The sequence below is a fragment of the Styela clava genome, chromosome 11 (genome assembly GCF_964204865.1).
Source record: "Styela clava chromosome 11, kaStyClav1.hap1.2, whole genome shotgun sequence".
Taxonomy (NCBI): domain Eukaryota; kingdom Metazoa; phylum Chordata; class Ascidiacea; order Stolidobranchia; family Styelidae; genus Styela; species Styela clava.
The window spans coordinates 5,292,222-5,354,516 of record NC_135260.1 but is presented as its reverse complement, the minus strand read 5'-3'; the positions used below and the strand labels follow the sequence as shown (position 1 = coordinate 5,354,516).

General features: G+C 35.2%; 4 protein-coding genes across 4 annotated transcripts; 2 read left to right on the top strand and 2 right to left on the bottom strand.

The window, feature by feature from the left end:
• Nucleotides 1-1,718: 1,718 nt before the first annotated feature.
• On the bottom strand, nucleotides 1,719-10,182 carry LOC120348094 (uncharacterized). The gene is made up of 8 exons (XM_039418210.2): nucleotides 9,374-10,182; nucleotides 8,732-8,901; nucleotides 7,714-7,810; nucleotides 6,364-6,463; nucleotides 5,620-5,761; nucleotides 4,720-5,008; nucleotides 4,126-4,281; nucleotides 1,719-3,797 (listed from the first exon to the last, which is right to left on the bottom strand). Exons 1-8 carry the CDS (start codon nucleotides 10,150-10,152, stop codon nucleotides 3,572-3,574), a joined length of 1,959 nt encoding a protein of 652 aa, XP_039274144.2. The 5' UTR covers nucleotides 10,153-10,182; the 3' UTR covers nucleotides 1,719-3,571.
• Nucleotides 10,183-24,557: 14,375 nt separating this feature from the next.
• LOC120348089 (glutathione peroxidase-like) lies at nucleotides 24,558-31,707 on the top strand. Its single transcript, XM_039418205.2, has 6 exons — nucleotides 24,558-24,760; nucleotides 26,756-26,854; nucleotides 28,466-28,602; nucleotides 28,854-28,991; nucleotides 29,832-29,956; nucleotides 30,941-31,707. Exons 1-6 carry the CDS (start codon nucleotides 24,640-24,642, stop codon nucleotides 31,011-31,013), a joined length of 693 nt encoding a protein of 230 aa, XP_039274139.2. The 5' UTR covers nucleotides 24,558-24,639; the 3' UTR covers nucleotides 31,014-31,707.
• Nucleotides 31,708-36,631: 4,924 nt separating this feature from the next.
• Nucleotides 36,632-38,801, bottom strand: LOC120347494 (uncharacterized). The gene is made up of 2 exons (XM_039417503.2): nucleotides 37,832-38,801; nucleotides 36,632-37,264 (listed from the first exon to the last, which is right to left on the bottom strand). Exons 1-2 carry the CDS (start codon nucleotides 38,344-38,346, stop codon nucleotides 36,985-36,987), a joined length of 795 nt encoding a protein of 264 aa, XP_039273437.2. The 5' UTR covers nucleotides 38,347-38,801; the 3' UTR covers nucleotides 36,632-36,984.
• A 9,644-nt stretch (nucleotides 38,802-48,445) lies between these two features.
• LOC120347519 (uncharacterized) lies at nucleotides 48,446-50,335 on the top strand. Its single transcript, XM_039417535.2, has 2 exons — nucleotides 48,446-49,014; nucleotides 49,607-50,335. The coding sequence occupies exons 1-2, from the start codon at nucleotides 48,500-48,502 to the stop codon at nucleotides 49,884-49,886; spliced, it is 795 nt and encodes a 264-aa protein (XP_039273469.2). The 5' UTR covers nucleotides 48,446-48,499; the 3' UTR covers nucleotides 49,887-50,335.
• Nucleotides 50,336-62,295: the final 11,960 nt, after the last annotated feature.

The window sequence follows — 62,295 nt, the reverse complement described above, 5'->3', positions numbered from 1 at the left end:
TTGAGTTTATTTTAACCCTTTGAGCTATTTCAACTGGGGTTGGATCCCGAGATTCAAACCTTTTCCGTAATCCCGATATCCGGGATAATGTTTTTCAAATCATTGAATTTCAATGTTGTATCTATAAACGTCAGGATGGTGGCAATATGGGAATGGCGTCTTATGATCCTAGGTACAGTATTAATAAACTGTCTTAGGCAGACGGACCCAGCCGATCAAATGAGTCGCGCTCTTTATCTCAACTTCGCATCCCGAGCTCGCACCAAGCAACTCCTTATTTGGAGAGACGTTTTGTGATTTCTTAGTAAACGCACTTCTTTAGTTTTAAGAGTGGGCCGTGTGACAGCAGTTGCGAAACGCAATCTGACTTAGCGCCTAGCGAGCTATCCATTTTTTTTAACTAGGTTCCGAAATCCCTACTTAGGGAAACTCGGTTGTTCTTTGACGATAGCATCAGCATCGGGATTAGGAAGAGGTTTAAACCTTGGGATCCCAACCCCAGTTGGAATTGCTTGAAAAAAATACTAAACTCAGGAATGAGAATATTTATTCAATAATTTGTTTCATATATGCATGAAAAGTTCAGAGAGCGAGTGGTGATTACATATTTGTCCCCATGAAAGGAAAAGAAAGGTTCGCTCATAATTTTCTTAAAACGATTAAGATTGCAAAATGCAAAACACACAATCACCGTCTAATTGTCATGAAATAGGCATAACAATCTTTCTATCTTGGCTCAGGAAACAGTACTCCCATAGTATGTGAATCAATATGGCGGACACCGGGACGTAGTGTGTGTACCGGGTTAGATTAGGCCATAATTTCAGGTACAAATACTACGGGAGTCGCTTGGCTAGTCCCCAAACTTATAAAAGAATTAAAATAAGAAAAATTGGAATAAAATTGTTGCCTAACCTAACCCGGTACACATTCTACGTTCCGGTGTCCGCCATCTTGGTGCACATACTACGGGAGCGCTCAGGAAACTATGAATTTATTACTCCGTGGGGTTCTGGACAAAGCAAAACTTTTTCGCAATCTCATATTTTTCCGTCTTGAAATACTGTTTCACTTCGAATTTTTTGTGTGTAAACCCTTCAATCAACTTGATCATGCGTGTAGCCGTTCTTCCCGCGCTCCACAAGCGCAGCTAGCAAAGGTAATCATCCTTTGATTTATTTCTTTTAGGAGTTGGTTGTTGTTCACGTTTCGTATAATTTGTTGCAAAGCACGAACAATTGTAACAGTACCGAAAAAAACTTATGGGCTGTGCCGGGGATGGGGATCGACCCAAGATGTAACAATCGTCCTTACTGGCGTTAACTGGAGTATCGGAAGCGAGTTTCCACGTAGATATCTTGTTTATTTTCCTTTCTTTATTTAACGTGATTTCTAAAAGTAAAATATGATAAGGATAGAATGATACTGGTACTGGTAAGTGTGTGCATGACATTTATTCTTCACAAGTGTTCACTATTAGGTTAGGTTAGGTCTTATGTAGCCTTTATATTTTATCCGCATTTCTGTTATAAACTTGAAAATGCAAGGAGCGCAAAAATCGCTCACAAATTCTTCACTGCCTTATAGCAATTAGACGTATTGTACTATCCTCGACCTGCAAATTGGTGCGTAGCTGTTGTCGTTGTGTGTTTGTGAGTAATTTTTTTTTTATTAAAATAAAATAGCATTTTCATCGTAGTTTTTTTTATATCAATTGTTGTTGTTGTCGAACTCAAAAATTTTATTTGATGAAATAAACGACATAAGGAAAAAAGGATAAAGATATAAAAAATAAGTTAGCAGAACTGCAGATTGGCAAATAAAATACAAATTAGAATTTAATGTAGATCATACTTCATAAGATATTACGGGTGCCATAGCTGCCGATGAGCCATTGAAAGTTTTCTGAATCAAATATTTTTTCTTCTGGGGAATGTACTTAAATGTAACAACATAGAATAATAGAGAACGTTCAAAAAAGTTTATCAGTGTAAAACAAAAAGCAATCATTGTCAGCCCACATATGAAGCATTACAAGCTGGTAAAAGTACAAATGCAAGATATGAAATTCGTTTATTTTGAATATATGTAGTAAATGTATGCAGTAAATATCTAGTATAGAACTAGGTGGGTGATGGTTCAATTCGATTCAAGATTACCATGTAGTGAAAATTTACATCATTGTTTCGAATCCTACTCATGAATAAAAAAATTGGCGCTCCAGAAGTATGTGTAACCAATATGGAGGTAACTAATTTTGTTCGCCTACTTTACATCAAGTTGCGAAGAGGGACTGAAGTCTATGTGCAGGGGGATATTCACTTGGCTAACACGAGTCCCTGAACTTGTAATAGAACTAAAAATTGAGAGAAGCGGAATAAAATTAGGGCCTAGCCTGGTACACGAGTACAAAAAAGAATGCTCATTCACAAATAACAAATTTTCCCAAGTTATTGTGTGGGTTGCAAACTATGTCGAATCAGGGTTTAAAATTTACGAATCCTCGCTTTAAAAACATAACGCCCACTCCTGGCTCCAATATTAACAGAAAAGCCTGAATCCGATTCCACATTCCTAATCGATTATTGGTAGCGGAGGAAAATCGATTAGTTTGGGATGATGTTACAATAGGTCTAATCCGACTCGCGTTCACCAGTGGAATTTTCATCATGATTTGTGGTCCGACTGTGCATACTAAATTTACTGAGTATGAAAATTGCGTCGGTGACAAATCGCGCTGAGCTGAAGTTTAAGATTTCCCACCCTCCGCGTTAAAAAACTTTCAATATTAACAGAAAAGCCTTAATTCCAAACTCCTGTTCGATTACATTAGCAGGTAAAATGCGATAGTATTTTTTCCGTGTGTTCATGATTCTTTGTTTTCCTGTTTTTGTAATTTGTTATTGCTGTTTTAAGTAATGATTTTCAATTGCTATGTTGCGTAATGATTAACCCCGAATGCGAGGATGCGAAGGCATCGTCTTCCACGTTCTGGCGGTAACCAGACAGTCGAGTTTTGTGTTTCGTGTGAGCAGTTTATGTTGAACTTATTTCACTTGAAGTTGATTTAATGCTGTTTTTAAAATAAGAATAAAGCCGAAGTCGAGCCTCGGATCTTTTGTTTTTATTGTGGCAGATGTTTTAGAAAGAATAGAAAGAAAAAACTGCGACAAAAATAGACCGTAGGTGTGCAACTTTTAATACAGGAGGGCCAGATACAAATAACTGCGTAAAACCGCGGGCTGCACTTTTATTCAACATAGACATTCTAGTAGTTGCAGGCACAAAAATGTTGGATTTATATCGTATGACATGCGTTGTTCGCGTCGTACAAGCTGGCCGTTAGGCCATTGTATTATCATAGGCATTAGACTCGTGTATAGTCTTTGCAAAGCAAAAAGTTTGGAATTAATCGCACGCATCAGATTAGACTAAATTAAGTACTTTCACGGACCGCACGCCATTCCAACTTGGCACTTGTCCGCGGGCCAAACAATTTTCCTTGTGAACCGCATTTGGCCCGCGGGCCGTAAGTTGCCCACTCCTCAAATAGACGAGTGCATAAAAGTTGTTACGATAAGTCTAATTTCAACAACTCTGCGACTTTCTTTTTGGTCGCTTCATCAGTGTATTGTGACGCAAATTTATCAATGTCTTTTTCTCGTTTTTCTCTTTGCTGCAGTTTTTCTTTTTTTTCTTTCTCTTCTCTCCTTTTCTCCGCTCTCGATTTCTTGATTTCGTTCAGCGCACTCACCGATGAAGATTTTCGCTGTCGAGGATCGATGTTGGATAGATAACTGTAAAAAAGAAATACATGTATTATCTCATTACTTATTGTTAATAATGGAAAACGATATATGAAAGTCATACTTAATAAGAATGTGTATTAATAAGACATTTCTTCTGGAAAATATAACTTTGAGGTAACCCATATTGTATAAATTTCATTTCAAACTGTCAATTCTGTTAAGTCGAAGACGACGAAAATTACATGCAACTGGTATTTCTAAATTATTTTTTCTGATTATCATGTATACTCTTGTTAAAGTTAGAAGCGCTAAGATTTCAGACCTTCCTTTGGTACTAATTTTACCCTGATTATGGTTAAATATGACGATAAATTACCTCAGTGGTCTCGACATTGGTGGAAGTTCGTCCCGGGCTTCCTCCTCTAATATGTCTCGTTTCAACCTTTCTTTTTTCCCCCTTTTCTTGACGATTTCGTGCAGCGCGCTAACAGATGACGACTTCCTCTCGCGTGGGTCAATGTTGGCCATGCTCCTAAAATATTTATAAACATATCAGGCTATTCAATTTCATGTAGATGTAACTAATACTCTGTATTTGTAAAAGGGAAATGGCCTGATATACGAGAGTATATTTTATGATGAGTGAAACTTGTACGAAAGTTCAAAACTAATTTCATCAGCAGAATTAGCAAAAATAATGTTGTCGTAATATCATAGAACCGAAATAGCTGCGTGCATACTTGCTGTGGATCCGTTTTACAAAATAAATACAGATGTTTTATCAAATATTAATCACATCAACTGCAACAATTTACGATGGTTGTGGGAATTGAATCCTGGGGATTTTTAAACTGTGGCGGTAACTCCAAGACGTCGTTTTATTTGCGTGTGAAATTATAAAATTTGATGTGAGTGGATAACTTTAACAGTGGTTCAAATTTTTAATTTGTTTGAAAGTTTTTTTCTTCACCTCAATGATCTTCCTGGTGGTGGGTAGTCATCAACAAGACTAGGTAACGATCCACGGAGTGTTTTAGGTAATTTCAACAACTTGCTTTTTAATGTATTAGACTGCTGCTGTGATTGCTCCTTGTTGCCATCTTGCGAATATGAAACAGTCGGTGAGTTAGATTTTGACAAAAATGGATTCGTTTCGACCTGGGCGTCTATTTCGTTTTCTTGTTTTACCCTGGAACTTTCAGTGTTTGCCGGTCTATAGTAATCATCGTCTTCTAGAAGCTCCTCTGCCTCTGGAATTGCTAAAAAGTGTATTTGTTGATTGATCAACTCTTGCTTTGATTTTGATTTCAAAAATGTATTTCGCAAACTTTTTACTTCTCAGTTGGCAAAGAGCGATTACTTACATCAGCTTGAAATTAAATTTATAAAGGACCACACGACTTGACTTATTTTAAATGCTTGCGAATGAAATAGCTTTTTCAGTTTTGAATGAATGCGTTCAAGTATAAAGATGAACCCATGGGCTAGTGATTTTATTCGTTCAACCCAAGGCCTTGTCTACAGACAAGGGTGTCCATAATGAAAACCCATATTTATTTTCACAAGTTCGATCCGGATGTCAATGTCCTAGTTTTCTAAAATTTGTATTTACTTAAAGACATTTATGTATTATTTTATTATCGTTCTATCTATCGGAAAAACAAACCGCAATGTGTGTTATTCGAATTTATCCAAATGTCATTTTCATATGGTTAATCTTGAGTAGATTAATTTAGATTAAAAATAGCGTCTTCAAATATTATAGGCTAAAATTTGAATGTTGAATTAACGTGACTCGGTGGCCAAGCGAAAACTAATAACAAGAACGTTACTCGATTTATGATTTATAAACACAGTAATATTAAATTACCTTTTCCATTTTTCTGTTGTTTGCGTTTCCGCCTTTTTATTTTCCCTTGACAAGCGCAAATGTACCAGCAAACTTTCCATTTACTTCCTATTCCACAGCATGTTACGCGGGCTTGCTGTTTTAATCTTGCTTCTTGGGCACACTGAAGGAAATTATTTTGTACATTTAATAGGACAGAAAGCGCTCACACCTACAAGGCCAAGCATGAGTTCGGCAGAGCTGTTTAAAACCCCAGTTTACACACTGGTTTGTTTGTTCATAATTCTAGAATTGCGCTGCTGATTGTGTCAAACGTAAGGACATTGATACTCGAAGTAATCTTAGCTGTTATCCCATGTGAAAGGTTTTTGGTTTTTATATGACGCTTATTTACACCTTTTGCTACGAAAAGGCTCTCTACAATCAGCCATACGCGAGGGGATACTATTTCAGGAAGGACAGGGAATTTTCCGGTTATACATTGCGTACCCAATTTGTTATCCTCTTGGTGATACCCGTGATGTGTAATTTGAAAGGCCTGGACTCGCTTCCATCGCCTTGGTTGCCCTCATATCGGTGCCCTGAGCCGTTTTTATTTTATCGATATCTAGTTTATTATGTCACCTCGACGTACTTTATCGTAACATTTTGTAGTTATGGTGGTCACATATTGTGACTGTCGGTCGCACTGGGAGCATGTTCGTGCCAATCAACATAGTGCTAGGAACAGTCCGAATGAATAAAAAAAATCCCGCTAAGTCTTACCGTAGCAAAACCATGAGCAAATTCTTCAAGCTGTGCCGTGTTCGCAGTAAGTCTGTCTAACGCTGAATTTCGTTGTTCCACCATATTTATGATGCTCGTCCTGGAAAATATTTAATTTTAATAGCTAGGATCTTATGGAGTGGTTCCCAATCAATTTCTTTAACGTCTCTTTTCGTTTATTTTAGGACTATGTTATCCTCCCACCATGTGCATAAAACTACTTTATTTGTTCAATCTTTAAAATATCATTAGCTAGTGGTATGTGCAAGTCGTACTCATGCTTTTGTGCAGATCAATAATAAGTATTATAGTAATAATAAAGAATATTGTTAATACGGAGCCAATTACAAAACACCCCCTCAAAAACGTGAATTTCCTCACTATGGAGGAATTCCTTCTCGCCTGGGAAACAAGTTATTAATGTAATCAATTATTGAGCGATGTAACGGGGCACTTTCATTGTCAGCGTTTTATGCTTTTTGTATAAATCTTTACGATAATGACAAGTCAAATATGTACTTTGCCCCGACAAAGCGCTCGATTTATTGTCGTCATCGATCTCCTTTCACAGTCATTCCGCATGGGCGTTTTTGGTTCTTGTTAAATAACGGGCGTTTTTGGTTCTTATTAAATAACGGGTGTTTTTGGTTCTTAATAAATAACGGGCGTTTTTGGTTCTTATTAAATGACGGGTGTTTTTGGTTCTTAATAAATAACGGGCGTTTTTGGTTCTTATTAAATAACGCTTGAGACGAAAATGCCCATACCTCACTCTATATCGGAATACAGTTCGACTCGAAAGACCAATTGCAATGGTGTTCTATAGTTTATGAAGGAAAGCCTTGTGTCAATCTGTATTTATTAACGCGCAATTCCACACTATAATGATAGCGATGGTCGGTAAACTTCATGTACTACTAGGCCAAATATGCACATTCCGCCAATAAACAATCGTCACATTAAATTTCAAATTATGACGCACGGCAATTACGGCAACTCCTAAAATGTATAGTCCCGTCACGAACTAAGGCTATACTCACAATAGGCGTAGCCATGGCCGGACATTTTAACAATTTTAAGCAATTTTGCAGGATATGTTCGTACCCAACATTTTTGCTTGCAAGCGATCTTTTTTCCAAATTGACCAACCGAAATGGATAAAATTGTAAGTTTGTATAACTTTGACAGCGGAGTAAGTCTGTAGAGAGTTTTTCATATCATTGGATATTAATCGCTGCGTGTACCTGGACTTGATTGCAGCAGTGGTAATTAAAAAACGCTCTTGATTCACACATGCATTTTCATATGTTTCATAAGAGCTAAAACCGGCGTTTCTCTAGCTTTAGTTACCTTGCTATCTCTTTCACTTCCTCCGCTTCTCTTCTAAGAGTCTCAATGTCATGAACTTTTGGCCTTCTCATCACAACTTGTTCTGTGGCACCTTGTTCTAATAAATAAAAGTTGGGTTAAGAGTTGTTAAGAATTTTCCGCGATAAATTTCACAGGAAAAAATGAAGGTAAACACAAACATGTACACAGCCATTTAATATTTGTCACTTATCAATATGTGAGGTCGGTCAGAACCCGAAACGACCAAAATGTTTTCTTATATCATCTGATCCAACCAAAGGTTGTATATGTGTGAGCTTAAATATTCATTCAGACGATATTATATTGAGTAACCCTCTTTTGAACACACGTAAAAAAAATTCCGAATCGTTGTCGCGCAAAGCGCGTTTAAGCTACGCAATATTTTCAAAAATTATATTTTCTACCGCCTTGAGAATTCGTGAAAAATATTGGTGAAAGTGTTTAAACTTATTTTGGGAAACGGACTATAATAGACTTGGACTACGGACAAGGACTACTGGACTACGGACTATAATATTTCTCTTTGTGGCCTGGTAGTTGCCTATATTTAGCGGAAGGCTATGATGTACGTGGATCTCCTATTACCAACCACGGAGCCATCTATGTCAGAGCTACTCAACTATTTTCACCAAAGGTCCGTTTAAAAAACTTCAAAATTACTGGGGTCCGGACATTACAGAAAATTTATTTTATTGAATAAACGAAATTTCAAATGCAATATTAAATTAAATACAAGAGCAATGAATGGCTCACAAATATGGACACAAATGTTGCACATCGGTAGCTGTGTATTTAAATCGTATCAAAGTCATCTAAAACTTTAAAACGATTCCTCTATTGCGAAAATATATATACAAGCAGACGCGGTCCAAATTGAATGGTCCAGATTTAGACCGCGGTCCGCCAGTTAAGTAGCCCAGATCTCTGGGCTGATTTCATTGAGTGCTAAGACAAATTTTAACACGTTAACAAACGTTCAACGTAAACATCATCTGACCTTCTATCACATCGTTTGATTTCCCGCCCTTTTTCTTTTTTTTCTTTAAAAGTTTTTTCAATCTTTTTTTCTTCTTTTTATCTTTCCCTTTCTTACTTATTGAGGCTGTTCGATACATTTTTACGTCACTATCTTCGGTGTGTGGACGAGGAATAAGAGGTGATGGTGACCTAGAATTGAATACACTTTAATAAGATATCATTAAATTTAGTATAATTTTGGCGCTCCAGAAACATGTGCACCAAGTAGGTGGACAAAGGAACGTAGTATGTGTATCAGGTTGGGGTTAGGCCATAACTTCAGGTAAAAATACTACGGGAGTCACTTGGCTACTCCCCGAACTAAAACAAGAAAAATTGGAATAAAATTATGGCCTAATCCTAATCTGGTACACATACTGCGTTCCAGTGTCCGCCATCTTGGTGCCCATACTCCTGGAGTACCTAATTTTGTAGTGTTTCTGAGAAGGCCTTGATTGTTAAGGATCCATATTCAAAAGAAATTACCCGTGGCGCAGTTCGAGTAGAAATGAGATTGATAAACAAAAAAGAGCGTTCAGTTTGTTGTCAATAAGCGCGCTCGGGGCGCCATGAAAAAGCGTAAAAATATTTTAAAAAAATGTCGATATCCCAGTTGTGTTACCTGTTTTCTATCACGGGACTCCATTTGTTGGGATTGAGCGATGATTGAACTTCCAGAGACACTGGACGCTGTTTTGGAGGTGGAAGAGGCGTCGTATCTCGCGTTCCCGTTGTGCCAATTTCTTTCATATTTTGATTACTATTTGACTTGGTAGGTCGATACTGATAATGGGGTTTGTGTGTTAAATCCGGCAATGATGCATTTTGACTTGTTCCACGTTCTCGACTTGTTTTTAATTCCAGTATTCGTTTATTTGGTAGGATGGGGGACGGCTGTTCGTGTCTAGTAGGGCTACGGCCATCTAAAGTTCTAGACACTTGAGCGTCTCTGGAAAACAGTGGTTCCTTTTTTGAGTCACGCATTGGAGGATCGTATGAACCAATAGTGCCAATCTGTCGCGGTGTTATGACATTGTTAGTGTCTTTAGTACTTATTCCACAAGTAGGATTACTTTCTGGAACGTTGTCTGTCTCTGTACCCAAGTCTATTTTTGGAATTTCAGTGTTCTTTGATTCTGCCTTTTTTCCTTTTGCGTTCTTTTTGACTTCCTTTTTCTCTCGTTTCTGCTCTTTTTTAAGTTCTTTCTTTTCTGCCTTTTCTCTCTTTTTTGTGCTTTTTGTTGGTTTCATTAAAAAAGGATTTGTCTCTTTATCCTTTTTCTTGTTTCTATTTTTACTTAATTTTTCTCCCGATCCGAAAGGATTTATTTTATCAGGATAATCTGATTCTTGAGTTTCCAACTTTTTCTTCTTTTTATCTTTCGTTTTCGTCATTTTCATCAATATTTAACTTCAAATTATAGTATATATCCTGAAATAAATTGAATACAAGATAAAGCATTAACTTGCGCATCGCTTTCTCATAGCTAGGACTTAATTTTTAATATAGTATGTGCGGTGGCTCAGTGGTGAAAGCAATAGAATTAGCTATGATGGCAGCTTAAATATTCCTGGACCTAATCCCATGTCCACCACCTCACCCAGTGTGTGGTAAAGTGGCAATGCCGAACCGGGCAGATTTACAAAGACCTTTACCTAGCAGTAACTCTTTTCCCAGAGCCTCGTTCAAAGCATATGAGATATAACTACGTATTATACAAAGATAATGAATGTATATTTATCAAAGTATTTATCATATATATATATATATATAATAGCGTTTACCTCCAAAAAATTAACTGTTATTCTAAGTATGTTTAATTAATTTATTTTGGCTCAAAATACGCGAAGGGAGAGAGTATTAATATCAAGAAATGGAGCACTCAAGTGAATAGCCGCATTCATATCGTAAAATCTGTTAGCATTACTTGAAAATTCCATATTGTTTTTATTTTATTTTATAGTAGCATAATTCAGTAATGCCCTGATTTGATATTATCTTTTTTAATGACCCGGAACGCCCGGCTTTTGAAGCAATTTTGCCCAATTTCCTTTAACATATCTTATTGTCACGTCGGGGTATCAATAATGAAAATAAGCCGATTGGAAATTACGTTAAAGCTGGCGAGAATTAATTGAAGATATAACGATAAACTAACTTTCTTTTAATGGAACACTTTCTTTGTAAAATTTTAACCATACAATATCGCTTAGACTTGAGGATTTCTAGACCAGTGGTTCCATCAAGCAACCAAAGGATATGCTCAAATACTATAAATTGCATGTGTACTTTTAAGGTTGCAAAATTGAATGACTAATATAAAACATGATTAACATAATCTCTTTTCACGAAATAGTAAGTTTGTTTATGAGTTTTCGTTAGATCATAGTCTAACTTCTTCAAATAAAACAAGATATGGCTTGATAACAGCAAGAGATTATTCATATTTATCTTTATAATACTATCTTGTTCAAGCATCCTTGTAACAACTGACACATACGGATCCGTAGAATAGAAAGTAAACAAGGAAAAAGAACTTGCAGTTCAGTACACAATACCCTAGTACATCTAGTATAAAACAATGTGAGAAAGCTGTTTTTACTCAAGCGAAACAAAATATATGCTGCAAAGTTGTTTTCACGCTGCGATACATCCCACGTATACAGTTACTGTTGTGCAACACTTCAATACCAAATATAAAATAAACAACAAAATTAACTAAAAAATAAAACGAGTAGCTTGTAAGTTTTGTTGAAAGAACGAGTGACAACAAGAAGAATGTTTCCACTGGGTCGCTACCAATTGGTTGGACAATACTGTTCATGACGAAGAAGAGTCGTAAATGAATCTGTTTCTAGTTTGATAACGCCATTTTATAGTCATGCTTCACCAGGTAAGATTATCGCCATTTAATAATTGTCCTTCAAGATGTGCGTCCGATTCGAAGCCCGACAGTAATTTTTGAGTCCTAGGCTGGTTTAAAACATGAGAAAAAAGAAATCACAAATTTCATAACAATAAGAAGTAAGCAAGTGGTTACACTCATTACTTTTCCCACTATGGATACATTTTTTAGCTTGACAATGTTACGAAGCCGTATCAGACCCAAATCGGACCTCCTGAAGTATGCGCACCAAGATGGCGCACAACCTGTGTACAAGGTTAGGGTTCAGGTTGTGCGACATCTTGGTGCGCACACTCCAGGAGTACCCCCAAGTCCACTGTGATCTTTTGTATAAAGTCCCCGTCAACGCTCAAAATAAAAATGATTAGTAATTATCGAGTTAGGGTTAGGAATGCAGATTGCACTGGGAATTTAAATCATTTCTAACCTTAACTGAATAACTAGAATTCGGTTGGAAACCGAAGACTTATCGATCGAAGGTTAGGGGATCCCCCAAAACAGTGGTCTTACTCCATAGTGTAAGTCCATCACTAATTAATTAATAACTCGCTAATTATACGACATAATCCATCCAAAATCAATAGGCTTCTCATCCGAGCTATGATGAATGCACATGCAAAATCTGCAGCAGATCCAATCTCACGTTCGTGAGATATCGCATGCATCTAACACACAGACAAACAGACAGACAAATACCTATCAACATACTTACCGATCAAGATCGATAGGTAATTACTAATTTTGTTATTTAAGAACGTGGCGACTGGCGGGGTGTTTTTTTGTGTCTCACATTTTTGCATTAGTGGTGGGTGCTTTCTACAAAAGATCCGACTACTGCACTCAAAGTGTCAAGCTAAAAGAGCTACCAATTATCCGTACAAAAATAATTTTACGTCGTCTTTGGAAACGTGAATTCTATCCTCTCGTTGACACGGGTCTGTCAAGCAGTAATATAATGTGGCGTCATCATAAACTATGACGTCATATTGTGAATTTAAAACTGTAAAGCGACTTTAATCAAAGAAGGGTTTAGAATCACTACAAATAATTTCCCTGTCTTTGCTATTATTTGAACGTGCAATCTGTATTTAATTAACCCAGAAACCCAGAAATAAAACGACAATCACTGGAAATATATAAAAAACGATCAAACAGTAACAGATGGCACGACGACGCCATAGTCACGTATATTTCTCGAGAATGTATTAAAATTAAACACATTACATTTAGATCCTTCATATGTCTGTACACATAAGCTCATTGTCAACAATACGATTTTTTCGACCGTCGATCGAAATGTGGGATGAAAATCTAAAAGCCCGTGCTTGTCCGCGTAGTGTGATCTACAAAGGCTGCTAAGCCTAGCCAAGATTTCGTTGAACTGTGTATTATAAAACATGGCGTCATAAAAGAAAAGTGACGTCACTATAAAATGACGTAATATTATAATTTTACAGCTCTGAAATGGTTTATGCCAAATGTTCTCTTCTGAATAGTAAATATTGCATGCGATCGCTACGTAATATCGTCCCTGTTACGATTCGAAGTATTATTGAATTAGGAAACCAATCAAGGAACGGCTACAATCCTTTGACCTTACAAGAATTGTAACAACTAATAATGCTTTTCTGATAAAGACATCGCTGTGTCACATAGAATAAAATCCATTTGTACACACAGTAACAGCCCAACGCTGATCTCAAAGTCAAGTAATCATTGTTCATAAAAATTTAAAATTGCATTGGCATGGCAGCCTCGAAAACCGATATTTTAGAATTTCAATACAGATATTATAACTTGCTAAATGATCTCGTAGTTTCAGTCTCACAAGAATAATCCTTTGGATAATCTCGCAATTTTCATGCTTGTTTGTAACGAGCTGCGTTGCCCGAAGTGAACGCTGTGGCACAAATTGAACAGAAAGGTTTTGCTTTCAATTATTGAAAGTTCGATTTTATAATTGAAATGTAATGCTGGATTACATCGGTGTTTGAAAAACTCGAATGCCTCAACTCGAGTAAAACCTAGGGTAGCATTTGTCAGAGCTTCGGAGTGACTTGAGTAATCTATAGGTGAATAACTCGTAACTCATTAGCTAACCACAGGTGAAATTTAACTCAGTTTTATTGTTCGACCCTAGATTGCCAGTGGCGCGACCTTACTCGCGACTAAGAGTGTATGAAACACTACCTAACACTACACAACGCTATCCTCGCACTCTAATATCGTTCAATTCTCATCTTCAAAATAGGAATTTGGTCAGAATAATTTGTATTTTAGCAAAAGGTATCAGTGCTGTCACGTCACGCCTCATCGATTTCTCGTCTAAAACGAGATCAAGTCTGTACTGAAGGAGACGCGACGAGAATTCTGTTAGTATTTTTTTAGTAAGTTGTTCAAATCCAGAATATAACGTTTTATAATTCTAATTCGCATTACAACTCAAGTATTTCTGAAAACTCTTTCGATTCGGGAATTCCTACCGACAACCTACCCTTACACTGAACAGAAATAATAAAGCTCAACAAGCAGAACGGATCAGACTAAATACACAAGAAATAAAAAGATTTATGGCACTTGAATCAAACATATAGGCGAACAACGTGCTTGAGTACAATGCAATGAATTGAATGGCAAACGGGGAAAATTTGGAAAACGATAATGATAAGATTTTATGTCTTTTATTATTTGTGCTATAAATTGGGTTTCAGAGGGACTAACTACATATCTTTTTCTATGGTTTTGCGGCAGTGGATTCGTATGATTATAATGCAAGGAGTGGTTGAAGAAATTCTCTAAGTACTTGTTCCCAAATTCAATATTCAGTTAGTCTCGCTGCACAATAACACAAATGCACTTCTGCAACGGGTCGGCCAGACTTCTTGACACAAGTATATAAACTATGATAAGCAAAGCAACAAGCCTATTTAACAACCAACCTACATATATAGCATAAGTATACAACACATAAAAGTATATAAAATTGACTATAAGTCGGAGTACGTGACACTAACAACCTTTCCTCGCTCTGTCCCTTTGTACAAGTGGATTCGTATGATTATAACGCAAGGAGAGAGTGAAAATACCTATTCTGAGAGATTCAAGTCCATGCTTCCGAAAACAAATAACTAACTACTCAACTAATTTAAAACCCGACATGAAATCGTAAACCGGACGAGAGGCCGTATGGGTAAGCCGTCTTATTGACTCCCCCATCCCCCCCGCCCCTTATTTCAGCAGCAACAAAATTTATTTCCAGTTATTTACCATCTATTAAGTTACGTTCACGATATTCTTTCGTTCTTTAGTCACGTATTTGAGTCTGTATTTTGTCATTTACGGTTGTTGAATTTTGAACCATATATACTTTTAAAACGTTAACAAAATCAACATGCTTTTATCAATGAATTGAACCACTACGTGAAAGGACATGCCTCGCGATATCAGCCTTCAGACGCATGGACACGTGGTTGGTGGAGAAAATCGATATCGATCATACCAACATGAAGGTAACTAATTTTATTCTCTTACTTCACGTCAAGTTGTGTACAGGGACTGATTGGCTAACACAGACAGTCGCCGAACTCTTAATGTAACTAAAATAAGAAAAATTGGAATAAAATTGGTCTTACCCTAACATGCATGGTACCTACACTACGGGAGTGCCGAAAATTCGCAGAGTAGATGGGAAATAAATCTACATATTACTTACTATTCAAATACTATTCAGTTAAACTTCGTGGAGATCTGAATATGTAAAGTGTATTGTTTGCTTATGTATTACTGAAGTTTTATAATAAATCAAGCGGAAATTTCCCGACTGTCGGCAGTTGAGTGATTTGGATTACCCCGGGATAAAAATATTTCATTACTATACAAAGCCGAGCATGGTTCGAATATCGAATTTGCCTTCAAGGCAGAATTGATATACATCTCATGTGAAATCACCATGATAGAAACCGTGATTCGTATTGTAAATCCCCATTATGGTAGGGAGAAATTAATGGTAACGAAAATAACGTAATAGGGTATCGGGAAAACAACAACTTTCTGAATTCGGCGCACCAGAAGTGTGTGTACTAATATGGAGATAACTAATTTCGTTTGCCTACCTTACATTAAGTTTTGTAAAGGGACTGAAACCTATGAACAAAGGGTATATTTACTTGGCTAACACAGACAGTCCCCGAACTCGTAATAGAACTATAATGAGGAAAATCGGAATAAAATTATGGCTCAACTCTAACCAGGTACACATACTTCTGAAGTACCCATATTTTTCTGTCCCATCTCATGCCAATTTATGCCTGTTCCACACCGCCCCATCTTACAAGACGCTCCCCATGGGAATCCTATGGCCAGACCTGCAAATTTCCTTCAGAAATCGTCCTTGATGGCCTTGACCCTTGGAAACGAAACATGCCTAGAAATGCGAAGTACTGGAGTATGGTAGAGCTTATCAATATATCACACACTAGATTTGCCGTGTTGCGTCAGGGCTACTACCTGTTGATCTAATCGGGCCTCTTTACCTACACACACACCAAACTAACCAAATCCTTGAGCTAACCATAATGACACTTAAGGACAGACAATGTTTAGACAAGTTCACAAAGGTGACCAATTTGGTTTATAATAGTAAACACTTATATAAAATAGTTTTAATGTTTTGTTCAATAGCACACTGGTTTTAAAAAATAATGGTTATCAGAGCAGTTGGAGTTGACAAGAACTTTAAACGCAACAATTCTATCCATTAACATCCAATTTTCCAATATCGAGTTTTAGACAATAGGATGAACTGCTTTCGCAAGTTCAGCAACGCCAAATTTGCTGCGTTGAACTCGAAGATTTTATGAGCTATAATTCATTTTTCAATAGATTTTTATCATCAACCAATTATGGCAAAGAATAAATAAATACATTAGAAAACCGGTAGCGTACTCCGGTGAATATTATTAAATAAATTTTGATTGAAAATTCAATATTTTTAAAATTGTTACAACGAACCGCCAAATATCAAACAGGGATGAAAGCGTCGTATGCAGTGACACGTCACAATATAAAATTACACAAAAGCAGACTCGGTACAAATATCCGAACGTCAATATATGCGAAACGAAAATGAGAGTCTTCAATCAGGTTCATCTCAAGACAAAAAGCATTCGGCTAACTTAATTCCATTAAACTTTATCAAGTATTGTCTAGCATTGACTTCAAAATATTTTCAAGTTATCGTATAGGTGATTATACACCTGCGACACATGTTAACTATGCGATAAGTTACCTATATGCTCTCAACTAAATCTAACGTTACCAAATTACCTCATTTTCTGTGATACCTATCAGTAGCTGACACTGCTAAGTAATTGAGCGGTATGCTAAATTGTCATATCACGCTACAGGTAGACGACAGCGAAAAATAATAAAATACTATTTGTTAGAGATCTCAGCCCTTTGCGCCTCGGGGCGTAACGAAGCGAGGAGACAAATTTAACTTGAAACAACTCGAAGTAAAAACATATGCAGTCAGTAGAATTTCGGTGTGCTTTAATACGAGGCCACGACATGGTTCAATATGTACGGAAAAATGAAATACGCAAACGAAAATTTGACCTCGAACAAGTTTTATTACTCTTTATGAACGTGAGAAATTAGCACGCTCTTGAAAAAGAGTGAAATGATCACTGCGTACACGTGCATTTGGTTCAATCTTTATTAACAATTTTTGATCATAGAATTGTAAAAAAGTTCTGTATTATATTCAAATATAAAAAATACCGGTTTTGGGCCCACTCATGAAAATGAAAAATTTTGATTTCAACGATTTTCTTAACAAATCAATTTGAAATTGTATACAGTATCGCCGGATGAGAAGAGAAGGGGTCTAAGTCACATTTTTGGAAAATTCACTTTTTTCAATATTTTGGGCTTATAAGCCATGCTCCACAAGGTGGTGGTCTTGAAATCCTGAATTTCTCAAGAATAAAAATGTTAGGACTTAGGACTATAATATTTTGTAGAAGTTAAGAACAGAATGGGCCTAAGTCCAGCTAAAACTTTTATTATTGAAAAATTCAGGATTTCAAGACCATCACCTTGTAGAAAATGGCTCAAAACCCCAAAATATTGAAAAAAGATAGTCCTGAGTTCCAATATGATGGGCATGAACATCAGAAATGAAATGTCCAAAACTTTAATTCCTGAATTTGTTCAGCCTTGTTTTACCAAAATCCTTTATGGAGGTAAAAAATCAGGAAGGAATTGAAGCTGAAGTGCCAAAAAATATTGACTACAAAGATATTCACATCCACATTAAAATAACCAGAGCTCAGGTCTTTACTAAGTGTGAATATCTAGAAATTCAAAAATAAAAAAATTCCAAATTATTTTTTGCGTTTTTCTTAAAACTTAAAATTGTGACTTAGGCCTGTTTTGTTCTCATCCGGCGATATAACGTTCATTGCGATTACATAAAATATATATACATATTATGAATTAACAGATTTTATGCAGTTCCCAACCTGGGGCCCGTTACTTCTCTGGGGGGTTAAAATGTATGTGCGCAAAATATTGGGTAATTGGGAAATTAATCGGTTATTAATATTTCACGAGAAAATCATGAAAAAGAAACTTAGAACGTGGCTGCAATTGGCGAGTAGTAGCATCAAAAGTATGCTGACTTTGCACATGACTTCGAACGACTCCTTGTTACGTATCACATGTACCGATTGTCTTTTGTGTTCTCCGCGGTGAAAGTGTGATAAGGTCTTATGTAAGAATGTGGCGTACTATATAGGCATAACAGATTTCGATCTATATAAATATTTTCACAATGTTCTAATTTCCTTCATCCCGGTTTACATCGAAAACGGTTGAATGGACTCAACTTGTGAACCATATTGCTTTGATCAATTTCATTTACGATTATTAATAATATCAATTAGTAAATGCTTTTTTATCTAATAATAGCTTTGTGTTAAACATGACGCGTTGGAGATTAGTGCTAATAGTAACAATGTAGATTAGAGATTTTTATTGTTTTGTTATCTGACTTCTCAGACAGGCTGTCTATGTTTATTAAAGTCTGATGTAATTATTTTCCTGCGGTTACAATGGGGTTAGCACTGATATGTATTACCATATGTGCTGATGATACTTCTAAATTCAGGTAAATTTTAGTTACAGTCTATTGAAATCAGTGAGAACGAAACAGTTGACTCTCCCCAATATCATCTACAACAAAAAAAAATATATTCTATTTTTCGGATTTTTTTATGTGTGTTCTGCCCCGACCCTCACTTGTCCTGCATGGGGTTTATTCGTTTATTTTTTTGGCATAGGGGTCAATCGACCTTGCAGTCTTTTCCGCACCCTTTCGATTATGTTTTTGATTATTGTTTGTTCGTTCATTTTCAGTGCAGTGTGTACTTTAATGAAATATTGGGAAATAAATCATTATTTATCTATGTTGAATCCGGTTTTGGTCGTGAATGCGGTTCGTGTATGTCGCGGATGGCCCCGTTACAGAAGGTTAAAAGTACTCACTCGTTGATGGAATGTCAAGGAGAACTATTGAATATAAAAATAAATATCATTTTACCGAAGAGAAAAATGGCGTATATTTTACATCAATCCGATATATGGCACCATCAATCATGATGCTCGTGTGCGTGAAGACCAAGTTGATACTTCGAGTTATATAATATAAATCAATGCATTGAATTATGCACTGTATAAACGAATAATAGCAAAATTTGCCAATCACATTTGACATTGCGACTTTAATATTACCGCATATTCGCCGCACGGTGTCGCTGTTGAGCCTTCTTTTTGCCCGTACTGGTTGTTGCTTATTTAACACCGTGTGTTACAGTGTCACTTGTTCACAGGGATTCCATCGATCTGGAACCCAAAATACAACGACTGGAAAAATTTCTGCATTGTGAGCAGAAATAGCTGGCTTTCCTGGCCTCAGGTTAATGTCACAATTACAGACGTCACAGTGTACAATGCACTCACCCTTTGAGCTTCGTTTAACTTTGAATTCTTTCCCGTACTCACGAAAAAGGTTCTTACGTTTGCTCATTTTCAAATTTAGGCTAAAATAACCACCACCACGATAAAACCTACGGGTCGCCACACTAACAATGCCTCATGTCTATCTGTGCCTTGCTTCTTTGTTCCAAATAAGATTGTGTTGCTTTTATGATGCCACAATAAAGCTTTGGCGATAAGACAAACAACACAAAGTTTTCTTTATGAAGTCCAAATAAGGACACGCAAGCCAAAAAAAAGGACGCAAGCTAAAAATAAGCCAAAAATAAGGACAAACCTTAGAAATAAGGACGGTATGGAATCCCTGCTTATATATATATAAGATGCCCAAGCATCCTTTGTTTATTCGCTCACAAATAAGTAATGTCTAAGCGACAATTTAGATTAAATCAAAGTCGCTCTGTTTTTTGCGGGACATAGACTTTTTGTCACCTTTAATCATCTTTTGAGCCTAAAATACTATATTCACGAAAAAACAACATAACACAATGCGTTATAAATTTACATGCGTCGGGGATGAATAGCCGATAGTATCGCAAAATTTTCTTCGACCCTTGTCAACCGCTTTCTACATGTCTGTAACAGGGTGGGAATAAGCCTATATCAACCTAGGTTAGGCGTCTTTGGTCGATTGTAACCTGTCGCACAATTTAGGAATCAAACCATCAATCTGATTAGAGGCATTCACAAATCCCCGAATATCACTTTCGATTTTTGCCGTTTATAGTATACCAACCTAATTGTGTTGCATAGTTTTTTCAATTGGTAGTTCGCATCGTAGAATCTCGAAATGTTGTTCAAAGAAGTGTATCCAGTGAGCTGTAAATAAATATTTAGTAGTTTTAAATGTCACAGTACAAACTTAATTAGATTAGCCGAAGGGGGTCAATCAAAGACTCTGAATATGGGTCGTAAACGGCTCCCAATGTTGCGCAACAAATTATATCAGGGCCAAGAAAATGGCACAGATGAATGAACAGTGTTGAATTGGAATAATGTAAATATGAATCAATTAATTGGCTCCTAAAGGAATTCACAAATCTATCACTTCGAATATCCTTTTTCATTTTTGCTTTTTTTTCTCATTAAAGTTTGCCTGGCCTAACCTAACTGGTAGTGGGCAGTCTTCATAATTGGTTTTTAATAACACATAAGCTTGCTCAGTGCCTTGTCAGGAGTAAACTGTTAATAGACTTAGAAGCAATGCTGTGTCGTGTCTTACAAGTCATAGTTCAAACTTAAAAGAGATTAGTTGAAACAAGTCAATGTAATTCTTTAAAGGCTCCAAACATGGCTTGTAAACAAAATTAAAAATTTTGCCTTGGCTCAATCTGGGAATCTATCTGATCCCAGAAGCACTTAAAAACGGTCACCCGAATATCAATTTTCGATTTTTTCTTTTTCAAAGTTTCCCTGGCCTAACATAACAAGTAGTAACTATAAACAAACACGAAACAATGTTGTGCTATGTTCTAAAAATCATAGTCCTATCTTAAAGGAGATTAGTTGCAACGAGTCAATGTAATTCCGCAAAGACTCTAAACGTGTCTCGAAAACAACTTTCAAAGTTGCGCAACATTTTTGGGGTCAAACATGTTACCACAAAGGAGCCAAACTTTCCCCGGGTCAAAGAAATAGTGTCGATGGAAAATTTTTGTCTTGGCACAATCTGGGAATCAATCTGATCTGGGAATCAATCTGGTCTGAGAAGCACTTAAAAAACGGTAACCCGAATTTTCGACTTTTGCCTTTTTCTTTTTCAAAGTTATCCTGATCCAACGTAACTGGTAGTAGACAGTCTTCATAATTGGTTGTTAATGGAACGGAATCTCGAGGGGTCGTTCCGTACCTTGTTAGAAGTGAACTGTGAATAGTCTCAAAAGCAATGCTGTGTTGTGTCTTACAAGTCATAGTTCAAAACTTCGAGGAGATTAGTTGAAACAAGTCAATGTAATTCTGCAAAGACCCGGAACTTGGCTTGTAAACAACTTTTGAATTTTCGCAACATTTTAAGGGCAAACATGTTACTATAAAGGAGCCAAACATACTACACCAATCAATCAATTTAATCTGAGATCTGTCACTTCAAATATCAATGAACGATTTTGGCTTTTTTTTTCTTATTCGAAGTTTTCCCGGACCGACCTAATTGGTAGCCTACTCCATAATTTTCCTAATTGGTAATTTGTATCGTTTGCACCAAATTTATCGAGATTGTTCAGTGCCTTTTTAAAGTGGATTATAAATAAACACGAAACAATGTCGTGCTCTCAAATATCATAGTCCTAACTTAAAAGAGATTAGTTGAAACAAGTCAATGTAATTTCGAAAGGACTTCAAACATGGGCTGAAAACAACTCTTGAAGTTACGCAACACTTTTTGGGTCAAATATGTGGTTACAAGAAATCGAATTAACTCTGGGCCAAAGAAATGGCGTAGCTGATATGACCTTAGAGATATGCAATAGGTCATTGCACTCTTTCGGTTTCCGTCTCAATCTGCAATGCAATTAACCGCAGACGGTAAACATATTCTTACATATAGTTGATCAAGTTTTTGTCGGAGATAAAAAGATAAAAGATTCCTATTCCAGATTGTTATCAAACATGATTCACGAAAGTGGGTTAATAAAGATCTCAACGCAATCTTTGACCCGGAAAACGTCGATTTTGTATCTATAACCTAATTTAGAAAACTTGTCTCGAGGAAACTACTCGAAGAAAAAAGTAATCAGATGTATAAATAGATACAATGTTGGATCAGGCGTGGGCCTAAGGGAATATGCTTTTCAATAATATGTTCGTTAAGACTTCTTCCATGGTGCAAAGACGATTGACCCATGCATTGATCACGCGTTCCTCACGTGATTTTACTTTCTGGAATTCGTTTTCAATTTGGTGGAAATAATGTTTAGTTTGTGACAGGTTCTGCCAGACGGAGCATCATATTAATTGTTTCCTGCTGAGCTTTCCAGAAAATGACTGTAAAGTATTGCTACAATACAGTTTTTCGGTACTTGTCAAGTATATTAAATGTTAGAAGAATTACTTGGTTTGCTATCTGACTTCGCTAGGAATAATGGGTGATTCTAATAAGTCGTTCAAAATGATTTTAAGCGGCAATGTGAGGAACAGAGAGTAATATTTATGAATAAATGAAAGTCTTTCGGTATTCGGGAATTATATTAACAGTTTGAATATTTGCCGTGTGACTTTGCCAGGGATAATAGGATGATCCGAATAAGTTTCTTTTTAAATATTTGAAGTGGCAATGTGCTCACTATGGGGCCAGGAACAGAGAGCATTATTTAACTAAAAATAATTACTGAGTCGGGCTTAATATGAAAAAAGACTGCTGCAACGTTTTTTTTTTTGCATTGGGAGGTTTTTCTGTATTTGAAAAGCGAAATTGAAAGTTTAAGAAAAACTTGGTGTTCTAAACGACTTTTCTAGAGATAATAGAATGATTCGAATAGGGTGTTCGGAATAGGGCGTAGGCCGCGTAGCCAGGGGGTCGGAACCCCCTCCACTTTTGAAATATGACGAAAAAAAAGCATTTTCTGTATCATAAAGCTGCAATTATCTGCAATTTTTCGTAGCTTGAAACGATTTTTAGATCCGCATGACTTTAGAAAATCTGCTTTTCTGCTAACTGTAACCGTCTAAAAAAATCGACAGTTACCAATTTTCAGAACCCCCCAACCCCCCTCCTTTTGAAAATTTCTGGCTACGCCTCTGATTCGGAATAAGTTGGCCGTGGATTTAGAAACCGAAAACATTATTGCTTTATTTATCATTCTTTCAAACTTACACAAAAAGTACTTAACCAACAATAAATACTGGAAATTGCCAATAATAAGATCTAACTGATAAAAACTATGGCATAAGCACCGAGCATTCGGCACTAAAAAACAGAAAATTGTTTTTATAACTATGTATTAAATAGTAATTTCTAATTAATACTGGGAGAAAAGTAGCGCTGGGAAGGTGAAAGTATAAATAGTGGGATCGTTATTCAAATGCGAACCCGATTTTAAAATACGATAGTTGTCTTGTATTCCAAAATCGAAATTTTTGTTTGTGCCAAAATTAGCTTTTTCATTGAATATTAATAATTGATGGTGTTTGAGTGTAAGAATGTTGGGTTTGTTAAAGGTGGATTATGGTTATGTTCAGTGCCTCATTGTTGTTGTGTTTATTCTTTTATTGTGTTGGCCTTTTCAAGTCTCACGCCAATCAACATTTGCTCCCTCGTAATGCAACAACGAAATCTATAGGATTTGATACTTTTTTGTAATTTTCGTTATAAATGAGTCTCCTTTGCTTTTGGACGAATGTGCGTAACTATGATATGAGCTAATTTTTGAAGAAGCTCACAACCTTTCATTCGACCTTTCAACTTTGCAAAGGGATCAGTCATTTACTTTTTATTCTGAGTGGGTACGCGTGACCATGTTTTGGAAAAATCTTATAGGAAAAAATTTCTTACACTTATCTGTTCTCTAACAGCGCTGCGTTGAAAAATTTCAAGTCCCGTTTCAACTGCTATACTTTGATATATCGGTCGCAAGAATATATAAGCCTTAGCAGTTGTTTATGGTTCTTTCTTCGATCAGAACTATTCCCACTCATAGTTGAGAGCCCAAAAGCTTGTCTGGAAAATAATTTTTAAAATCAAATACATACTGATAAACTATTTGAAACTGAAACTATAGGCCCGAAGCCGAATTAGACACCAAATACCCTATCAACTATCTACCAAGCATTATTTTTCGTTTGTCTTGATACATTTTAAAATTTGGTCGGTTTATTTAATTGTTAATTTTGATAAATATTTTCAGAATAAACTAATTAAAAAAAAACATTCCCGACTTGGAGTCGGATAAATAAATAAATCGTGCTACTTTAGAGGCGGCCAACAATCATGGTGCGCCGCCTCTTCACTTTGCTAGCCACGTTGCTAGCCTTGAGCTATGGTTGCTATGGGCATGATTCCTATCATGCTCTTACAATGAACGAAAGAGAAGAATGCGAAGACCCCGTAGGTAAGGGTGCTTTGAGACTTACATAAATTTGACTCTTGAAATTAGTATTTCTTTTAGTATAAGTTGCGGGAAGGGAAGAGCCGTGTGGGCAGCTGCCTTGGGCAGCACGTTGTGGATCAGAGGTGGGCAACATACGGCCTGCGGGCCGTGTCCGGCCCGCTGACTGTACATCAGTACATTATGATATTACATTATTACACTTTTAGTACATTATGATGAATTCATAATGTGTTTTTGGTCTCTATTTTTTGTAAAGTTCAAACTTTACTTTAAACGCGATTTATAACTTTCTTTCTAGCATTAGCGAATAAATATGTGATTGGGATATTGAATACTATCCACGTAATAATCCGGCCCATTGAAGACTTCACTTTCCAACATTCGGCCCGCCGACTAGAGAAGTTGCCCACCCCTGTAGAGGGAAGCAGATCCAAGCTGTAGAGTTTTCGTTATTACACATGTTTTTCTTTTACATGCGAGTTGGTTGCTTAGTTTGATGATTTGATAAATATTACAAACATTTCACTTCTACTTGACCTTTAATTTACTCATTTCTTATGTATATCAACATCTATAGTTTCTTTATCTCCCGAATTTTTTTCGTAGTTAGGTTCAAAGGACAACATTATCAGAAACATGCCCTGGGCAACAAAAAAGTTTGGCACGCCACGGTGTGATTGGTTGTTTTGTTACACACAATGATTCTTTTAAGTCCATGCCTTTGAGTCAAATATCTGGCCAACTAGTCAGACGAGAGGCCGTGGTTTGTCATATCATATGACTAAGCCGTCTTAGCGGTTTTTCTCTCCATCGGGATAAATATGTAAATCCTTTTCAGTTACAGCTTCCAAACTTGACACCCGTCAGTATAACCAGTAGAGAGATGGCATGCTTGTTTAAAATGCTTGTATGTGCTTGTGTGATCTCAGTGATTTTAGTTCGGGTCAGAAATTGAATTATGAGAATGTCTTTCTGAGATTAAGCGCATATCTAACCACAATAATATCTAATCACATATACATGCGATTTAGATTACGTTGAGCAATGGCTAGGATTAGGTGAAACCGACACAGCACCTCCAACTAGCCTGAGCTTGATAAAACCTAATTGGGCGCTCTTGGAGTATTCATACCAAGATGACGCACAACATGAACAACCCTAATCTGGTACACATACTATGTTCAGGTTGTGCGCCATCTTGGTATGAATACTTCGGGAGCACCCCTAATTGTGCTATGATATATTCGGATTAGGTTTTTATATTTATCCCTAGTAAGAGAGAGAGAGAATCGACAACATGGCTCAATCCACTGGTTCTCAACTAGTGAGACATGGCCCACTTCTGGGCCAAAGGAACATTTTAGGGTGGACCACAGACCTATTGAAAATTGCTAGAGTTGTCGATAAAGTTGGTTGAATTTGATGATAGTAGCAATGGATGATACTGTTTTTTGTTTCATGGATTGTTACTGAACTTAAGGAGTCTATTTTCGCTGGAAGAATTCTGATTTTTTTCAAGTCCCGCTGCGCTTGAACGTAAATGGGCCACGAAAGAAAAAAGGTTGAAAACCACTACCTTAATTCCATGGCAAATCCCAGCATCTCGTGTGGTTATCAGTCCATGTCAGTATGAAAAAAGAATTTTTTTGTTTCAGATGCATGTATGCATATTATTACGAGCTTCATCTTGTCGGGCCTTCGTTGCAATTTTCGGTACTTCCGTAGTGTGTGTGCCAAGTTGGGTTTAGGCCATAATTTTACTCCGATTTCCTCATTTTAGTTCTGTTACGAGTTTGGGGACTGACTGTCTATGTTAGCCAAGTGAATATCCCCCTGCCCATAGGTAACAGTTCCTTCACACAACTTGATGTAAAATAAGCGAACAAAATTAGTTACCTCCATATTGGTACACACACTTCTGGAGCTCCCAATTTTCAAATTTAAGATATTTAAATTACTGTATATTTCAATTATTATCTTTCCTTTTTTCAACAGGTTCAAGAACGGCGAGAACCATTTACCAGAGCGTTGGATATGGAAGATTAAAGGCTTTGAACACCCAGTTCAATCCAATTTATTTCAGCTCATACAGGGGTAATCATTGCACTTATTTAAAAGAAATACTTTTTCAAAAATAAATCCGTTTATTGATATAAATAGTGTTTTATTGAGCACAAGCAATACTTAACATAAACAGTCAAGTTGTCAACACAAGGCACAAATAACAGAATATACAGTCAAACATAAGACACATGTTGTCTTCTTTTTCCTTTTTTTTACATTGACCCATCAGAGTACGATCTGTCTTTGATCAGGGCTACGTTAGCACGTCTTATCCCAGTTGTATCGATATTACGCTTTTTCAACATGTCGCTGAGCAGACATGCATATATGTAGGGCTTCCGTATATGGAATGTAAGAAACCACATGACTTTCACTCATGTTGTCTCTGCCATACCAAAGTACTGAATGACATCGGGAGACCAGCATGGCAGTATTTATACCCGGAATGGTTTTACCCACACCACAATGCCATACCATCATGCTGTGCTGTCATTGGTCAGTTAAATAGTGGGAAATATGATTAGAACGAAGTCATCCCCGAATGACAATCACCTGGACAAAATGTAAATGAGAACACATTTTAACTAAACTAACGTGAAATATAATTAAAACCCCGTTTTCATTCAAGCAGTGAACTATATTTTATAGACTATAATTAGTGAAATACCAAACAAAGATATTTAATGAAACAGGCGCTCCGGAAATATTCTTACCAAGATGGCGCACAACCTGAACAACCCTAACCTTGTACACATATTATGTTCAGGCTGTGCGCCATCTTGGTACCAATACTTCGGGAGCCCCCGATACATGTTCCGAGTGGGATATCCACAGAGAAAAATATCAAATTCAAATAATGTTATTCTTGTGTATTACTGATTGGAAATAATTTATGTCTCGCAATCGGAATGTTACAGTAACATTGGCGATTTGGAATTAAGTTGGTTTCTGAATGTTCAAATTCAAACATTCACGGATCTATTGAAAAACAATATATGCGATGTGCTATATGTCTATCATAAATTTTCCTTGATTCTGCGTTTCATTCCGGAACCAGTAAATCCTATGCATGTTTCCCCGAGCATCGACTTCCTTGTTTATTTCCGTAACAATTACAAATCAGCAATAAGTTAACAATGACGTTACAATTGCAATTTATACCGCTGCTCAGACATTTCTTTTTTCGCTCAGACAGATTTCAGGCGCGGCTGTAAACATAGCCTTTATGGTAGTTTTGCGTGTTATTTGTTAGTTTTAAGTTGTGTTTAAAAATAATAACTGTAAATCAAATAACTTAATTGTCATTATGTATGCCAGGACCTTTAGTTTAGTCAAATACAATAATCCAAAATTGATACCGCAAACCCTGCGATAGACTAGCCTAAAATCAGCTATCCAGTGCCTATAAGCGGCACGCGATTCATTGTTTTAAATAAAAATGATAGTTTTGAACATTTGAGCCAGTTTGTAAGCGCCAACTCCCCCAAACACTCCTCCAATCATCGTTGAAAATTTTGCAATGATAAAGTACAGGGGTTGCGGAAACGTCCATACACATTCGATCTTTGGGTCTAAATTCTGTCAATTGATCAACAGATATCAACCATTTCATCACCAATTGTTTCACTTTTTATCTTCAAGGTAAAGTCCTGATGATCATCAATGTTGCGACGTACTGAGGTTCAACATACCAGTACCGTCAGCTTAATGCACTGCAAACTAAATATGGAGAAAATTTCCAAATCCTCGCTTTTCCTTGCAACCAATTTGGGCTTCAGGTAAGCTTTTTTCCTTTAAGCCTTACAATTCCTGGGGAAATCGAATATTTTGAATATTTTAACGAATTGTCGAATATTGCGGAACGCTACGCATTCTAATGTTGGTAAGCTGCATTTCCGACCCGTCCTCTTTTTTTTTCGCACAGACCAATCTCGCTCTGTTTTCAGTCTGCTTTTTACTAATTCCAATTGAAGTCACCCCAACTTTGCCTGCAGTATTGTTTGCATTTCACAATTCTTTATTTATTTAGGAACCAGGAGGAAATCACGAAATCCTAGCTGGTATCAAGCATGTCCGTCCTGGGTATGGATATGTCCCAAACTTTCCTGTCTTCACGAAGATTGATGTAAACGGGAGAAATGAACATCCCATTTATAAATATTTAAAGGTGCGTATAAATTGTATCAGTGTTCATATAATTGTGGTGAGATTGAAATTGTTTTATTTTTTAGACACGTTAATGAACATAACGATCGTTTTGTCATTAAGTTGTTGTTGTTATTGTTGTTCTTGTTCTTTGTCACAGAAAAGAATCGCTTTTTTCTTTGATTACTGGACCAATCGCTTTGAAATTTTCAGTGCTTTATTTCAAATATTCCGGTGAGCTGTATGGGATTTGTTTTTTGCGTGCTATGACGTCATCAAAATTGGTACGTGTCCATATATTTGAGCATAGCTCTCTTGTTTTATGTTGTCTTGGTACAGGAGTTCGTGGAATTGGAGCCATGATCCAATCGATTAGATTTGATTATTCTTGGTTGACATCGACTACGTCTGTTCACATGACCTTGTTTTAACCTGTTGTTTACTCTTCTTTTCTGATTGCTGCTAAAGCCGTTTTCGTTGCTCTGTGTTATATTTGTTCAAATCCGTGCATTTTTCTGGGAAATAAACTTCGAAAATTCATTGACGTCACCACTTGATGTCATATTTAGCATTTTACATATTTGACATAACTAAAATTAATTGAAAATGTCATGGTATCAGATAATATGGCGTCATAATACATGTTTCTAGTTGTGAGTTGGGTTGGACATAGTCGAAAATTTCGATGTTTGACTTGACTGAAAATATTCAGTGTGAGAGTATTAAAATCATCTTAATCAAGTTTACTGAAATCATTTTATAGGAAAGAAAAATGCTACTCCATATTCACATGGCCATTCACTTAATAACTTCCTTCATTGAAAGTTATCGATTCAATTAATTTATTTTTGTTTCATTTCAGTCCAAATGTCCGCCTACACAAAGCGATTATTACACAAGTCGACTCCACTACGACCCCATCCGGCCAAACGATATTGAGTGGAATTTTCACAAATTTCTGGTAGACAAACGAGGACACGTTAGATTGTAAGTTTTTTTGCCGCTCCATAGTATGTGCACCAAGATGGCGCACAACCTGATAACCCTAATCTGGTACACGTCACATACTATGTTCAGGTTGTGCGCCATCTTGGTAATTTTCGAATATCTGGTGATTTCAGAATCGAATCGAATTTCGAATAGTATGGAGTTATGTAATTGTAGGTGAATTTTTGTTGTAATAGATGTCCTCTCAACACATGAATTACTGAAAAGATAAAATTTACCACTCACACAGTTCGCTGAGCATTCACACACGATAAAAACACAAAAAGAGTTGTATGTCCGGATCGCCTATTAAAAATATGGCTTCAATAAAATTGAGGAATTTACCCTCGATCTTTACCGGACAGAAATAAAACAAGATCGACATTTTTTCTTGAACCGATTCAAATAATTCACTATTCCATTCGATTCGAAATGCCCAGCCCAAGTCATAAGCCTATAGCCCAGAGGTCGGCAACCTTTTGTCGCTCGCGGGCCAAAATTAAAGTTGCAAGTCATTGACGGCCGCACATATTTTTAGAAAGTTAAAAAACCGAACGGATTAGACTTTTTATAATAAAAATCAAGCAGTGATACATCTCTCGAATAGAATATAGATTTATTTCCTGATTGCAATTCCATTTGAATTTTTTCAGCGCCATTGAACCCTTTGCACTTAACATCAACTTTTCTGCGTTTTGTTGCCATTTGCTTAAATGATTAAATTATATGCTCATTAAACGAGTAATTGTGAATTATATATTTGTTAGGTTATAATATAATTTAGTCTAAAAAATATATTCGTCAAAACGGATGTTTTGTTACTATAATTTGGTGAAGCGTCGCGGGTCGGATTATAGTGCTCCGCGGGCCGGATCCCTATACTATAAGTTACGATTATAAAATACTTTTCCGACCTTTTTTTAGAATCTGGTAATATCTTTGCGTCCTATTTTAACATTTTTATTTTATTTATTTTTCATTCAGTACCTACAACCATGGAATACATCCACAAGATCGAAAATTTATCAGCGATATTGAAGCATTAATAAGGGAATAAAGTGAATTTTCATCTACATTGTTGTAAAACAAAGATAATTGTTGGTTCATAATCATTCGTTTATGCCATTGTTGCTCATTCAAAATAGTGAAAAAGGGTACAAAAATTTAGAACAATATTTTTTTTCAATTTCTCCAATAGATAAACTAAACATATGACCCAAATAATATACGTAACCTAGATGAATCGTGTTCTTATATCACTCTGAGTTATTGGACGAATTCGACTCGAAAATACAATATCAAACCTCCTCAGAAACTCTATTTTCCCCGAAGCCTTAGCCAAATCAAAAAGTCTGGCACATTCCACAATTTCTTTCTCAATTGTAAAATTAACGAACAATAATCGACCCAGCGCATTTGCCAGACTCCAAAATGTAATATTTTACTTTTTCATTTATGCCTTTAAATATAAACTCTCCATTTTTGTGTTTTATCAATTCTTCAAAGAAACCGTATTTTTTATTTTCTTTGTCTGCACAATGCTTTGTTACATAATGAAGGAATCGATGGAAACTTCTCTCGAGTGATCGATTCTTGAAATATCGGGTTCATTCGTCTCTGAAAGGCAGGTTAAAACAAAAATAAGATCTCAGTGCATTAAGGGCCTGTCTGGAAGATATGAACGACCGATAGTAACATGTTTTGTGTAAGATTTTGAAGTAAAAATACAAGTTGTTTAAATGATTAAAAAAGTTGTGTTTACGTGTTTTGTTTGGACGGGTAGATAAGTTCACACAGAGGAATTTAAACGATTTCATTCAATTTTTTTTCTGTGTTGATTGCGATATTAGCTTGCAGTAGCGTTGGGCCTGGAACAGATTATCATGGTGAAATGAGTTTCTAATCATTCATAGATGGCAGTAAAGAGTAGACGTTTTCATATTTTGCCAAAAAGATATTGAGTCACGACGATATTCAACAGATATTTTGTTAGGTTGGCCACCAGACACACGTGCATAGCTAGGAATTTTTAAAAGGGGATGGGTTGAAGTTCTGAAATTTGCAATTGGCTAGCGGGTCAAGCCGGTGAACGTAAGTTTTCAATAGTCTTGAAGGCTACATTTCAAGCTGCGAAAAATTGCTGTTGTACCGAATTTTTTTACTTTATTTAAAAAGGGGAAGGTCCGACTTTCATCCCTCTGGCTATGCCACTGACTTTAACGTTCGACTCTGACTACAATATCGAAATATTGGGAAATTTATTTGTAATAGAGGACAACCCTCAAACTGTCAAGTTCTACTAAAACCAATTAGTGGACACGAGATAGATCGCTTTGCTAAATGGTCAGTCCTATGTCACTTGATTAATATACATTCAACATTTCGAGTTTTATTTTATGGGAACCCTTTTTTGTGATGTATGGGAACAGTTTTCCGTATTTGATCTTTTCTGCAAACTCGATGTTCTACCAGACAGGTAAGTACGTTCCGTTGCGCGACCTTATTTTCCATATAGTCACGCTCTTGATTCTTGTCCCATGCTATCCACTAACACTACCAAAGCATAAAAATCTCACAGCTCTCACAGCTGGACGTAGATATTCTAATTGGTAGATCAAAATGAGTCAGTCTAATGTCGCACGTGCGTACAGACAGCCTGTCTGAAACAGACAACTTGGTAACGCATTAAAATTTTTTTATTCACGTTAAATTACGCAGCATTGTTAAACAGTGAACATTAAGTCATTTCACGACATTTACTTGTCCCGGTTTCCTTATTGTGATTGATTAAATATCTACCGAAATATTCGTTTTATTATAACATCTTGGATCAATATTTGATTACACAAAGCCCGGCTCGATATCATAAAATAATATTTAAGCCATTATCGAGGAGCAAAACTCTTACAGGTTTTGGTGCAAAAAGGTACTTTGACAAGTGCTACTCTGGAATATGAGTTTATAATACCTTGGTGTAGCGGTGTTAAGATTTAAAATGATTCGAAGTTCAAATTTCAAGTCCTATATATTTGAAGGTCTCCCCGGTTCTGTCACAAACCCGAGTCTGGAGATGACTTATATTCTTGCAATGTACCTTGGTCAACAGAGATGAATCCTGAATACATATATATATAGGGTGTTCAAAAAGTTGTGAATTTTTCATAAAATTGCAAAGGGAAATTATCGATACCAAATATTGTTTTAGCCCCCGCAGATGTATCAAATGAACAAAAATACTTGAACAATTACTAATAAAAAATAACAAACCTGGTCAAGATATATTGAGAACTGACTTCATAAAAACATTGAAATTGTAAATGGACTTTATGGAAAACATGAATATCCGGTTTCAAGGTTTGTATGCTATATCAACTAGACGTGAATAAGAGCGTATTTGACGAAACGATTTTGTTTCATAAATTGTTGTTTGAACGTAAATACTATCAGGGGACATAAAAATCACATTGGTTTTAGTCCATTTACAATCATACAAAAAAGCTGTTATAACAAATGTCACCATCGAAAAACACTGCTGGTATGCTATATGCAATCCACTCGTTATTGCTAACTAACTCGTAAGAAAAGTGTACATATTTTTAAATTGATAAGCTTCTGTTTCGCGTTTTAAACTTTTTGAATGTTAAAATTATTTTTTCAACATTTTAAGGGTATTTAATGCTATTTAAACCAGTATTTATTTACTTAAATTTGAATATTTATTTGAAATAAAAAACGCCTATTCGCATATAATATATGTTAATAGCATATTAACGAGAATCGACGAAACTCTTGTTTCTCACTCGTGGTTAGTATTTATTTTAGTAAATTTAAGAAAATATTTCCAATTGCCCAAAACTTCCATTCGCGTTTATGATAAATTAATTACAATATTATGGGAATCATAAACAGCCAGGGTTTTTATCATACCGAAGATTACTTTCTTCCACTTACAAGTGAACATAAATAATACAACCTTTTATCGTTCATATCCTAATATGTACGAAATTAAATTTTCCAACAAAATTGTCGACAAATTTTAAATATTAGCTTTCTTAACCAATTATATTATAACTTAGTGGTTTTGCGATTAAGTTAATTACAATATTTAAAGATTCCCGGTAATGACTGAACAGCAAATGAGAGACGTTGTTTTACTGGTAATTTAAAGGGAAAATAAACTGAATTTTCACTATCAAGCCATAAGGAGTTTATGAGCCTTCAAAGTTTACAACACCGTATAATGAATAGGCTTCGAAATGATTATTTAAAAATGTAACATTACCATCTGATTTGATAATTGCACAACTGAACTTTAGAATTACCATATAAGGGTTAAAATTTTGAAATCAATTATTCAATTTATATAATTTAATAACATACCGGCAAGTGTAATATATCGATGATAAAAAAAACACAACCGGTGTTAGCAAAACGATTTAATTTGCCGACGTTTCGAATTTCTATTGCCATATCATGCCCTGACGAAGTTTTTTCTGAATAGAAAATCGAAACGTTGGCAAATTGAATCGTTCAGCTAACACCGGTTGTGCTTTTTTTTTATCATCGATATGAATATACCTGGTGGCAATCAGGCGTTATATAAGTGTAATATGTTTGCAATACCTGGCAAAATACATTGCTGTTCATCTTTTTAACCTTTTTGGAGCGCTGATTTAGAAACACCGTGTAATGAATAAGCACAATACAGCTTCGAATAATGCTCTATAAATGTAACATTCAAATCTGATTCGGTAATTGCACAACTGAACTTGAGAATCACCATAAAAGGGTTGACATTTTAAAATAAATTATCTAATTTAAACAATTAAATACCAAAACTGTAATATGCTTTTTATAGATAATTACGATATGACATTGGTTGTAACGGAGCTCTAAGTAGGTCCGCATTTGCTGCTTGAAATTGAGTTTGACTTGTCTTGGCTCAGAAATAAGCGATTTTTTCTTTTTCTTTTTTGTGGTTATCATTCATGCAAAATGGGTAGATATTCAGGGAATACTATTGGCGGTGTAAAATGTAAATCGTTTATTAATTTTTGAAGATTCTAGACTTTGGGATTCTAGACTAAAGTGTCGTTTTTGAGCTCAATTTCAACGCTCAAAAATTCTTTGGACCAATATTGGGGATAATTAGGAATGAAAAAAAAGTTGCGTGGTGCTGAACTCATATTGTTGAAATGGGAATGTAGCGGAAACTTATGACGTCATAGATTTGAAAATCTAGATTTGATTGAAAATGCTTACTAAAACTTATTTAATGATCAACACAATATCATCCGGTTCTAATATATCCAAAATCTTTTGAAAATCAAAACCAGGGACTAAATATATGTATCTCTGATAAAAATAAAATAGAAATGATCGAGATGATTGCCAGTTCGTTTCAACATAAACTTTCATTGACTTCATTTGTTTTTGGAAAATGATAATTATGAAGAAGAGTTTCATAATAATAATAACATCCTAGAATTGTATTAGCAAATGGTATTCATAACAACTCCAACTGTGCATTTCGAAGTCTAAAATAATGTCGGCGATGTGGTGCATCGTGCTGGACTCCTCGCCGCCGTATAGTGGTTCACGTAACCCCTTGTCGGTTACGGCTTCCTCCACCATCAATTTCATGCTTTCAAAAACAAATAACTGTCTAACTAATTCCATACTAGAAGTGGACTCGTAACCAGACGAGCGGCTATGGTTCGCTATATATGATTAGGCTGTCTTATCGGCTTTTCTCTTTCCCGGTAAATAAATATGTAAATCATATGTTAAAAAAATATTGAGTTTTTGAGCAGTGTTAATTGTTGTAATCGAAAATTTTAATTATTCGCTCATTCGACGAAACAGACAATATTTTAGCGGTTTATAATGACGAAAATTATCGCGATTAGCGTCCAATTTAGACTTCTATGAAATTTTTAGTCTCTGATGAAGCGCTGAGCTTGATAATTAAAATGTATTCTGATTTTTTGTTCGATAATTCAAGCCTTCTTGCAGTGAACCAATAGGGTCCTCAGCTTTTCATTTCAGAGAGTGTTCCCAAATTTGGGGTTGGTAGTATATTTTTACATTTATCGGTAAAACAATTTGTAACTTATTGACTGTCCATCTGCACTGGTATGTACGCCACTTTCGGGATGTTCTGGAGAGGAAATTACTTCTATGAACAGCTATATACTTGAACCTTTTGTAGAATTATTTCACACGATTCTAAAAGTATTTCACTTCGCTTATTGCGTATTTGAAGACAAAGAGATATAATTTGTTATTAAATTTTACTTATTTTATTTTTCATTTTTTATTTTATAAAATTGCAACAAATAGAATCAAAAAAATATGAAACTCAAAACAGTTGGTAAATATATAACAACAACGTAACAAAAATAAAAAACACAGAGAAAAAGGAAATAACGAGAAATGAAAAACGACAAAACCTTGTCGTATTCGATCTTAATTTAAATTTGAAAGAACATATTACTGCAGCTAAAAACAAAAAATGACAGTGATTGTACATGCAGTTATTCAATTTAGAGCAACAAGAAAACATTTTGTCATAACAGCTTGAGAAGCTAATCAAACGTAGCAGTATTTTTGGGCTTTTTCACTGTTTTTGTACGTTTTTGAAAGTCTTTTGTTGTTTTTTCGCGATTTTCACTGTTTTGCACGTTTTTACAAGGTTTTCGGTGGTTTTTGACGGTTTTTCACTGTTTTTGCACGTTCAACGTAGCATGTTTTTTTGTTTGTTTTCACTTTCACTATAAACAAATTTTTAGGAAAGCAGTCAATGATAGTGATAATTAAGGGAATATTCTAGTGGTGGATTCAAAATTTAGACCGGGTTATCTTTTGTATCGAACTCATTAACAACGGGTTCGATTATTTCAGAAACCATGTCATTTATAGCTCAAATAAATCAAGATATCATGACATTCCTAGAACGGGTTCGCTTAAGCCCATGGGGACACAACAATTTCTACCACTGATTTTAACCATTACGCAATCTGTTCGACTTATTGTTCTCGTGTTATTGCGGCAAAATGTGTGATATCTAAACGATCATATAAGCTCAAATTTCCTTGAAGCAAATGTCCAGTCATAACGTAACCGTTCTGTAAATCATTGTGGCAAGCTGTTGATAGATGAAGTTCAAAGTCTGGATTTTCTAAACGTTGAAATCGACCGATGACACTTAGACTTCCGTCTACGTATCGGATGACCTTTGACTCCGCGGATTTCATGTTAGATCCACCGACGCTTCTTTCAGTGACAATGCAAATACTTTCCCAACATCTGTAAAAGAAATATAATGTTTAGAAGGGTTGGGTTTTATTCTTATTCAATCGATGAAATGGCTAACTAGCGTACATGCTTATGGGCTGGATACCCCAGTTACCTTTCAAGACTTAGACTTTCAATCTATCTAGGGGTTCAAGTCCAGTATCAGACAACACGACCATGCATGATTATATTTCCAGCCAGTGAAAATAGTCTGTTCATAAACTACACTAATGAAAATATGACCACTTGTTCGAATAATTGAGAAAAGGGTTCTATAATAAATTGGAATGTGATAGAAAATTTAAAACAATTTCATTTTTATTCTATATATATATATGTATCGCAATTCAGCACATCGCGAGGGCGGTTACCGGACGAATCTGAGTAGGTCGACTCATAACTTTCTATTTAAAAATTCCAAATTTAGAATCTACATTCCTCAGCACATTGCGATGACGGTTAGAGGACGCAGACATCGAAGCTTGACTTATCGAGGGCGAATCTAGTGTAACTTTCTATTTAGGGAATTTAAATTTAGATTTTACAGTCGTGTTATTTCAATAATAAAATGACACTTACCGACTAAATTTGATTGTCCATTGAATTTTCTTAGCGTTTCTTGCCCACTCTTCCTCGGGAAATAAGAGAATTTCTGTGCTTGTCCAATTCGATGGTGAGTTATCGGGAAAAACTTGTTGTCTTGTATCTTGTAAACGTGAATTTACTTCTTCTGATCCTGTGTATGATGGTGTAGACTGGTTCGAAAACTTGCTGTCATTTGAACTTGAGCTCGATAAAGTGTCATGCAACCTGAATCTATCCAAAGCTGAACAGAGTTCGTTTTCATTAACCCGTGGCATGGACTCATAATCGGATTCCCCGTCGGATTTTAAACTGTCAATACTGTTTATATGTTTCCGGATAACGTTTTTTGACTCCGGTCTGTTGATTTCTCGTCGTTTTTTAAAGCATTCTATTTCCAATTGGGCTCGTCTGTCTTCAAACTGGGACGGCATGTGGAAAGTAAACTCATCTGAGGCGGTAATATCGCCATTCTTTTTTCTTCGGCTTGAGCGAGATCGGAAAAGTTTCATTTTGTTTTGTTGATTAGTTAACGTTTAATAATATTTTTCTGGAAAATAGACATATTTTTATGAATTATATATATAAATAGTATGTTATATTTTATATTACTGATTACAACAACACGCTTATATATTACGAAATTTTTTTTCAAAAATAATCATATTTTCATATTCAGCGTTAGTTAACGTTTTAGTTATATAAATATTATATACTGTATTTTTATTACACATTATTGACGTTTTTATGAGTGAAACAATACAAGCAATTTATCAGAAGTTATCATATTTTTAAGATGTCGTTACTTTATATTCATACACCAATGAAAAATGGTTCCATAAGACCAAACCACAACAATTATTCTTCTAAAATCTGTCGGCATATTATACTAATGTATTTAAATAAACCATACCCAAATTTGCGTTAAAAATTAAAGAATTGAAGCCTAAAACACCACGCTCGAAACGCTTAGCAAAAGCAGCCTTCAACCTCGAAGCCTAAGCTTGTATTACCTGAGTTCCAGCGAGACCGTCAGTTTTATTTTAATTCGAGAGAAATAATTTCCCCGGGTATATTCTCTCGTTTTTATTGCAACAGCTATTTTTCAGAATTACTTCATCTAATGACATTACATATCCGACTTGTCATTAACTCACTAAACAATACTCAGTAAAATGAAGTGTATTTTACAGTTATCATCTGAGCGAGCACATTTATATAACTTTGGTACTCCCGTAGTTTGTATTAGGATTAATTATATTTTATTCCGATTTTCCTTATTTTAGTTCTATTACGAAATCGGCGATTGTCTGTGTTAGCCAAGTGAATATACCCCCTGTGAATATAGGCTCCCGTCCCTTTACACAACTTGAACAATTCTTTGTAAGAGCTGCAACTGATCTGTAGCATTTGCTGAAAATGTTACATTAATCATTCTCCACGTATGGCTCACATGTAAAACATCTATAACTAGGAGCTGGGACTAAAATAGAAAGAGGTTCAATGCAGTTGTTGACTCAACTACCTTAATAAGCCCCATATGAGAGAATATTAATTTCACCCGGGTATTTCTCTCGTTTTATACTTGCAATTTTTCGGACAAAGGACTGATAGAAAATTGATTTATCCATCCTTATGTCACTCATAACTCGTCAGAAACCAAATTTGCGTTAATAAACAATGGAATTATTGTTTCATCTCGCACGGGTCCACAAGAAATTCGAGACTTTATGGAAACCCTATATATTCGGCGAAACGCTTACCTTCCTATTATATTCACAAAGAAGGTTGAATACCAACGCAATAGTCATTTTTGTACAACAATCATTGACATCATGTTAGTATTTATAAGTTGGGTTGCGTGAGACTAACCCTATTCTTTCTCTGTGTCTTCATGCTAGTTGATTGGTATGCATATATTTCTATGATTTTGTAGCAGGAATAAACATGACAATACTATGCAATTCAAGAGTCCTGCTGCACACAAACACAAATTTATTTCTGTAACGTTTCATCCGACCAAAGTCAAATTTCTACGGACAAGCAGTTTACAAAAATCAACGTTACAGAAATACATTTGTGTTAGTGTGCAGCAGGACTCTTGAATTGCCTAATTTAGTATTCAAATCTATATTTTTGATTTTTCTATATATTTGCTACTATTGAAATATATGCAACCACTGCCAATACTTCATTTTCATTAATCGATAATGCTACAGGGCGCCCCAGCAGTATGTGTACCAACATGGGGGTAACTAATTTTGTTCGCCTACTTTACATCAAGTTGTATAAAGGGACTGAAGCCTATGGGCATGGGTTATATTCACTTGACTATAACACAGACAGTCCTCAAACTCGTAATAGAACTAAAATAGTGAAAATCCGAAGAAAATTATGCTCTAACCCTAACTTGGTACACATAGTACGGGAGGTTCCATTACATTTGAACCCACGTACATTTGAACCCATGACAATTGCACCTGTATGCTATTGCACCTATGGAATTTTTTTTGTTTCACGGATAGTTAAACCCATACTAACCCTAACCCATGGGTTTTAGCACCCGCATATAGATTGAACCCGTGGATATACGCATGGGTTCAAATGTACATGGGTTCAAATGTACGGTCACCAGTACGGGAGTACCTGCTACAGTACTACAACACTTACTTATTCGATTTAGTTGGCCCTAGCATTGTTGGTCTCTAGTTTTGAATGTTATGCATTGCAGCATTAAAGCACGTCTTTTATAACTTTTTATTTCTGAGAAAATCAACCAGGTTCGGAATTTTTTGTTTTGCATGCATGTAGCTAAAATGAAATGCATAACAAAACGTGTTTGTATGTATTGATTATTATGCGAGGGGAATTCTGAAATTTTAGTTTTAAACGTCTGAACATCAAGATATATGCAGAATTGGGAATTTCCTATTCGGTCTGTGATGCTTTTATTTTTGCTCATAAATTAACGCCGCCAACTTGAATTGAACGATAAAATCCACGATAGATAATAAATTATATTTTTATCATTTAAATTGCAAGAAATGTTAAAATTTCCCGTCATGCTCGGTCACGATCGCAAGGAAGGATGGGAAAACAAAAAATTACAAACAATTTTTTTTTATTGTTATCAATGAAATACTGATCATATTCGCAGAGGTTCAAACTTTTTAGCCATGAACTCAAATTGAAACCGGAAACAGTGTTATATGATGACCTGAAGTAGACTTTTAAATGGAAAAACCTGATCAATTTATATCGTTATTACTTTTAGCGTAGTCTTCATTTTCAAGATAAGCATTTGGATTTTTAAAAATGGCCAATTAGCTTATTTCATTCAATGGTAAGCCCGGCCCAGTCACGGAACCAACTTGAAAAGACAGACATAATGCTTCAGTACTGAAACATAATAATAGACGTGTCTTAGGTTTCTAGTTTCGGGGGAACTTTTAAGTTTTCATCATTATCAGGCGACCGTAACTATTTCTATTTATGCACGGCTATTGCCGCATGATAAGGAAATGCAGAACTCCGCAAATGATGAGTTATTACGTTATCGTCCCAAGGTAATAGGATTGCACAAGTAATTGAAATGGTTACGTTTTATAATTATCCCATTTCACCACTCAGAGACGACTGGTTTATATACGGGTACATCCCCTCAAAATTGGTGTTCATTAGCCATTTCCTGTATGTTTTAAACTTTTATTAGCAAAGTTCATCACTCTGAGACAGAGACCTTGTATTTGGGTGCATCCCCTTAAATTGATGTTCATTAGCCGCCCCATGTTTGTAAATTGAAGCATATTTAAATATACATTCGTAAGCTTTTATTAGCCGATTCCATCGCTCAGAGGTGGTGGGCTATATATAGGTACATTCCCCCAAAATTGTTATTCATTAGCCCGTCCCATGTTGTAAATTACAATATATATAAATAGGCATTTCCAGGATATTATTAGTCAATTTCATCACACAGAGACAGAGGGCTTGTATATGGGTACATCGCCGCAACAATGCTGTCATGGGTTGCCGCTATGCTAGAAACAAAAATTATAACGTTTTTAATTAGATGATTTCATCACCCCGTGACAGATATGGGTACACCCCCCTAAAAATGCTACCATGGGTCGCCCCTCCCTCTGGCCGGAAACAGTAATTATAATGTTAACTTATTAGCCAATTTAATCACTCAGAGACAGGGGCCTTGCATATGGGTACATCCCATCAAAATTGCTGTCATGGGTCGTCTCCATATGTCAGTAAAAGATACAAATGTTCAATTTATGTCAGATTTTGTTTGATCCAACTTCAACCCCCAATATGTACATTATAACGTTTTTTTTTATAGCCAATTTCATCACGCCGCGACAGAGGACTACTTGGGTACATCCCCAAAAATTGCTATCTTGGTTCGCCCCCTATTTGTTAAATAATACAGAATATTCAATGTATATTAAACTTTGTTTGAGTGTTGACTGAAGTAAATAAACTTTAGTTTATTGGAGCTCCACACAATGTTTGCTCGGCCTACGCAACGTAGTGAACATACAACGAAACTCTTGTCTTGCTTGTGAAAAGCGGTCGTTCCCCCGGTTTGAATATAGTAAACACCATTTCTGCTGTATACTTCACTAAGACTTTAGAACAGGCACTCAATTGGCGGACTGCGGTCCGAATCCAGACCTTTCGAGTGTTCGATTCAGACCGCATCTAATTATATATTTAAGATCATTGGCCCCCTTTGTATTTGTGAATGTTCCTTTTATTAATAGACTCTTATAGTTTTGAGGCTTATTTTATAATTTGCTCGTATTTGCACCTGACTATTTATGGAACGAACTGTAACGTCATAAAAAACAATGCGAATAGCGCTATCTTGATTAGCGAATAATCCTTAGCCGGTCGAGTGAGTGCGTTTATTATTGTCGAAATAGAAGGACCCCAGTAGCCTTTTTACGGAGCTTTGTTGACTTTTGTGGTGCCCCTGCTTTAGAATATGAAGTAAAGTGATATTTTGCAAGCAAAATTCCCAGGTTGAAAAATTACTAATGCTATTCTGCTTATCAAGACTTGACCAAGCATAATTTAGCTTTAAAAGTAAAGTATACTATTTCATACATGATAAGACGTTTGACATTTAAAATCACTTCCTAAATAATCGTCAATACATTCAGACTAGTTCCGCATGACCTAACTTTTTATTTAAAAATTCTGCCACGAGTTTCAAGATTGCCAATATGGAATGAAAAATCACCTTAATTTTTTCAATACAATTTTTACCCGATCGACATAAAATTCAATTTTTCTCAAAAATTGCAATTTCAGACATTGATGCAATAAGGAGAAAAATCTGTGCGACGATGTCTGTTAAAGCGATGTCTTTGTCTGAGGAGAAATTGTAATAATTTGCTAAACTTTCCATAGACGTAGTAATGGATTTTAATTTTTTTTTTTAAATCCAAGTTTCGAAACTTTATAAAAGACTTTATATTGTACTTGGACTTTAATGACAGCGACTGCATGCAAATTTATAGCTGATTTATATTGGAAATACCGCCGTAACATTGCACTAATAATGCCACATCCAGACTTTCTGATTAGGAGCGTAGCCAGGAAGACGGGCTGAAATTTCTAAACGCTGAAAACGTGATTTTCCAAAGGTCTTGGGGATCTAAAAAGCGTTCCAAGTTACGAAAAAATGCGATGTATGATACAGAAAAATGTTTTTATTCTGCCATTCAGAAAAGGGGTTTCGACTGCCTCCCTCTCTTGGCCACGCCCCCTTTTTCTGATAATAATCAAATCCGGCTATTTTTTGACCAATCGAAAAGTTCGATTGTTCCGAACCAAATTTGTAAAACAAGGCGAAACAACAACTTAAAACGAATTTAAACTTTATATTTTTTTCATAAATTTTATTGTAAATTAAGATGTTTTTCCGAGCAATGGTGATTTCCATCAGAATTGAAATCTCAGAACTGCATCAGTCTGATGAAGTTGGATTCAAATTTAAAAGGGTATTTTTGTCAATGTACGATAGAATTCAGATTAATGAAAATTCGAGTCAAGCGGGTAACACTTCATCTCGTGAATGTTAACGAATAGATAAACAAGTCTTACCTCAGAGGCTATGAATACACAGTTTTGAACGCACGAGACCCGACTTCAAGTAGATATCTTTACCTGGGAAAACACTAGCATATGAGTTAGCTATTTAAGACGTATATATATAGCGTGAAAAACACGAAAATACTCAATTCGTCAGAAACCTTCATCATTTGAGATCTGTGGAATTTGAAAGTACGTCAACGAGATGGTAGTTTGATGCCCACGGAGTTAAAGAAAATTAGTATTACTAAAATATTTTTATACTTGTCAACCGAATTCGCGTTAGCACTAATACCCAACTAATGTTACATTCCTAAGATATATTTCATCCCAATGATGAAGCTTTATGATACCGTCAGTGAAGTTTGCTCGCCGATGGTGGTTTCCATCCATCCTCGAGAATCAGGTGATCAAAATCTTGCATCGCCCTGATGAAGTTGAATCCAATATGAACGGGGTATTTTTGTTAATGCATGACGTGAATATGAATACGCACTTTTAAACACACGTGACCACGTTGAACTGGAAAAGTACTATCATATGAGTTAGCCATGGAGAGGCATTTCACGTGAAACAAACGCACAAAAACACTCAATTCGTCAGAAACCTTCATCTTTTAGGATCTGCGAAATTTGAAAGTACCTCAACGAGATGGTAATTTGATGCCCACAGAGTTAAAGAAGTTTAGTGTTATTAAAATATATTTAATTATCATTCAAATTCGCGGTAGCACTAATTTCATTGCGGGGATTTTACAATTATCCGGTGATGCAAGCTTTTGTCACGTCAGAATGCAACGTGTGCGTTTTATTGGTTCCAATCAATCGAGGTCAATCTAATAAAAATTTACTTTAAAAAATGTCGACTTGTCAACTTGAATATTAGGGTTGTTAGATCAGTCTGCTTGACTATATTATAATGGGTGGTAGGCTCAAAAAAATGAGTGGAAGTGTTTGAAAAATATAACTCGAGTCACTTCAATACTGTGGTAATCAGGGCTGTCGAATTTTGGTTTGGAATGTTTTCACTTGAGACGAAATCCTGATTTGCCGGAGTCAATAATATCGCTTCAAATACAGGATTTGTAATTTATATTCTTATCGTTTAGCACCAAAGATAACATTTTCATTCACAGTCAGATTCAATTTTGCAGATCTTGTGGCGCTTTATATTACTGACTTATGCGTAGATAATACATTGCGCATTTGTAATTGAGCCAAGCTTGAACATAGAGAGTGAACGTGCTCTTAACAAAATTTGAATTGGGTAATGGATTTTTGAGCTCATTTAATCTGAATATTCCTCTCTTCGCGTTGTGCTTGTATATGTAGATATATGTTCTGAACACAATTTGAAAAATTATTATATTTTATCTAATCACAATGCTTGTATATTATATATGCTCTTAAACAAATCTTGTAAAAATTACTTAAATTTTATGGTTATTCAATCTGCACTGTCATTTATGTGTAATTTGCTGATTTTCAATACTGATGGAATATTATGTTCTATGATTCAATTTTCTCCACGTGATATTGTGACGTGTATGTATTTATTAGTTGAACGTGCATTGAGTTCAATCAGGGCCACTGATTGCAGTTGAAAAAAATTTGCAAATATTTCATACCACCGGTGGGAATATTTAATGACTACTATTTTATTAGGATAGTATATGTTAAATGAAGTTATTTGATTTGACACTTGCATTACTCAAGTATCTTTCCAGTGATTTACTGTTTTACTAGCCATTGTATATCGTTATCTTTGGAATGAAATGTAAGGGCAGAAAACTGCGGTAAAGGTTCGAAGCCAAAACATGCGGTCAAATGATTAAAAAACTGGAATTTTTGTTGTGTATAAATGCATAAATAATGGATAATATATAATCATGCGCCATGTTTTCGCGGAATTAAGTTCACTTTGTTGCAGTGGTCGATAAAAATAGTAGCATAAAATTTTTTAGTCTGTATATGACGCCATAATGTTTATAAATTCCCTAAATAAAAGGCGACGCTGCTGATATGTGCCAAATGCTTTTTATATAACCTTCAACAGATCGTTGACATTTGGATATTTCAAATTTACGCGACTACTTGTAGTTTTTATAAAAAGTATCAAAAATCCCCAATATATTTCAGCGAATAACTTTGTTCCATTCAACGCCAATACTCGTTCAGATTACTCGATGCTGTATATACTCTCTGTTTTAATATTTAGTGGTTTTGATTTTGCGCGAATATAAATGATTTTTTCAGTCCTCGTGTTACGTCGTAATGTTTAAAAATCCCCTAAAATAAAGACGACGCTGGTGGTACGCGTCGGTTGCTTTTTATATTACTTTTTAACACATCGTTGGTATTACAATTTTGCACCAATACTTTTGTCGTTCATAAAAAGCTATAAAAATATTTCTGCTAATGACACAGTATAATAAGTTTGTTACATTCAAAGCCAAAACAAGATTAAAATTTTTTTCCCAAACTTTCCAAGATTATTCGACCCTGAATATACTTACCGTGCATGAACAGTTAACAAGATTGCGTCCCGTGGAATGATGCTCATTTCAAAATTTTGCAGTTGCGGAAGAGAATATTAAAAAAGTAGTTGGCAATTCAAGAGTCCCTGCTGCACACTAAAATGTATTTCTGTAACGTTTTGTCCGACAAAAATCGAGCCTCTTCAGACAAGCAGTTTACTAAAACTGTAACAAAACTGCTTGTCTGAGGAAGTCTGATTTCGGTTAGGCGAAACGTTACAGAAATACATTTGTGTTAGTGTGCAGCAGGGCTTTTTAATTCTATACATGTTATGGTCATGTATATTCCTGCCACAGCATCCTTGCAATTATTGCACACGGCTCCCATATCGCAAACCGAATGAGGATAGGGAGTTTTAGCCTTGCGTAACCTATACTGATAGCTAAAATGGGAGCATAAATTTTTTCAGCGTGTGACGTCATAATGTTTATAAATACCCTGAATTAAAGACGACGCTGCTGATTCGCGCCAGGTGATTTTTATTTAACTTTTGGTATTTTGTGATTTCAACTTAGCGCGACTACTTGAAGTTTTTAAAAAAAGTATCAAAAATTCCCAATATATTTCTGCAAACAGCTTTATAACATATAAGACTAAAATTATAAAAACCTTGCATTTTCAAACCTTCAAAAGTGATGTAAAAATATATAATCATAGGTTATAGCATGGGTGGGCAACATACGGCCCGCGACGAGATTTTGATCGGCCCCTGTCTGTACATCAGTACATTATGATAAATTCAATATGTGTTTTTTGGTCCCTATTTTTTGTAAAGTTTAAACTTTACTTTAAACGCAATTTATAATTTTCTTTCTTGCATTAGCGAATAAAGATGTGATTAAGATATTGAATACTATTCATGTAATAATCCGGCCCACCGAGGACTTTATTTTCCTACATCTGGCCCGCCGACTAGAGAAGTTGACCATACCCTTGGGCTATAGGATAATGAAAGTACATATATTTAAATTCTATAAGATTTTGAACTCACTGTCAGGACCCTCTAAGGATTGTTGGTTCTACCCTGTTCACCTTTTATGTGCGTCATAAAAAACTAATTCTTTCGTAGAAATTTGGTTTCTGACGAGTTATTAGTTACATACGGATGGGTAAACCAATTTTCTATGAGTTCTTTGTGGGCAAAAATTGCTGCCATAAAACGAGAGAAATACCCGGGTGAAATTAATATTCGCTCATATGGGGCTCGTTATTGTTCATGTAGGGCGTAGGCCATGCTCGGAAAATGAATAAACATAACATTTCAAGAATATGCTATAAATCTATTTATCTTCTGTCGTTAACGATCGAAAACTTTTTCCGTTTAATAGTTATGGATGTGTTTGCACAGACAATAACTACAAAATACACTCTATTTTACTGAGTATTGTTTAGTAAGTAAATGACAAGTCGGATATGTGGTGTCATTAGATGAAGTAATTCTGAAAAATAGCTGTTGCAATAAAAACGAGAGATCATATCCGGGGAAATTATATCTCTCGAATTAAAATAAAACTGACGGTCTCGCTGGAACTCAGGTATTACAAGCTTAGGCTTCGAGGTCGGAGGCTGCTTTTGCTAAGCGTTAAGAGCGGAGTGATTTTAGGCTTCAATTTTTTTATTTTTAATACAAATTTGGGGATGGTTTATTTATTTAAATACATTAGTATAATATGCCGACAGATTTTAGAAGAATAATTGTTGTGGTTTGGTTCTATGGGACCATTTTTGATTAGTGTATGGGTATAACGTAACAAAATTTTTTAAATGTGATAATTATTGATAGATAGTTTGTAATCTTGTACTTATGAAAACTTATTGTGAATAATATTTATATACCTAAAACGTTACCTAACACTGCAATGAAAATATGATTATTTTCGATAAAATATTTTGTAATATCTAAGCGTGTCAGAATCAGTAATGTAAAATATAACGTTATATATATATATATAATTCATAAAAATATTTCTATTTTTCAGAAAAATATTATTAAACGTTAACTAAGCAACAAAACAAAATGAAGCTTTTCCGATCTCGCTCAAGCCGAAGAAAAAGGAATGGTGATATTACGGCAACTGACGAATTTACTTTCCACATGCCGTCCCAGTTTGAAGACAGGCGAACTCAATTGGAAATAGAATGCTTTAAAAAACGACGAGAAATCAACAGACCGGAGTCAAAAAACGTTATCCGGAAACATATAAACAGTATTGACAGTTTAAAATCCGACGGGGAATCCGATTATGAGTCCATGCCACGTGTAAATGAAAACGAACTTTGTTCAGCTTTGGATAGATTCAGGTTGCACGACACTTTATCGAGCTCAAGTTCAAATGACAGCAAGTTTTCGAACCAGTCCACACCATCTTACACAGGATCAGAAGAAGTAAATTCACGTTTACAAGATACAAGACAACAAGTTTTTCCCGATAACTCACCATCGAATTGGACAAGCACAGAAATTCTCTTATTTCCCGAGGAAGAGTGGGCAAGAAACGCTAAGAAAATTCAATGGACGATCAAATTTAGTCGGTAAGTTTCATTTTAATATTGAAATAACCTAAATCTAGAATCTAAATTAGGATTCCCTAAATAGAAAGTTACACTAGATTCGCCCTCGATAAGTCGAGCTACGATGACTCCTCCCCGAACCGCCATCGCAATGTGCTGAGGAATGTAGATTCTAAATTTGGATTTTTTAAATAGAAAGTTATGATAAGTCGAATTACGAAGCTTCGTCCGCGAACCGCCCAGTGCTGAATTGCCATACACATATATATAGAATGAAAATGAAATTGGATCAAATTTTTTTTATATCACATTGCAGTTTATTATAAAACCCTGAATTATTCAAACAAGTGGTCATATTTGCACTAATTGAGTTCGGACAAAATGATCGGTGTTAAAAAATTTTGTGAACAGTCTATTTCTACTGGTTAATAAATATAAGATCGGTTTTATTGCTGTTTGTTAATGGAATTGCGCCTGGCATTGAAAGTCTACCGCTTTATTTAAGAATATAACGGTGCTACGTTGTCCATGAGCATGTAGGGCAAGGCCGACAGTTCAGACTATTGAATAAGAATAAAATTCAACTTTTCTAAACATTATATTTCTTTTACAGATGTTGGGAAAACCTTTGCATTGTCACTGAAAGAAGCGTCGGAGGATCTTACATGAAATCCGCGGAGGCAAAAGTCATTCGATACGTAGACGGAAGTCTAAGTGTCATCGGTCGATTTCAACGTTTAGAAAACCCAGACTTTGAACTTCATTTATCAACAGCATGCCACAGTGATTTACAGAACGGTTACGTTATGACTGGACATTTGCTTCAAGGAAATTTGAGCTTGTATGATCGTTTAGATATCACACATTTTGCCGCAATAACACGAGAACAATAATTAGAATTGATTGCCAATAATTATAACTTAGGGAATATGTTGTTAATAAGTTCTATATAAAAGAAATCCCGCTCTATACTTTGAATCCACCACTAGTTGAAACATTGGACATGTCGGTCGAAGCCCTTATCACTGACTACTTGCCTGAAAGCTTTGTTTGGAGTCTGAAAAAAAAAAATCTCCTACGATTGATAAGTTTCACAAGCTGTGATAACAATATGTTACCATGCCCCTCTAAATTGAATAACTGTGCAATGACTGTTATTTTCTTCTTTTTATTTGCAGTAATGTTGAATGAACAAATAAGACAAGGTTTTCGTTTTATGTTATTTTTCATTTCTCTGTTTTTCATTTCTTTCCTTTGTTGTTATTATATTTACCAACTGTTTTAAGTTTCATTTTCTTTTTATTCTATTTATTGCTATTTTGTGAAATACAAAATTGATAAATAAAAAAAAATGATATCTCTTCGCCTTCAAATAAGCAACAAGTGAAGTGAAGTACTTTTAGAATCGTGTAAAAGAATTATAAAAAAGTGTGGATATATGGCAGAAGAATTGTAGTAGTATGGTCATGTTTATTCCTGCTACATCACCGACATAAATACACAGGTGGAGGATGGGCAGTTAGTCGCGCGCAACCCAACTCATAATTACTCGAAAAGAGTGGTGACACTACACAGTAGTCATTACCTGTGTATATTAAGTTACCCATCCCCCCCCCCCCCCCAAAAAAAAATGAAACACATTACTCAATTTTGACTTGTGAAAACACACTTTAATTCTAATTGTATTTGAATACACAGAAAGTGGCGTATACATCAGTGCAGATGGTCAGTTGAACATATAACACATTTTTATAGGTTACAAATAGTTTTATCGATATAACACTGGTTCACAGTAATCAAGCTTGAATTGGTGAATGAAAATTAGAGGAAATTTTAATTATCAGTTTCATCGCTTTATCAGTGACTGAAAATTTCATAGAAGTCTAAATTGGACGCTAATCTTGATAATTGTCGTCATTATAAACCGCAAAAGTGTTGTCTGGTTTCACCGAATGAACGAATAATTGGGTTTTATAATATATTGGATTACAACAATTACCACTGCTCAATAACTGAATATTTTTTAAAACATCGGATTTACAGAATAGGATTGACATACTTATCCCGGGGCAGAGGGAAGCCGATAAGACGGTCATATGACGAATCACGGCCCCCCGTAACCGACGAGCGATTACGTCAAACACCCTACAGCGACGAGTCTAGCAATCCTCTCGCATATAATTATCCCGCAAGAGGATTCGAACCTGCGAACCCACGAGTCCTGCGAATCAGAGGTGCAGTGGCGATCATATTCCTAACGCTCAGCAGGATGCGCTTTACCACCGAGCCATAGTTATATTTTTTAGACATGAAAATGCACAGTTGCAGTTATTATGAATAACATTCAATAATACAATCCACCACAAATTTATTTTCTTCGTATTTATCACTAATATTAGTCCCAAAGATGCAATTTTGAGCGTCCGTAAAACAGGAAATTGAGCTAATTTTCATAAAAAATAAAACATACGACCCTTTATTCGACCCAGGTTCTGAATTCCCCGAAATTAAGAAATAGTTCACACCGTCAATAATATTCACCGCATATCTACCCGTTTTGCAAGAACGATAAAGAGCGCTTATTTCTGAGCCAAGTCAAGCCCGAGACAAACGTCAAGTTTAAGCGGCAAATCAGTTCTACCTAACAGCTCTGTTACAACCAATGTTGTACATAAAATGTTTATAAATACATGAATAACGGACAATAGAATTAATGCCGTTCCGCGTTTTCGTGGAATGATGTTCACCTTTAAATATCACAGTGATCGACAAAGATAGTAGCATAGAATTTTTCCAGTCTGTGTGTGACGTCATTATTTTTTTTATAAATACCCTAAATTAAAGACGGCGTTGCAGATACGCGCCAGGTGCTTTTTATGTAAGGTTGAACGATTCGTTGTTATTTAGTGATTTCAAATTTGCGCAACTACTTGTAGTTTTTAAAAAAGGTATCAAAAATTTCCAATAAATTTCTGCCAACAGCGCAAAAACATTCAAAACTTACAAAATCCCTGAGGTATTTTACAAATTCATTCAAATTTCTCGGTCTTGAATATACCCTCCTTGCAAAATGTTAGCAAGATTGCTTTGCGTGGGATTGTGCTCATTTTCAGAAATTTGCAGTTGTGTAATAGCATACTAAAAAGTAGCAATAAATTTTTCAGTCCGCGTGTCACGTCGTAATGTTAAAAAATACCCTAAATTAAAAACGAGGTTGCTGATGCACGCCAGGTGATTTTAGTGTAATCTTTAACGGACCATTGATATTTGGTGATTTCAATTTTGCGCGAATACTTGTGGTACTCTCCGTGCAAAATGTTAACAAGATTGCGTTGTGTTGAATGGTGCTCATTTTAAATTTTGCAGTTGTGTAATAGCATACTAAAAGGTAGCAATGCAGTTAGTTTCTCAAACCATTCAGTGTGACGTCGTAATGTTTAAAAATACCCTGAATTAGAGACGAGGTTGCTGATACGGGTCAGTTGATTCCCATGCAACCTTCGACGGATCGAAGATATTTGGTGTTTTCCATTTTGCGCGACCACTTGTGGTTTTTATAAAAAGTATCAAAAATTCCCAATAAATTTCTGCGAACAGCGCAATACCGTTCAAGACTTAAAAAGTTCCTGAGTTATTTCCTAATTTTATTCATGTTACTTGATCCAGAATATATTCGGTTTTAATTTTTAGTAATTTCGATTTTGCGTGAGGATTTGCGCAAAAAAAAAAATTTCGAAATTACCCAACAAATTTTAACTACTCAATACTCGATCCACAATATTAAACCACTTGGGACTTGACAAAAACTTTTCTGCAATTCCCAAGCTTTATTTACTTTAGACAACCGTTGCCAGATAGGATGCCCGCGAGACGTGACTTGGTTCCTCCTTTTCGATTTTAATATTTAAAGCTTTTGATTTTGCGTATTTGCGCTTTCATTAAAAAACTATAAAGCCTCCAATAATTGGTACGCAACAGCTCAGATACATTCAAAACTGAAACAAAAGCTTCAACTGATTTCCTAATTTATTCATGTTACCTAAACCAGAAAATACTCGGTTTTAATATTTAGTAATTTCGATTTTGCGTGAGGATTTGCGCCAAAAAAAAAAATCGAAATTCCCCAACAAATTTTAACTACTTAATACTCGATCCTTAACCCTCTCCGCTTCAATATTAAACCACTTGGGACTTGACAAGAACTTTGCTGTAATTCCCAGGGTTTATTTGGTTTAGGCAACCGTTGCCAGATAGGTTGTCCACGAGACGTGACTTGGTTCCTCTTTTTCGATTTTCATATTTGAAGATTTTGATTTTGCGTATTTGCGCTTTCATTAAAAAACTATAAAGACCTCTAATAATTGGTACCCAACAGCTCAGATACATTCAAAACTGAAACAAAAGTTCCAACTGATTTCCTAATTTATTCATGTTACTCAAACCAGAATATACTCGGTTTTAATTTTTAGTAATTTTTATTTGGGGTGAGTATTTGCGCTTTCATTCAAAAACAAAAATCCCCAACAAATCTAACAGTTACATTCCAGACTAAATAAAATGAAAGTTCCAAATCTATTTCTCAAATTCATTCACAATACTCAACAGAGAACACTCCTAATTTTATTATTGAATCACTCGGTACAAGAACTTTATTTGTTTTATTGGTAACCGTTGTCAGAAAATTTGGCGCCGTTCAACGAGTGAGACGTGACTTGTTTCTTCTTTTTCGTGTTATCTGGAGTGTCAGAGGTAACACTTGGAAGCTTTATGGCCAACTCGAAGTAAAGCTGTTGAACGCGATTGATAATAGACCACCATGCGACATGGAAATTCGGAGAATCAATTTCGATTAAATTTTCAGTTAGTATTAGATGTATTATTGAATTAAAGATCCTTCAATTGTTATGTTACATACGTTTACACTGATCATGGCTCTTGGTAATTAACTATTGAAACGCAAAAATGTACCAAATTCAGTGTGAGAACCAAATTTGCCGCTCCTACATCGAACAAATTGTCCATTATAGTTATTATGAAATTACAGATATTGCCTAAATTTACAAACCAATTATTACTTGTTTATTACCTCATAATTTGAACAGCCTTCATCAATATTTCAATATAACTATGACGTAACACATAATGCTGATTTTTCGTATCAAATTGTAAGGTTTATATATATATCACTGTAAAATGTATATGCAAGAAACAAAAACAAAACTAAATATACTGTATTTTTATGTCAGTCAAGAGAATTGCCGATTTGATGCAAATGTCGATAAAAATATACAGTGTGAAGCGTTATAGATAAAACATAACTTTTGTGCAAAACGTTCTAGATTTCTGAAACTTTAGGGTACATCCATACACAATAAACAGAAGTTCAATCGAATATTGCCGATTTGATGCAAACGCAGATAAATTTAAGTCGTGGCACGGAGTTGCAAAACAAAGGGCATTTAGATCATTTGCGAAAAAGAACTTTTGTACAAACCGTACATTTTCGGGTACAGCCATACATAACCAAGTGTTGAATAAACTTTCTTCATTTTTGAATGAGTAATTGAAAAAATTATGGGTCTAGTTTTTCTGAGTCACCTTGTATAACGACTCATCATGCCATACCGGTGATAAAAAACCTATTTTTAAAAATATCTGCATATTTTCTAACGGCAAATTCAATACTTCCTTCCTTGTATGACTCTAAGAATTAATATCAGCAATTAGTAAAGAGTCACTGGAACATTATTTAACATATAATTTCAACTCAATTAACTTGTTCCATTACGTCAGTAAATCTCTAAGTAATAATTTTTAGAGTTGTAACGCATCACGTCTGAGTCAGACTGGCGTGGTGCTGACTGTCATATTAAGAGTTTTAATTGCTAGTATTAGTATATCATGGCGACAAGAATATTTTCGGTCTCGCGACTACAGTAGCTAATTGTCAACTTATTTCTTGTTTAGATGGCTAAATTCATTTGAAGTCACTGAATATTTTTATCACACATGGTATTATTAAAAATAATGTGTTCATCACATAAAAAAAACGAGAGAGCAATGCTTAAATACATTGACACAATGGTAAAATACTAGTGTTGCCGCATTTCATATAGACGTGTTCCCACTAATTGAAATATAAAAACAAGACCGGGACCCGTATAACACAGAAATTTTTTTTTCAACATGTATTTCTTGAATTGTTTCTTTTTTATGTACAAAAAATTTGCAATTGATCTATTCGTTAGTTTCGTAGAAAGACGATTTTTTCACAACCCTGAGTGATAACTCATTCCTTGATTAGATGGCTTATTTTATTTGAAGTTTCTAAGTGTTTTCATTACACATGATATTAATGAAAATAATACGTCTGCCTAATATTAAAACAAAATGACAATGCTTAAATACATGGACACAATGGTCATATTAATATCATATATAAAACGAGAGAGCAATGCTCAAATACATTAAGTGTTGCTGTATCTTAAATAGACGTATTCCCACTAATTATTATATAAAATCAAGACCTGGCCCCTTATTACTTATCGATTTTAATCGGTAAGTATGTTGATAGGTATTTGTCTGTCTGTCTGTCTGTCTGTCTGTATGTTAGATGCATGCGATATCTCACGAAAGCGAGATTGAATCTGCTTCAGATTTTGCATGTGCATCCATCCTATCTCAGACCAAAAGCCTATTGATTTTGGGCAAATTATGTCACATGATTAGCGATTAATTAATTAATTAGTGATGGGACACAAGGTGTCACTATGGAGTAAGAGCCCCTAACTTTCGATCGATAAGTCTTCGATCTCTGACCGATATTCTCGTTACTCAATTGGATATGTAATATTTGAAATACCACCTTGTTGCCACATTTCGACGCTTTCGTTGTCAAATATTATTCATGCCGTTATTGCCACCTTGGACAGTTCCAAAATTAACCGAGCCGTATAGAGCACTTTGAGAACTTATGATCTATAGACATCTTCTTTTATCTTCAAGTACTCAAAATTTGGGATTAATTGATTCATTATTTGATCACAACAACCCCAAAAAGAGTAATAACAACAACAACAACAACCAGCGAGGAATCATTTTGCTTCCAACTAGATTTTTAGGAATTTAGATGACTTCGCTTTACTTTGAGTTATATGCCAATACTAATAGGCCGACAGAGACAAGTGTTAGATCGTAATAAAGCAATTAAACCTTTTTTCACATTATTATAAGAGGTATACCCTAGAAAAGTGGCATAGAGACGAACATTAAATTGTCACTGCCTTGTTTGGTTTAGTTTAACTTTTGAGTTAAAACAAGTAAAGGATTCGTGTTCGGGAAAAATCTTGGCTCGCCTTTTTTGTTTAGGCCGCACTTTGGTTAAATGGATAAGCTGTTTTACGTAGGTTTTACGTAATGAAAACTTGAAAACATAAACGTCAAAGCATCCATCCTTCCTTCTAAAATTTTATATTGTTAGAAATCGTCAGATTTACCAAACTAATTAATTGTCTTATAAATTGATTAATACAAATGGTTTGACGCAACCTTATTACGTTGACGTCAAGATTAAGACGGGATTATAGCGCGATTAAGGCGTCAACATTTTGACAAGTTCGCTAAGCGATAGAATAATAATTTCAATTTTTTGAATTTACATCGCTTGATCGTTGTCTTTCAATTATATTTGTCAAGGTCTCACATACCTAAAAAACATTTTCTCAAATTGTTTAAAGTTGTTGTACCCTAGAAAAGCAGGGGAAATTCAAGCTGTTTGTTGTCTTTTTGTTATTATATTCAAGAATTCAAGATATCTCACATATCGAAAAAATATTTTTTTAGATTAATTTAAGAGTTTCACTTCAGAAAATTAGGAGAAAATTCAAGCTAGTGCATTTCAGTTTATTGGAATAAGTCTTCTTACGTAGGTTTTGCGTAATGAAAATTTGACGACAAGTATTTGTCCGTATTTCCAAAACTTTATTCTGGGGAAATCTTAATTAATCTTAATTAACAGACGTAATTGCCTGTGTTTTAAAAAGATTAAAACAAGACTGCTTGATGCAACCCCATTACCTTGTCGTCAAGTATAAGATGGTATTAAAGCGAGATTGAGGCGTAAACATTTTGAGAAAATGTCACTAAACGATAGAATATTAATTTCAATTTTTTGAATTTACATCGCCTGATCGTTGTCCGTTCGCGATTATATTTGGGAGGTCAGGATCTCACATATCGTACAAACATTTTTTCAAATTGTTTTAAGTTGTTGTACCCTAGAAAAGCATGAAAAATTCAAGCTGCTTGTTGTCTTTTTGTTATTATATTCAAGAATTCAAGATATCTCAGATATCGAAAAAATATTTTTTTAGATTAATTCAAGAGTTTCACTTCAGAAAATTAGGAGAAAATTCAAACTTGTGCATTTTGTTTTAATGAATAAGTCTTCTTACGTAGGTTTTGCGCAATGAAAATTTGACGACAAGTATTTGTCCGTATTTCCAAAACTTTATTCTGGGGAAATCTTTAAATTTCTGGACGTAATTGCCTGCTTTTTTACAAAGATTAAAATAAGACTGCTTGACGCAACCCCATTACCTTGTCGTCGAGTATAAGATGGTATTAAAGCGAGATTGAGGCGTAAACATTTTGAGAAAATGTCACTAAACGATAGAATATTAATTTCAATTTTTTTGATTTTACATCGCTTGATCGTTGTCTGTTCGCAATTATATTTGAGAGGTCAAGATCTCACATATCGTACAAACATTTTTTCAGATTAATATAAGAGTTTCACTTCAGAAAAATAGGAGAAAATTCAAACTTGTGCATTTCAGTTTAATGAATAAGTCTTCTTACGTAGGTGTTGCGTAAAAAAAATTGACATCAAGTATTTGTTCGTATTTCAAAAACTTTTTTCTGGGGAAAAACTTCAAATTTTTGGACGTAATAGCCTGTCTTTTAAAAAGATAAAAACAAAACTGTTTGATGCAACTCTATTACGTTGTCGTCACAATTAGGACGAGAAAACGACGCAAAAAATTTCTAGAAAATGTCGCTGAATGGGAGGAAATTAATTTCTTTATTTCGATTTGCCTTTGCTGCAAGTTGTCCGTTTACGGTTATATTTTAGAAGTCAAAGTTTTTTGTATTGAACAAATTTTCACATTATTATAGGAGTTTTGCCTTAGAAAAACAGGAGAAAATTCAAGCTTGTGAATTTCAGTTGAATGAGTAAATCTTCTTAGGTAGGTTTTGCGTAAAAAAAAAATTTGGACGACAAGTATTGTCCGTATTTCCAAAACTTTATTTTAGAGAAATCTTCAAATTTGTGGACGTTAATGTCTGTCCTATGAAAAGATTAATACAACTGCTTGACGCTACTCTATTAAACTGCCAACAAGATTGAGACGAGATTATCGCGCGAATGAAGCGTCAATATTTCAAGAAAATGTTGCCAAACGACGGGATAATAATTTCACTATTCAAAAATTGCTTTATCTGTTTGTTGTCCGTTTCCTATTATATTCAAGGGGTCAAGGTCTCTTGTAGTGAACAAATTCTCACATTAAAATAAGAATTTTACCCATTGAATATAATAAGAAAAGAACAAAATTCATTCAAGCATCCTTGATGGAATGAGCAAACCTATTCACGCAGGATTTGCGTAATGAGGATTAATAAGTAAAATCGTCAATTTTGTATTGCGGAAATCCTCAAATTTGTAATTAAAATTGCATAACTTTTTTCTCAACTGCTTGACGCAACTTTATTACGTTCTCGTCAAGTTTAAGACGGGATTACAGCGCGAATGAGACGCAGAAATTTCTAGAAAATGTCGCTAAACGAGAGGATAACAATTTTACTTTACTGAATTTTCTTCGATAAGAACGCTCGTTGTCCGTCACGAGATATTAGATTAGAATGGAGTTGTGACAACCCAAGCAGCTCAAGTTACATTTGTGTATGCAGATCAATTTTCAATATTAACCACTATTGACAATCCTGGCCTTTTAACTTCCAATTAGTTATTAACATTTATTTATTATTTTGGTTTCTCAATTTGAGTTTGAAATAAAGCGACCGCGATGCATATCGATAAAATCAATATTTTCAAACATTAGCCTAATTTAACACAAATTTTTATTTCGTCCCGGTTATTCATATCATACACAAAATCCGCTAAGAATTGACTCAAGATATATAACTGATTCAACCTAACTTATCTGTCATTGCATCAGTTGTTTCTTGCAACTCTTCTTGATAATATCAGTTTTATATATTACCTCTTTACTTTGAGCACTATGGCATATCACATTATTTTGCCAAAATTTATATGTGATGTTGGATTTATAGAACTTTTTTGTGTATCACTGTCCTATTTTGAAATTTATTGGCGGCCCACTAAAAAATGCTCGGGAAATGCCATGGCCCACAGTTTGTCGACCACTGGTCTAAATGAATTATTTTTTGTTTTCAAACCAGTAGTGCGTATTCTCGGAACAACTAGTTGTTATTAGTCTCGTGGGCATATTCTAGTTCACACAACAATGCTATTGTGTCAGATCTCTTAGAATTCGATTTGTATGTATTTTGTCAGTTTTGTTGCTTGCTTGCATTATCTTAATTTCAATGATAGCTGTTGTTTTGAGCAATATTACACAAAGAAAACTAGTCAAAAAGAATCTTTTTTTTTTAAACCGGTAGTAAGTCCTCTTGAACAACTAATTGTTATTGGTCTCGTGCGCATATTCTAGTCCCGCAACAATGCTATTGTTTCAAATCACTTCTAAATATACAGGAATACATCATATCGCCTAAGGCTTTATGAGACGGCAATTTTAGTTCCGTCGTGCGATCAGATAATCTCTGTAAATTTACATATCGTTGAGTGTACACTTATACATAACTGAGCTATTTACCAAGATTTATAGACTGATAAAATTTTGTTAAAAAAATTTTAAATAGAAAAAAGTAATGGAAGGATTACGGGTTTAAAAGATCAACATGTAATATAGGTTTGTCGTTAACAAAGTGATACATGCTGTCACTCAAAAACAAAAAAATTGTGACTGATTTATTCTAGATGTGACGTATTTGAAATAGAAAAATAAATATTCAGTGTAATGTGTACGACCAAATTTATCCATTTCCAATTTTTTCAGTGCTATTTAACCATACACCATACACTATAATTTTTACATAAGTCATTTGATTGTTCTTGTTAGAACTAGCCAAAAATAGCCTGATTATATAACATACGGCAACACCGATGCGGACCCAATTTCACAACCATTTTCGAAAGATTCCTGACAATAAAGTCACATGCGTTAATAGGGTTAGAAGCCGAATAATATTAGGCAATTCCTCTCGTTTGTTATGTCAAACCATATTGCTGCAAAAAATGTATTATTGGTTTTTATACCGAATTTCGTAATGTCGTGGATGCTATGGATTGAAATCTCAAACCTAGAAGGGTCCGAAACCTGATTATATAAATTGGGTTCAATAATGAGTTATATAACATAGCTGTACCAACCATTTTCGAAAGATTCCTGACAATGAAGTCACATGTGTTAATAGGGTTAGAAGCCGAATAATATTAGGCAATTCCTCTCGTTTGTTATGTCAAATCATATTGCTGCAAAAAAATGTATTATTGGTTTTTATACCGAATTTCGTAATGTCGTGGATGCTATGGATTGAAATCTCAAACCTAGAAGGGTCCGAAACCTGATTATATAAATTGGGTTCAATAATGAGTTATATAACATAGCTGTACCAACCATTTTCGAAAGATTCCTGACAATGAAGTCACATGTGTTAATAGGGTTAGAAGCCGAATAATATTAGGCAATTCCTCTCGTTTGTTATGTCAAATCATATTGCTGCAAAAAAATGTATTATTGGTTTTTATACCGAATTTCGTAATGTCGTGGATGCTATGGATTGAAATCTCAAACCTAGAAGGGTCCGAAACCTGATTATATAAATTGGGTTCAATAATGAGTTATATAACTAGCTGGACCATAATCTCCAAAAGGAAGGTATTGTTATTTTTTCATACAAAGTTTCGTATGGTTGTTATCGAGGATATATATATCTCTTTCCATATGCGAAACTAAAATACTTAATCTATGGTACAGCGAATGACGATAACTACTTCAGTTTTGTAATGCCAAACCATATCGACATAAAAATAAGGTATTGTTATTTTTTCATGGAAAATTTTGAGTGACTGTGAGCACGGATAAATATCTCTTTCAATAACTGGATGAGAAACCGAAATATATAATCTAGGGTACAATGAGAGACGATAATTCCCCTGGTTTTGTGATGCAAACCATATCGACATAAGAAAGATATTATTGGTTTTTCACACGGAATTTGATTACGTAATGTTTTGTTAGCAATGGATTCATTTCTATGACCTAACTGGACCAGAAACCGAGATTCAATAACGCGTAATATATTATGTTATAAGATGCTAAATCAAGAGTTTCGTTCCGAACAAGACCCTGGACAAGCAGCTACTGATATCTAATGATATGTTATTATTATGAAAAAAACGGGATCTTTCCAGTTCGGCATTGCCGGTCCAATTGATTACACCAGCGTTTCCCAACCTTTTTTGATCGCGGACTATTTTCCCACTGGCGAAAACCTTCGCGGACTCAACGTGAGTTTATTGCAACCGTACTCTGTGTGAAGAAGTAATAAAACCAAACACAACAGAAATTTTCCGAATTTTAAAATCGGAAATGCTACGCAATTACGCCTTTGTTAAAAGGGGCGACTTCTTTAGTGTATAAATGACCTTTTCTGTCGCACAATATTCAATCCTTGACAACGACAAAAATTTAAAATGTGTTCCTATTTTAATTTATTTGTGTTCATGGTCACTCGCGGTAATTAGTATATTAGTAAATAAAAATAAAAAATATTCATCACCTTGCTTTAATATTAATTCAATTGTGATCATTTTACTCTGCTATTCGTATTTTTGTGAATTCGACAAATATGAGCTGTTCGTACAACAGTAAAGCTAGGAGTCGGCAACATTTTGTCGCTCGCAGGCCAAAATTAAAAGTTGCAAGTCATTGGTGGGCCGCGCATATTTTTAGAAAGTTAAAAGCCGGGCGTATGGCAAATGAATCACATTTTTTCATACAGATCAGAAGTTAAATTTTAAGCAGCGAAGACTGACCATTTGAATATTCAACCAATTGCACTTAGCGTTCAACTTTTCTGCGGTTTGTTGCCATTGAATGCCTAATTATAATTAAATTATAGGATCATTCA

Coding starts and splice junctions, on each gene's coding strand:
- LOC120347519 (XM_039417535.2), top strand. CDS start 48,500: ATGAAGCTTTTCCGATCTCGCTCAAGCCGAAGAAAAAGGAATGGTGAT. Junction 49,015..49,606: donor TGGACGATCAAATTTAGTCG/GTAAGTTTCATT, acceptor TTTCTTTTACAG/ATGTTGGGAAAACCTTTGCA.
- LOC120348094 (XM_039418210.2), bottom strand. CDS start 10,152: ATGAAAATGACGAAAACGAAAGATAAAAAGAAGAAAAAGTTGGAAACT. Junction 6,464..7,713: donor GAAGTGAAAGAGATAGCAAG/GTAACTAAAGCT, acceptor AATATTTTCCAG/GACGAGCATCATAAATATGG. Junction 3,798..4,125: donor CCAATGTCGAGACCACTGAG/GTAATTTATCGT, acceptor TCTTTTTTACAG/TTATCTATCCAACATCGATC.
- LOC120347494 (XM_039417503.2), bottom strand. CDS start 38,346: ATGAAACTTTTCCGATCTCGCTCAAGCCGAAGAAAAAAGAATGGCGAT. Junction 37,265..37,831: donor TGGACAATCAAATTTAGTCG/GTAAGTGTCATT, acceptor TTTCTTTTACAG/ATGTTGGGAAAGTATTTGCA.